The 67967-nt window shown below is 38.7% G+C and overlaps 4 protein-coding genes across 6 annotated transcripts in view; 1 reads left to right on the forward strand and 3 right to left on the reverse strand.

Moving 5' to 3' along the window:
- etnk2 (ethanolamine kinase 2) overlaps window positions 1-6344 on the reverse strand; it is a 13163-nt gene extending 6819 nt beyond the window's left edge. The window contains exons 1-3 of the mRNA XM_053653394.1: window positions 5867-6344; window positions 1024-1283; window positions 296-436 (exon numbers count right to left, since the gene is read on the reverse strand). Coding sequence (XP_053509369.1) covers window positions 296-436; window positions 1024-1283; window positions 5867-6013 — 548 coding nt within the window. The 5' untranslated portion in view covers window positions 6014-6344. The remainder of the gene's footprint in view (window positions 1-295; window positions 437-1023; window positions 1284-5866) is intronic.
- Window positions 6345-11839: 5495 nt separating this feature from the next.
- Window positions 11840-18656, reverse strand: si:ch211-122l14.7 (probable serine/threonine-protein kinase MARK-A). 2 transcript variants are annotated; one of them, XM_053653614.1, is made up of 16 exons: window positions 18459-18656; window positions 18224-18346; window positions 18046-18106; window positions 17792-17930; window positions 17386-17457; window positions 17165-17279; window positions 16946-17042; window positions 16741-16843; window positions 16520-16660; window positions 16219-16438; window positions 15659-15753; window positions 13972-14022; window positions 12797-13175; window positions 12522-12698; window positions 12290-12402; window positions 11840-12205 (listed from the first exon to the last, which is right to left on the reverse strand). In XM_053653614.1, exons 2-15 carry the CDS (start codon window positions 18264-18266, stop codon window positions 12290-12292), a joined length of 1806 nt encoding a protein of 601 aa, XP_053509589.1. In that variant the 5' UTR covers window positions 18267-18346; window positions 18459-18656; the 3' UTR covers window positions 11840-12205. The 2 variants fall into 2 exon arrangements, with proteins under 2 accessions (XP_053509589.1, XP_053509588.1); XM_053653613.1 differs by having other exon boundaries at window positions 18224-18304; window positions 18459-18655.
- An 8194-nt stretch (window positions 18657-26850) lies between these two features.
- On the forward strand, window positions 26851-37865 carry si:ch211-112f3.4 (EF-hand and coiled-coil domain-containing protein 1). Of its 2 annotated transcripts, none has more exons than XM_053653520.1 (7): window positions 26851-27856; window positions 28697-29249; window positions 34216-34331; window positions 34698-34833; window positions 36095-36239; window positions 37087-37156; window positions 37347-37865. In XM_053653520.1, the coding sequence occupies exons 1-7, from the start codon at window positions 27307-27309 to the stop codon at window positions 37520-37522; spliced, it is 1746 nt and encodes a 581-aa protein (XP_053509495.1). In that variant the 5' UTR covers window positions 26851-27306; the 3' UTR covers window positions 37523-37865. The 2 variants fall into 2 exon arrangements, with proteins under 2 accessions (XP_053509495.1, XP_053509496.1); XM_053653521.1 differs by having other exon boundaries at window positions 26852-27856; window positions 37327-37865.
- A 4249-nt stretch (window positions 37866-42114) lies between these two features.
- slc41a1 (solute carrier family 41 member 1) lies at window positions 42115-66674 on the reverse strand. Its single transcript, XM_053653115.1, has 11 exons — window positions 66243-66674; window positions 64126-65202; window positions 56944-57051; window positions 49659-49730; window positions 49193-49337; window positions 48531-48677; window positions 47449-47596; window positions 47281-47360; window positions 46675-46809; window positions 45429-45577; window positions 42115-45181 (listed from the first exon to the last, which is right to left on the reverse strand). The coding sequence occupies exons 2-11, from the start codon at window positions 64573-64575 to the stop codon at window positions 44996-44998; spliced, it is 1620 nt and encodes a 539-aa protein (XP_053509090.1). The 5' UTR covers window positions 64576-65202; window positions 66243-66674; the 3' UTR covers window positions 42115-44995.
- Window positions 66675-67967: the final 1293 nt, after the last annotated feature.

Raw genomic sequence — 67967 nt, forward strand, 5'->3', positions numbered from 1 at the left:
AGCATAAATGATCCAATCAAAAGTATATTGTTTGGGTTGAAGGAAACCTCTGCCTATTCGGAAGAGATGAGACATGATCAGCCACAAAAAAAAATGGTGTTGTATTTATGTGTCTTTCAGTGTTTGCATTTGCTACACGGCTCAAGTAGAACGGTTTCACAACAGTAGTCTTATATATATATATATATATATATATATATTCACTGATCGTAGCAGACGTCATATCCATCAATTCTGAAATGACTTGCTGGTGCTCGCTCTGTTTTGGGCGTTTCTGTATCGGAGCTTGGCTTACCTGGCATTGGAGGCTTGGTCGGTGAACTCGGTGGCCACTAGGGAGAAGTACTTGCGCATCTTGATCCACAGGTTGGGTTTGGGGATGCAGCCATTGTGTGCGTGGATGGCGTGGATGCGGGCCATTTCTGTAGCAATGAGTCTAACGAGACACATACAGATGAGATTAAGACTCGACGTCACGTTCAGGAAATAAAAAAAAAAAACAAAAAACCCACCAGACACTTAATAATCCTAGCAGTGGAGTATAATTTCTCAAGGTCAGGACTGGGTAGTCTATCTACATCCTGAAGACAAAGGAAGGACATTCCTTCACGTGCAACATCATAGAAGCTGGTTTGGATGTGGAGTGAAGGACGACGAGCTGGACGGACACGCCTGAACGACCATTATAACTCCCAATTCACACGTTATCATGTTTCATGACATTATAAGTGTGAAGCCTCTATAGAGATCTACCGTAATTACTGTATTTTCCCACCGTCCTGTAGAACTGTTGAAGCACCTCGATTTACACCAAAGGTCTGTAACTCAAGACAACTACAGAAGACCTGCCATGGACATGTGATTTCAAAATAGTCCTTGGAAGCTCACGTCTGAGGTAAACACCAGGCACCTGGGAGATAAACTTGCCACTTGTCTGCTATAGTTAATTCTTTCTTTCTTGCTAGACGTTACATTGAGTAATTAATAAGAAAGAGTCTGTTGGGCGTCCTCTTGCTACCTCACCTGAGCAGCACGGGGTCCCTGACGTCCTGCGTGCCGAGAGCGTCTCCTTGCATGAACTCGTAGCAGATGCCGTTGTTGAAGGTACAGTAGAGTCGAGGAGCACAGCCGTTGGCATGGAGAACCTGGAAGCTCTTCAGCTCATTGTCGCGGTCCACAATCAGCTCGGTCTTGTTGCCGTACACCCTCACCAGTACCACGTCCTCCGGGCTCTCGTCCACGTAGCAGCCCACCAGCTTGTTGGTCGTTCCTTCTGTGAAAAGCTAGCATAAGGAGACACGTGGTCAAACATGAGGCGGAAATTGTTTATATTTCCACATTTCTAAATTGTAGTCTTGAAGAAACTATACAAGCTGAAAAGATCTGCGTGAAAAACAGCTCAACTGACGAGCAATATTAATAAACAAGATCTGAACCCTGAATAGTTCTTTTAACAAGGTTAAAAATGATACATTTTGTCATATATGAATAAAAAAATATATGATGAATGAACAAAAAACCTTCCACACGAGATGTACAAAAGGAGTCCAATTCTGTGTGGAAAAACAGAATATTATAAATATTATTGTTGTTGGTATTATTCAATCGCAAGTAACAGATGACTGTTCTTTTATAACTAAATTATAAATAGCGAAATAACCATAAACTTATTTAGCTATCCTGGAAGTTACTTTTCTTTGTACAAACTTACTTATCCTGGAACTATTCCTGGAGCTAACTTGCATACTTCTCCTGGAACCCATCCTTATACTGACTTATTTGTTCTGGAACTTGCTTACTTATCCTAGAACTAACATATTATCCTGAAACCTATCCTCATACTAACTAACTTATCCTGAAACCTAACCTGGTACTCACTTACTTGTCCTGGAACTAACTTATATATCCTGAAACCTATCCTGGTACTAACTTACTTCTCCTGAAACCTATCCTTATACTCACTTATTTGTTCTGGAACTTGCTTACTTATCCTAGAACTAACATATTATCCTGAAACCTATCCTCATACTAGCTTACTTATCCTGAAACCTAAACTGGTACTCACTTACTTGTCCTGGAACTAACTTATATATCCTGAAACCTATCCTGGTACTAACTTACTTCTCCTGAAACCTATCCTTATACTCACTTATTTGTTCTGGAACTTGCTTACTTATCCTAGAACTAACATATTATCCTGAAACCTATCCTCATACTAGCTTACTTATCCTGAAACCTAAACTGGTACTCACTTACTTGTCCTGGTACTAACTTACTTATCCTGGAACTTGCTTACTTCTCATTGAACTAACTTACTTGTTCTGAAATTTACCTACTTATCCTGGAACTAAAGAGAAAAATAAAATCTGACTTGAATTGATGAAACTTTTACTTCAGCTCACTGGATGAACCCGTTGCGTTTCAGGGAAATGCGTCCCGTGAAACCAACCAACACAACCCACAACTCTTTGCCCACCAGAAGATTTCTGACATTCCTGACATGGTTTACATCGAGTTGGACCAATGGTGGAGATCCTGGGCATGGATCAGCGCTCATACCCGATTCTGTTGGCCCATTATTCTGGCCAATCTATTCTGGGAGATGAAACAATGAGGCGAGTAACACCTGCTGTTTCTCAGTTACAAACAACTTGGTTCTCTCATTTTTGCTCGTGTTAAGCCTGATAAGGCACTCGTTTTTGCTTCTGTTTAGGAAACAGGAAGTTAACCCACATCTTGATGAACCGATAAACGTAACTAGTTTTGGCGGATTCTAAGGCAAGAGAAAAAAATTCAGCGGAAACGCGTTTATGCAAATTAACTCAATACAGTGAGAGGAGTCTGGACGGGGTAATAGCGTCAAAACAACAACAAAAAAAAACTAGTGGAAATGAACAAAGGAGTTCAAGAGAACATTTTGGGGAAAAAAGATAAATATTTATCATTTTTTTGCACATGTGGCTCAGGTAGTAATCAACCCAACATACTTCACTTCGTACCTCTCCTTTCTCTTTCCGGCAGGTCACGTGACCAACGTCACCTCACGTCCCCTAATCATCCTGTGATGAAGGTGACACTGACTGCTGGTAATCGTTCTAATCTAATGAATGATGGTTCTTTGAGGCTCGGCGCCAAACTCTGGTCTCATCTGAATGGCAGCGTGCAGTCCGCAGCGAATAACTCACTGGGAAACAATGCGGCCCTTCTTTCATTTATAAAGCTATGGAGGTTATGTTGAGGGAATGTAAAAGCTAGGGAGGTTATGAAGGAGGAATGTATTATAATAAAAGTGAAAGTGATAGTGTTAGGGGGCGATATAATGAAAAATCTCATATCATGATACTTCAAAATGAAATTATTTTTGTACATTTTTACAATTTTAAGGATTCAGCATGGAAATATTTACATGTACTCAGCTGCTTGCAGAATTTATATCTTTTCTTAAAAAATACTGATAACACACTCAGTATCTCAGATGTGTACTGTGACAATTTATCACGACATTGATATTATTTAAGCAATAAAACAGTTGGAAGGGTGTGCTCTTACACGTTGCCCAATGCACAGTGTATTATTCTCTAATAACAGCACATCCTGAAGTTTTATTCCTCTTAAGCGTCAGCAATGTGTCAAGAATTACAATCTTAAAAGTATTAAAAGAATGACATCACAGATTTATCCGTTTATAGTCACCATTACAGTTGCGGAACGTCCACAAACAACTTGACTCCTGTTATCACTTGCGTTATAAAAGCTATAAACTTATGTTCCTCCACCAGCCTCTGTTTTCCCCCTCTCTCTCTTGAAGTAAAAAAAAAAAAAGCAGCTGGTCTTGTTACAGAGAAACAAGAAATTGTAAACTGTAAAAGAAATCTATCCTGAAGACTTTCCCATGGTGGAAAACCTACTGTTACACAGCATCGACACTGGAGACTGCTTCCATTAAAAGCTGCACCGTATCAACGATTACACGTGTTAAAATAACGATATACATATATATATATATCGAATCGCTGCGTTAGTTGTACCTGTGATTTTAATTTCAGCCTGGACTATTATCAAAGCCGCTGCTACACCTTCTGACCAATCAGAATCGAGAATTCAACAGTAAAACAACGGTGTCCAGCTGTATGTAGACACCAAGTATAGGACAGTCTGTACTGTAGGCACTGAAAGTTACTCTAGTATTCGACATAGCCGTGACTTTATTGTAACACTAAGAGTGCAAACAAATGACTGCAGGAAGTAAATACAGGTCACATCCTGCATCTGAGCAGTAGTATAATGCGGGTGATACGGTGCAAAGGGAGAAGGTGATATGGATAATGAGTCATCTGAAATAGACAATGGTGAAAAATCAGAAGCTGTGACGTGGCAGCGTTCAATGTTTTGTCTGACCTCAGCGCTGGAAGCTTATCGCATTATCCTGTGTTACAGCTGAAAGTTCTTCAAAGGTGTGACACCAACATACGTTAAAGCATCTTCACGTGTGTAATGAAGAAAAGAAGAGTGATTATAAAAATTAATTAGTTATCGGACAGAAGGCGAGAAGATGATGTTGGTGAGAAACAGGGAAGGTATTAAAAAATAAATAATCACCAATACCTGATGATACTCCTAGTACAATACTCAGAAGTGTATTATGGTCAATTATAGCCCAATATTAATAAGGTATCATCAGTTTGCGCTAAGTTTTGGGAAGCAATTTCCATTTATTGCAGCAAATCGATACAAATCCTGCGTTTCAGTCGTGATCCCGATATTCCTTATCAGATCAGCGTGCCTCTGGATTCGACCTGATGTCTTGGTTCGACGTGCTCTACGCCATAGCCAAAGTATGAACGAAGGTAGGTGTATCCGATGCATGCGCCTCTGCACACTTCTGCCTCACTTTCTTCACGTGAACACGCAAAAAAACATTTGTACTTCTTAATGCTCCCGTGAATTTGTACCGAAGACCTCCTGCTGTAATCATAAAGACTCATTCACAATGCTCATACTCCACATCCTCTGTACTGTTTGTCTCTACTCTACTACACCTGTACACAGTAGTAAGGATTTATTTAGAATCCTACTATCCAGGGTCATGGAGAACAGGACCAGTTCCCTTTAGAGCCTGGTTCCTCCTCGACTCTGGTGTGTTCATTAAGGGATCGAAATCGACATCCAGATGTCTGTGTAAATCTGATACGCAAACAAAATGTCATCGCACTGTACATAAAGACAAAGTTAAACCTAACGGTTAGTAGCTAGTATTAACTAATCCTGAGAGGTTAATGTAAATAAATGACAAAGCCTGGAAGCTGAATGTATATTAAGACAATTCCACTCACAGGTTAATTCTGAATTAATTAGCAGGGCGGTTCATTAAGATAGCTGGTTAATTAGTTAGTCAGAGTCATGAGGAGACAGACTTCTGAGTGAAAGCTCCATGCCGTCACTACCAGCTGCTCAATACAAGACAGCTAGCTATATTATGAACTCATTGACGTGTTGGAGCTTTTTTATTATTATTATTTAAAAAATGTTTTAAAACTAGTTAGATAAATAACTAACATCAAGCACTTAAGCTTTGCGACAAAGCCTCGTTCAAATGTTACAGGAGACATGGCTAAGCTTCGGTTGCTATGCTAGGGCTAACGCAGGTATCATTCAAAAGCTCGAGCGCTAGCCTAGTCACGCGCGTAAGAACACACACACACGTATGTATATATACACAACTTTTAGAGGTGATATATTTTCGCTTTTATGGTCACAAAGTGGTGTTAAAAAAAGGTAAGGTTAGTTTGGAGTGATAAGGTGTTAATGGAGAGCTAGCTAGTGAACATGACAAGACATGGTTTTAAAATGAAAACGCACAACCTACCTTGGTCTTGACCAGGTTAATGTCCCATGTTGGCCGCAGCTCTTTAATTAATTTTATCGCCCCATCTTTAACGTTATGCTCATCGACGTGTATTGGGAATTTTCTGATTGTCGGCGAGCCCACAGGCACGTGTATTTCTGTCTCCATAATATGTTTTTTTATCCGTTTTGAGTTAGAAATGCCTGATATTATTCGCTCTTGCGACAAGAAAAAATAAACCAATAAATAATAAAGTTTCACACTGTAGCTGAACTTATTAATGAAATGAAAGGACTGTTGGACTCCGCACACGCGTTTGATATGAGCAATAAGACACGGATTAAGAAGCCGGTACGACTAGATTCAGGCACCGCGCACTATGGCTTCCTCAATAGGCCCCGCCCACAACGAATCATCCGATCACTGATCACGGACAGATGACGACCCATGGACACGCCTACTTTTCCAGATCACTCCAACGCTTCGATATTCGTGGATATGCGGAAATTAAGGGACCGTCTCTAAAGTTACAAACGACATTGTTATACACGTTTCTAACTTCAATAGCATTTGAAGGGAATGACTTACATTATTAAATTAGATATGAATTTCACTAGAGAATGGGTCCATACGCAAAATATACCATGATTTAAAGCTCAATAGCATTTGATGGGAATGATGTACAGTCACACAACCAACTGTAAAGTGTTCATCTAGGTGTCAGGTATGACGCACACCTTTTAGATTTTTGATATTTGTTAAACTAAACTATTAAATCACATTTAAATTTGACATGTATTTCATTACTGAATGGGCCCATACACAAAATACATCATAATTTAAAGCGCAATAGGATTTGAAGGGAGTGACGTACAGATATGAAGCCAACTGTAAAGTGTTCATTTAGGTATCAGCTATAACACTCACCTTTTAGATTTCTGATATTTATTCAAATAAGCTATTAAATCATATGTAAATATTGCCATGTATTTCACTACAGAATGGGCTCATATACAAAATATACCATAATTTAAAGATAAATAGCATTTGAAGGGAATGATGTACAGTCACACAACCAACTGTAAAGTGTTCATCTAGGTGTCAGCTATAATGCACACTTCTTAGATTTTTGATATTTAACTAAATAAGCTATTAAACCACATGTAAATTAGATATGAATTTCAGTACAGAATGGGGTCATACACAAAATATACCATGATTTAAAGCTCAATAGCATTTGAAGGGAATGATTTACAATCATGAAGCCAACTGTAAAGTGTTCATTTAGGTGTCAGGTATGAAGCACACCTTTTAGATTTCTGATATTTATTAATATAAACTATTAAATCATACGTAAATATTGCCATGTATTTCACTACCGAATGGGCCCATACACAAAACATACCATAATTTAAAGCTCAATAGCAGTTGGTTATATGACTGTAAGTCATTCCCTTCAAATGCGATTGAAGTTAGAAACGTGTATAACAATGTCATATGTAACTTTAGAGACGGTCCCTTAATTTCCGCATGTCCACGAATTTGACGTCCAACGTCAAACCAACTTTATTCCAGTCGACCCCCTTCCATCGCGCTCTAAAACCAGACCACGCCCACTTATAACAAGACACATCTACTATAATGACGTCAGCATATACATAAAACACGGACACGCCCACAAGCCGCTGACAAGATATTGCGCTATAGATACGTTTTACTAGACGTAATTACTACTTTAAAACATGAATAATGTGTAATGTATAAACAGGTATAATAGTTTGACTTAAATGTATAAGAGGAACGTAGAATTAGGCTGTTTTTGAGGAATATCTTTAATATAATTCATCATATAATAATAATAATAATAATAATAATAATAATAATAATAATTGCTATTATTGTTTTTGTTCCATTTATTTGTAAAATGTTTCTTTTTTAAACAGGAAACAATTTTAAGAAATCATCATCATCGTCATCAAATAATAATAATTACTGCATTTATTGGAAATCATCTTGAATTATTATTATTATTATTATTATTATTATTATTATTATTATTATTATTATTATAGAGCGTCAACAAATACCTTGACTGAACATTTTTACAGTTTTGAAATGTTTAATGCGTTATCATAATTATCCCTATTGTGTCATATAATGATCTACATTTCCATCATATTATAGTTGAGTAAATAGTCGTTTAGGCTCATTGATGTTTCAGTCAGCGCCTCTTTTACTACCAAATGCAGCAGTTTTCTTTCTTTTTCTTTTCTTTCTTTTTTTTTTTAAATGAAATAGCCTACTACTACACTAGACTTGGTTTTCAGTTCCCTAATGTCAGTTAGTGTACAGAATACACGCTAGCTTTTGTGGTGGATTGCTCATGTAGAGGACATTTATAATTCTGTCATGTGAACCTTACTAGATCTTTCCAGGCCTCCAAGTCACTTACCTGGAGATTTGCTGGGTTCACAACAATTGTTGTGCATCATCTAGTGGCCAAAACTCAAATTACAATAACTCTCGGTCAGACCTTTCCAAATGTACGTGTACGACTTGACCTTTTGGGTGCATTATATATAATTCCTTAACATTAAATTATACTTTGGACATTTTACATTACATAATCATATACAGACATATACTGATACTGATGTACGATATACAAATTTTTTATGCCTTCTTCCTAAGCTACCGCGTAGACCCTAAAGAGGAGTGCGCCGACTTCATACATCATCACTTTCTGTAAAAGAATTTAACTGAATATGAATACATTATTCAGAATGGACATGATTATGGTGTAATTACTGTGCAAAAACTTGACATTCAATAATTCTTTGGTATGATAATTGCACTATAATGATGCTATAATCAGCTTCAATGTACATGTGTCATATGAATCATTCAGGAATAGTGATGGCATTCCTACTTCTATTATTTTTCAGTGTTTTCTCGAAACATATTGTTAACATTCATGTTGAATTTAAGAAAACCCTTATAATTTAAGCCATATCCACAATCCAAATACAGATATTTGGAGCACTAAACAGATATACCTTGTGCCATTATCTTACACCCCTACTATATTTATTCATTCTGGCACTCATAATTCAGAGGATCTTTACTTTTTTTTGGGGGGGGGGGTTACAGTTAATAACATCACTTCAACAATCAATTAGTATGCATAACCAGCTATAACACTTACTACATATCGACCGCGGAACAATTCCATAATCTTTCAGAAGAAATAGGTCTCTAGATGGTCCTGTTCATCAGTTTCGTCAAGACACTTCTGTGACTTCTGCATGATATATCCAATCAGGTCCTCCTTCTGCATAGTTTTGCTGCAACAGATGTTGGAACAGATGTTTTACGTGGATTACAGCACGCACATATTAAATTCCTGACTCTATGGTTTGGAACATTACTGCTTAAAATTAATTTTCAACTTCTGTGTATTATATGAGGGGAGAAAGAGGGTCTCACCTCATAAGAGGACAAGGAAAATGATGCTCAACATTACACTCTTCAGGTTGATGGACGATGTCTTTCCCTGGAGTGAAAAAACTCAGTTAGGGTTACAGAGTAATTACACAGACTCTATGCTCGTATAAATCTTATTCATGTTACGGTATTGTACTGTTTTTATTTCTAGCTTATAATTATGTCCAGGATGAAATACTACAAAATAACATATTATTAAGTGTCCTCAGGACTTAACACTGTCTCATATGAGCACTTTTTTTCACGCCCAGCTATTGTCTATGAAACATTATGTATCATAGATCCCCTAATCTGTAATTTGAGTCAGATTTGAGAATCTCAAGTTCTCCACAGGATTTATTGTCACTTAATATTCCTTTACTTCTAAACTGTACTGTGTGTGTGTGTGTGTGTGTGTGTGTGTGTGTGTGTGTGTGTGTGTGTCCTACCTGAACCTGAAACATAAGGTTCTGCTCAACGAAGGGATGTACAATCTGCACTTTGCTTTATTATGTCTGTCATTTCCTCAACCTTCTGGAAAAACTATGGAACATTAGCAGTGTATAAGGTTATTGCTATTCATTTTCCAAGCTCTTGAACACAAACATAATGGTTCAACAGAGGAGACAAAGCTATACCAGCTCTCACCATCAGAGTTCACCAGAACGTCAAACAGCTTGTTAAAAATTTTTATTATATGAATAATATAGCGTATTGAAGGCTAATTGTCCTCCATTTTGTTTAATTGTACATATGGGGTATTATTTGTTATTTCGAAGTGTCACAAAATGGCGCTGATCAGAAACGTATCCACGTTTCTGATCAGCGCCATTTCGTGACACTTCAGGGGGTCACAGTTATGCTTTAAAGATCACCTTGAGAAGTTTTGATTGTTAATTTGTTTATTAATAACATGTTAATTAACCCAACCACTGGCATTTAAAGTAATGTCCCTAAGAAATAAATGGAGTGTTTGATATTTTAGGAAATATTTTATAAACTCTGTCATATACTAGTGTATAATTTATAATCAGACAGTCTCCTCTGCTCAACACGAGTCTAGTGTATACTTCAGTATTTTCAAAAAATACTTCAGTATTTTTCACTGAAAACTTCTCTTGTAACTCTGTGCGAGTTTGTAGCTTCAAATAGAGCTGTGAATAAAAGAAAGATGTCATAGAAACCTGCGGTCGAATTCAGAGACCAACAGTTTTGCTGCTGATTAAAACACACCTTAAATATTATTTTACAAGCGTTTGGTGTAACTCAAAACAGATTTAAAACAGTATTGCACAAAGAAATGTTTTTTTACCTGATTTTGTTTTTGATCTTGGCACAAACCTGGATTTTTTTTTTTTTTAAAAACCTTATAGTCTATTATACATTTTTAAACTTATAATTAACCTTTATAATCATTAAAAGGATTATATCATATCATATCATATCATATCATATCACATCACATATCACATCACATAATATATCCCATCATATCACATAACATAATATATCATATCACATCATATCATATCATATCATATCATATCACATTACATCATATCCCATCACATCACATAATATATCATATCACATTATATATCATCTCATCTCATGTCATATCATATCCAGGGTTGAGATGGTTACTTTAAAAATGTATTCCATTACAGTTACAAATTACTTCATTAAAAAATGTCATCAGTAACGTAATCCAAGTTTCACAATAAGAAAGTAATGTAATCTGATTATTTTTGGATTACTTCAAGGTCACGTATGTAAATAAAGTCAAGAGAAAAGCATTATGATCTAAAATACTTTTATTTAGAGCTTATTTTAAAGCTTAAAAACATGTTCAATATTTGGATTTGTTTTAGCTGATTAAATAAATAAATAAACAATGAAACACTCAAACAAATAAATAAAAAAATTTAAAAGATCACTGTCCCTGATGCGGGTAACATTACATCACGGTAGCATTTTAGAGAACAATTTGTGTTCATTTCTACCAAATTAAAACTTTGTGCAAAATTTATTTGCACATGCACCTGGAGGTTGCTCATGTGAGCCACGACTGGCAAGAGAGAAAATATTCAAAAGATTGAAAATATTCAAAAGGTTAATTTCTTTGGTTTTAAATGAAAAAAAAAAATCTTGGTAGTATTTCTATTTTTTACAAAATGTACCTGTAATTTTATTACTTTTTTTTTTTTTTTACATAACTGTAACAGATTACAGTTACCGTATTCTGATTACGTAACGCTGTTACAAGTCTAATCATATCAGATGAGATCAGATCACATCATATCATATTCCCTACACTGTATTTAAAAGGTCTGTACTGTTAAATAGCAATTAAACATCAACAATAAAAACTATAAATGAAAAATAAAAATGTTTCTAAAACACATATAGTAGCCTAATACAAACCAATCCTGTTATGTAATAATTTGAAAACCTAAACCAATTTTGTTGTATACAATACTTCCTGTTTGCCTTCAAAAATAGCAACATGTGTTAAACAAACTTCTACCTTTAATTTTGCATGCTCTGACTGTTACATACAGACTTTATTTGTAAATCATTGGTCTTTTCATGAATAAACACAGTGCAATAGATTATAAAGCATACGACAGTATAACGACCAATATTTTTGTCAGTTACCTGATATTGGTGTGTGTAATTAGTTTCATAAATTGATTAAGCCTTTCATAATGTTTGCAGTGACAGCAACAAATGACAACTTTGAGACAACACACTTTTTTTAAAATTGAAAATTGATCATTTTCAATTAAGAGGTGAATCTGTAGGCCAGCTGCACAACTTAAGGTTTCCCTTACTGAGCGCTCGCGCACTCTGGCTCATCGCACGCCGCAGCGCCATCTGCAGGGGAGAGCATGACAATGTAGACTATTACAGCATGCTTTAGCTTGTATTAATTAGGTCTACGTGTCATCGCTGTCTTACCTACACTTTGTCCTGAATTCCCTCAACAAACCACTCGTGCTTGAGTAAGTCCTCGAAAGTTGGACGCAATTGAGGGTTGAAGTCCAGGCACCAAATTAGCAGCTCGAGCAATTCTGTAGTGATGAGAGTATGTAGAGGTTGAGATATAAAAAAATAAATCAATATTTATATTTAAATTGATTTAGCTATGCATGTTGTACATTTTTATTATACAGGTATGAATGAGTCTCACCTCGAGACACACCAGGACATAAATTCAGGTATGCATCATCAAAGCTCTTCTTTGAGTTAAAGGGGTATTTTCCTACGAGCAAGTAGGACAGGAGTATGCCCAGACCCCAGATGGTAGCAGGAATGCCGTTATAATCTTCGAACAGCACCCGCTCAGGAGGCCAGAAAGCAGGAGTGCCTGAGTGTAAATAAGAGGAAACCGCTAGCAATTTCACAAAAAAAACAGTTCTTCACTGCATTCCCTTTCATTCGATCCTATATCTATTATGACATTACCTGCATATTTTTTGTAGGGGGTGTCCTTCAGCAAGTCACCACAGCCAAAATCTATCAGCTTGACTTGCAATGTATCAGTATTTATTAGGAGATTCTGGGCCTTGATGTCGCGGTGCAAAACTCCACGGTCACAGCAGTGACGAGCAGCTTGAATCACCTGCAGCATGATGTCTCGAGTCTGTGCCTCAGACAGACAACCGTTCTGAAGTTTAGCGAATTCTTTAAGGTTCATACAGGGGATGGGACGCTCCAGGACCAAGACAACTTGAGCGGGCATGTCAAACCACTCCAGCAGCGCCGCTATGTTGCTACAGCAAGGTGGTCGGGACACCATCCTCAATAGCGTCACCTCCTTGTTTGTCTTGTCCATCTCTCCGGGCTAAAATTAAAACGGACACGGTTATCACATGTTTGGTGTGAATATATCTAAACTATGTTAAGCAGAGTTGTTACAATCATTATTGGTAAGTAAATGGTGACATAATGTGGACATGAACACCTCAGAGATATACACTTCCTGCACCAGAATATTTTAACCAGAACATATAAACAATAGGGATTAGAAAACTATCAATTTAAAACTACAGGGATTCTAAAACTCTTCCCTCAGGTGCGAGGTGTATATACAGGTGTATATACACTTCGGGTGCCTATACACCACAAAATACTATAAAGGTTACCAATCATAATGTAATGTTATACTGTTGTTCAGTGCATTCGAATGTTGTATAAAATACAGATAATAGATCATTTGAGTAACCCCTTCAATGCAAAGCACAAGCCTTAAAAAATGTTTTTTTGTTTTTTTATCTGCACATAAATTACTACCCTGAAGTGAATATTTCATTAAAAAAAAAAAAAAAAGTACTTCCTTGGGATCGTGTTTCTTATTGCCCGCTCATGGTGAAATATCACCATCTACATTAGGCATAACTTTTTATGACCTACAGTTTCTACACCAAACTAGTGTAAAAAAAGAAAAACTACTCTGAATGCCGTAGACTTTACACCCTGACTTATGATCGAACTTACATGTAAGTACATTATAAAGTGCTTCTTATTTGGACCTTATTGCTTCCCTCAGAAAATAAACTAAATGAAATAAATAAACTGATAAATAAATAGATGAATAAATTGGTAAATGAATGAATGAATAAATAAATAAGATTACTTACAATGGTAAGGAGTTTGTTGATGTGCCTCTTGTTCACATATTTAATGGCAACCTGTTCACAGATACAAAACATAATTAGTAAGTTCTAAAAGTCATGTTGTTTTGTAATTAGCTTTAATTAGTACAACCGCAATTCCAAAAAAGTTGGGACAATAAGGAAAATGTGGAAAAATGGAACAATATGGAAAAACCACATTATTAACACGTTATTTGAGTTTTGCTTTGTGAATGTAGTATATTTTTGAAAATATACATTCATTTCAAATCTGATGACTGAAACACACTCCAAAAAATTTGGGATGGTCGACTTTGTAACATCACCTTTTCTTTTAATAACATTTATTAAGCGTTTGGATGCTGAGTGAAGACACCATTTGGTTAAGTTTAGCAAGCGGAATTTCCCCCCATTCATCCATTATGCATTTCTTCAGCTGCGCAACTGTACATGGTCTTCATTGCCTTATTTTGCGCTTCATATTGCGCCACATGTTCTCAATTGGAGACAGGTCAGGACTGCAAGCAGGCCATGTTAGTACCTGCACTCTCTGTTTATGCAACCATGTGCTTATAATCTGGACAGAATGTGGTATGGTGTTGTCCTGCTCTGGATGGCAGCATATGTTGCTCCAAAATGTGTACATATCTTTCTGCATTAATGATGCCCTCACAGACGTGCAAGTTACCCATGCCATGGGCACTGACACACCCCCATACCATAACAGACTTTGGCCTTTGGACCTGACTCTGATAACAGCTTGGATGGTCCTTTTCCTCTTTGGTCCAGAGAACACAACGGCTGTTTAGTCCAAAAACTATTTGAAATGTCGACTCGTCGGACCACAAAACACGATTCCACTGTGCTACTGTCCATCTCAGATGAGACCGAGCCCAGAGAAGTGGGCAGTGCTTCTGGACAGTGTTGATGTATGGCTTCTGCTTTGCATTATAAAGCCTTGACTTGCATCTATGGATGCAGCGGCAAATGGTGTCGACTGACAAAGATTTACCAAAGTATTCCCAAGCCCATGTCAGGATATCCATTACAGACTCATGACAGTTTTTAAGACAGTGACGTCTGAGGGATTGGAGATCATGCGCATTCAGAAGTGGTTTTCAGCCTTGCCCTTTACGCACCGAGATTTGACCAGATTCCTTGAATCATTTAATTATATTGTGCACTGTAGAAGGTGAAATGCCCAAAATTCTAACGATTTGTCTTGGGGAATGTTGTTCTCAAACTGTTGGATTATTCCCTGACACATCTGTTGCTCTGAGCCTCGACCCATCCTCGCTCCATAAAAGGACTAGGCCTTTTATGGAGGCTCCTTATATACTATGATTAGACGATTGCCTCACCTGTTTCACATCACCTTCTTATTTCAACTTCTCACTTCGCTATTAGTCCTAAATCGCTCCTGTCCCAACTTTTTTGGAACGTGTTACGTGCAAAAAAACTATGCAGTTGATTAGATAAAACATCAAATACCTCGCCTTTATAACTTTTTTGTTTAAATACAAGCCAAAGTACATTTACAAATCACTCCTCTTTGTTCTTATTCACATTTTCCATACTGTCACAACTTTTTCGGAATTGGGGTTGTACAAATCAACAGTCATTTCATTATATACATGTTAACAAAAGGTTCGCAGAAAAACAATTCTTGTAGATGGTGAGGGAGAACTTTTACCTGTTTCCCATCTTCATTACGTACACCTGCATAGACAGAGCCAAAGCCTCCCTTTCCTAGAAGCTCTCCCATGGTGTACCGTGAATCAAACACATCTATTAAACAGACAATAATTCAGTGAATTTAAATTGAATTAAGAATGAAAAGCTCAGTGTCCACTCTTCCAGTAGCCACTTAAGAACGACACCTTAAATTTTCATTTACAGCATCTAGCAGACCCCTTTATCCAGTGTAACTTACATTTATCTCATTTACACACCTGAGCAGTTGAGGCTTATGGACCTTGCGCAAGGGCCCAACAGTGGCAGCTTATCAGTGCTAGGGTTTGAACTCATGACCTTCTGCCCAGCAGTCCAACATTTTAACCATTGAGCTACCAATGCCACCAAATTACAGCATCCTTATGATAATGACTGACAAGTCTTTAGTTCTATAAACAGATATTTCTATAAAGTCATATATTATTATAATATATTCTCCCCACACATCACTGTACTTATTTTAGTATGTGATTTTGAAATGTTCAAAATAGTTCTTGTCCAAATACTGGATTAACATACCCTCTGGGTCAGTGTGCTGGTCATAAGCAGGGATCTCGCCAGTGATCGGGTCCTGAATCTCAGAACCCAGATCAGAGCTGGTAGATGGCATGCGCTGCTCTGGTACCGCATTAGCGTTTGCATTTGCATCAGCTACTTTGACACTGTGCAGCCGGCGAAGCTCTAGCAGCCACTCAGCTTCATTTTCCTCTTGTAGCTCTTTGTGCAAGTTGCAAGACAGCTACACAAAAGAGGTGATTAACACAACACCGTGCATCTAAAACCTGGAAACCATTTTACAATTAATAATGAACTTATTTACCAAAATAACCCGTTCCATAAAGGTCCTTTTGAAGCTGCCAGGGAAGGTGATGACTGCCCTAGCGATGGTCTCACAGTATGCAATGGCTAAATCATAAAGTGCAATCATGGTCAGCCTGCTGGCATAATACAACTTGAATATCTAAGAGAAACAGAGTCATTCATTTTTAGTACAGTGGCTAAATCAATGCCCATGAAAATGTAGAGAAAAGATATTTCAACCTGGAAGTTTGGCTGGGCCCGCCCTGAGGTCAACGACAGCACGTATTCATATGTCTCGGTTGTCTGAATGATATCACTCAGGATTCTCAATCCAAATGGCAATCTGGTGCAAATAGAATAATGGGTGAGTGGCAAGTCTGGAACACACACACACAAACACACAAACACACACACACACACACACACACACACACACACAAATTACCTGTTGCATCCAATCAGATCAAACTGACCATGCGAACCAAGCTCCACTTTCGCCACCACGTAGCAGATATGAGCTGCATAGGTCAGTCCTCTGGAGGCTGCAGATGAAAAACCGAACATGCATGTGAGATTCAGGGTCCATGACTCATCACAGACTTCATGATATGATTACAATATGTTCGTTACGGAAAAATGCTGTTACTGTGGAGCGTATTCGTACCAAAATCGTCTCCCATCTTGATCATAACCTCTCTGTGCTCATCATCCGAGGAATTGGAGCACACAAGTTGCGCGAGAGGAAGGCACCAGTTCTTATAGTTCTTAACACCTCTGAGCTGCAGTAGAAAGTGTCATGTTAGTCAGTATGATACTGGCAAAAACAGTCCAACATTATATAATCATATATAGAAGGATTCTGATACTGATGTACGATATACTAACTTCTGATGACTTCTTCCTAAGCATGCCGTAGCCCCTAAAGAGGAGGGTGCCAACTTCATACATCATCACTTTCTGTAAAAGAATGATTATTATTATTATAATTATTAATATTATCTATCGTAAGCATTAGTTATGTAACTGAATATATCAATACATTATTCAGAATGAACAGATAATGCGCTACACATACAAAATACAGTAGTAAGTGCACTATTCATTGTTTTAAAAAGATTGTCAGCTCGGTACTGGGATCCCATGGGATGCAACAAAAAGTTCTGTAAACCATTGTGAGCTTAATTCTGAAATACATATACATAGGTATACACCTAAATACTCTGGATCTCTGGATACTATTACTATTCAGTTCAACAATTCATTTGGACACATAACGAGCTCTAACACTTACTCCATTTTGACGGCAGAACAATTCCATAATCTGCCAGAAGAAATACGTCTCCACTGGGTCCTGTATATCAGTAGCATTGAGACACTCCTGCGATTTCTGCACGATAAACCGAATCAGGCCGTCCTTCTGCATCTTTTTGCTGCAACAGATGTCAGAACAGATGTCTTATGTGGATTACAGCACACACATATTAAACGCCTGACTATATGGTTTAAAACATGACTTATATAAATGATTAAAAAACAGGGTCTCACGTCAAAAGAGGGCCAGGAAATGCAGCCTCATCATCAGGTTCCTCAGGTTTATACATATTCCCTGGAGTCATAAAGAGTCATTACTGTACATGACTCTATGCTGATATAAATAGTATTAATTTTACAGTGTTGTAATGTTTCTATTGAATTGTCACACACAATTTTGTGTGTGTCCTACCTGCTTCAGGAAAGAATATATAACCAGAACTCTGCTCTGTCATGTCCGTCAGTTTCCTTATCCTTATGTAATACTCTGAAACTTCACCAGTGTGTATGGTTAGTCCTGTTAATTTGATTAGCTCTTAAACAAAAACAAAATGGTTCAACAGAGGAGAGAGAGCTATACCAGCTCTCACCACCAGAGGTCAGCAGAATGACACACAGCTTGATAAAAAGTTGTATAATTTACTTACGGAGTCAGTACTTCGGTATTTTTCACTGGCAACTTCCCTTGTAACTCTGTGCGAGTTTGTAGCTTCAACTCGAGCGAAAGGATCAAATGTAGAACATACGGGATATCTGATTCTTTTAGCTGTGACTAAGAGTTGTCATAGCAATCCGCGTTCGAATTCAGAGACCAACAGTTTTGCTGCTGATTACAACACACCTTAATTGTTATTTTAAAAGCATGTGGTGTAACTCAAAACCGATTTAAAACAGTATTGCACAAAGAAATGTGTTTTTACCTGATTTTGTTTTTGATGTTGGTACAAACAGATTTTTTTTAACCTGTTGTCATCCTTAAAAGTATCATATCATATATCATATCATATCATATCATGTCATGTGATGTCATATCATATAATTTCATACCATGTAATGTCATCTCATAGCATATCATTTCATATCATATATAATATCATCTCATATCATATATCATATTTCATGTCATGTCATCTCATATCACATCACATCATATCATATCATATCATGTCATAATATTTAAAATCAGATCCTTTTAGCTGTGATTAAAAGACCTCATAAAGATGTCATAGAAAACCGCGTCATATCATATCATATCATATCATATTTAGGATTTATTTAGGTTCACATATCTGCATCTGATATTTCATCAGTGTTTGTACTGGACAAAATTCCACAATGGTAAAGAGCATTTACCATGAACTGTAAATTGTTCATCCGTTTTACATTGGCAGGTCTCTTGATTTAAGCACATCACTGGCACAATCCAAAATGGCCTGAGTGCACAAAACATGGAGTAGGACACAGAGTAATGATGTTCAGCAAGAAATTCCTTATGTATAAGAGAGTAGTGGTTTTATTTGTGATTTTTTATCTTCAGTCTTGTGATGGTCTGTTTACGACCTGTTGTCATGCCGCTGTTGTCATCTCTGTATTTTTCTCTTATGTCTCCAGTGATAGATGTTTGAAAGAGGAGTGTTTCTTTGATAGCCGAATCCACCCGCTGGTGCTTTAGAAACCTGACAACTTTGGTACGGGTTAGAGTTAGAGTTTCCTTTCTATCTTAAACATCTTTTCTTGTACAGTACATCTCCTTTTTGCGCTTTTCCTTTTCCAAGTTGTGCTTTTCGGTTTCTGAATTTCATTTCGAAGTTGAATCTTCGTTCCTCTTGACTGGACTTTACCTTTGCTGTGCTGCTTAAAAAAGTACAAGGAGTACATATATTCGTTCCTAATTTATAATACATCCTTAAGTAGTTTTGATGTAGCTATATTTTTTATTTACTGTAAGATTATTTAAAGCTCGCAATACCTGGGAATAAGTGTCATTAATTGGTCAATATTGGTTTTCACCATGCTGCATTTGCAATGATGTACAGGCATAAGAAACACACAACAAATCCTTAAGAAAATCATTTGGAGAGAGGCCTTGCACAATCCTACTCTGCTCTGTGGATTCAGCAGTAATGCCTTGCATGGCACAAAGCCTTCTTTATGCTTAAAAGTATCCTGACTACATATAACTGACTACATACATCTTTCCGTCTGCCTAGGAGACCCAAACCTGCAAAGGTCAGAAGACCCATTAAACCACTGGGATACCTTCACCTGTTTGAGGTTGTCATACAAAATTTAGGATTTTTTTCTAAGGCTAATGAAATAGAGAGCCAGAGAAGAAGCCACCACACACACACACACACACACACACACACACACACACACAGAGTTTCACAAGCACATTTCATAAAACACAATATGCATTGTTCCTTCTCCTTGTAATGTTGCACAAGAATATTTCCCAAAGCCCAGACACACTTAATAATCAACTCTTTCCTCACACAAAGCTGTTCTCTGTTGACTTGACTTGACCATGGCTATATGCTGCTTTAACAGTGCAACATGAAATGTATGTGTGATTAGGTTTCTTCCTCATTTCATCTTAGGGAGTTTTTCCTCGCCACTGTCGCCACCAGCTTGCTCAATAGGGATTAATCCACACACTTAAAATCTATATCCTGTGTTTATATATTTCTGTAAAGCTGCTTTGAGACAATGACTGTTGTAAAAAGTGCTGTACAAATAAAATTGAATTGAAATTAGTAATCATACGGATTCATAGATTGATTATAACTCCTGACGCGTTCGTACTGTTTGCAGTGACGGCAACGAACAACAACTTTAGAACGACACTTTTATTGTAGCAAAATCACATCCGGAATATATTAACAGACACATTTAACAGTATCTCATCAGAAGAACAACGAACACATTGGCACATAAAATTAAATTAAGTAAATTAAGTAAATGTAACTATAAAAGTACATGTTGCTCATTAATAAATGAAAATTATGATTGTTGGTCAATCTCTGTGCTATAAGAGGAATAAAACACTTCAGGATGTGTTGTTATAAGTGAGTTGGTCATGTTAACTCCACTACATTACATCACATCACCCTGTTGTTCATTATTTTCCTATAATATGTCCAAGTGGGTTTTTTTTTTCTTACATCATTGGAAGGATTTTTGGATTTTAAATATTGCAAGCATGTTAGTGTTTAATGGATGAAACACACACACGCACACACACACACACACACACACACACACACACACACACACACACACTGGTGTCATGTCATGTCTTTACGCTTGCAGATACATGCCCCTATGTCCTGCTTCCTCTCAGCTCATATACTGCTCAGTTGTTCATTGGGAATGGAATGCTCTTTGTCAGTGTGTGTGTGTGTGCGGTTCATGTGTGTATTCTGGTAGTCATGAACTTGCCACTCCTAAACTGGGACGAGCATTAGGATCTGTAAAGCTCTTTCTCTGCCACAGCACTGAGGAAATGTTTGCTCTGGCTTCTTTCACTTTCTCAGTGAGATGAATCAACTGTGCTGCTTAAAAACAAACTCACTAATGCAAAGAGATTTTCTCTACTATCCTGAGAACATCCACACCCAAGATTCTTCATTCTTCTGTTAGAAGTTCAACTTCAAGTTCATGCTGATACTTCTAGGCTTTAAACTTGTCCCAGTGGTCATAATTAACAGAAGCTTTTTCGCATCTGGAGGAAAGTGTTGTCCAGAGTCCTCCGTGTAGCTCTTCCTCTATATCACACAATATCCACCAGTCTGGGAAGGTGAAGGCTAACACTCGCTAGCAAACTTGACCACACAATTTAATCACAATTGTAATGTTGCTAGTGAACTTGGATAATAGTTCTAAAACAAAATATATTGCTGGCCTATTGTTAGCTAGCTTGCCACCATTTAATGTAATAATAATAATAATAATAATAATAATAATAACAATAATAATAATAATCATCATCATCATCATAATTTTAACTGAAAACACATAAAGAGATTTTTGGATTGATTTTTATTATATATATACTTTTACTTTAGTGTATGTATTAGATTTGCAATGAAAAAGGAACAGTAACTTAAAAGTAATATAAAGCAAATAATCAAAGCTAAAAAGTGAGAAAATAAGTTTTTTAGCTTTTTTTTAAATGTATTTATTTATTGTGTAGAATGTGGAAAAGACTTGCACAATTTGTAATGTAAAACATTTTGCTAGCCTTTTAGCAAACTTAACTGGCTTCCCCACAAATAGCTGCTGCTGTAGATGGGAAAAAATATAGCTAAACTCACTACTTAGTCAGCTAACATTTGCTCAGTAGCTCAGTGTTTACAGTAGGTAACTTATTCGAACATATATGGCTAATACTGCCCAATCAGAATATGAAAAAACCTCGACTAAAGCTGTTAGGGTGGCAGATGGGAATCAGAATCCATTAATTATTAACTCTGCTCTTTGGAAAAGCACATTTATTACCACGAACCTCCAGAAAAACCCAACATGGATCAATAACGAGAAACTCCAGACCATCAAAGCAGTTATGCAATGTATTATTACAGTATTTTCTAGATGGATGTGACTAAATATATCCAATTCCAAGAAACACCAATGAGTGAGAATAAAATTGTATTGAGATGAAAAAAACAACAAACAAAACCAAAACAAAACATGAATGTATGGGCCTACATACACATCACAGCTCTTAGTCAGCTAGCATCGTGAATCCAGCGCACGAAGGCCATCTGCTGTTTCAGAAGTCTTTATGCACCTTTTTATGTCTCTCTGAATGGAGAATCCTAATAATCCTCGACCCCCTTAGACACCTCGAGTGACTTGTATAGCCTCACATCTCCCCGTCTATAAATTTTTTCTCTAGTCCTCTAATAACTTTGCCTTAAATCTCAGAATTGATGATTTTTGTTGAATTTTCTATCAGATTTTTTACGATTGTATGAAAAAATTCACACGCTTTCCAGGTCTTCCTGGTAACTGTATGCAATATAACCTTTGCGTTAACAACTGTGACCCAAAATCCAATCTATATAATCAGGACAGCTGTTTTGGAGCTCAGGTGTACCTTAATCCCTGTCTGCAGTGTTTACATTGTGTTTACAATGTCAAACGTCTCTTAACTCAGCCTCCAACTCTCCAATGACACCCTCTGTGATTGAGAATTTCTTTAAGGTCACTTGCTTCATTGTTACTTCTGCAGCACAACGCCATACAGTGTTATAACCATCACATAGTGCAGTACAGAATCCATGTAAACATTGAGTTTACTTTCTTATTGACTGCAGCTATAGAGATACGTTATGATAAGAAAGTGCTCAAATAACCCTTAGAAATTGTATGACACAACGAATCAATGGCCCACTAAACGTTAAGCATTGAACACTATTGTTTGCCTTGTTTTGGACCTTGACCTTGATTCCGTGTTTCCTCGGCAGGAGTGTGCATATGCGATGAACTGGATACATAACTTTACATTGCTTTGGACTAGATCCAGGTCTGGGAGTGTTTGAGATAGTGAGTGTAGTGAAACTGTGAAGGCATGTGCTGTGTGTGTGTGTGTGTGTGTGTGTGTGTGTGAGAGAGAGAGAGAGAGAGAGAGAGAGATGTAATACTTCATCTTTATGCGGGCGTTTTTTTAGGATGCTTTTATGCTTGGCGGTTTTGTGTGTGTGTGTGTGTGTGTGTGTGTGTGTGTGCTGATATAAAGAAGTGGCTCACTTGACGTACACACTCAAGTGAGTCACTTCTTTATATCAGCACACACACATACACACACACACACACACACACACACACAAAACCGTGTGTGTGTGAAACTCTTACTGGTCCCAGCTACTGTACTATCAGCTAAGTCACTAGCCTAGCTTGCTCTCTAGATTAGATTTATTATAAGCAGTAATATAGATGAAATAAAGATGTAACTCAGGTAATACGGAGGTTGTTTGTCTTCGCTGTAGCTTTAGAGGCAGAAAAACATGAACATTTAAGCTGAGCACAAAAGTAGACGTGTTGTTATACTGTATTTAGTTACATTGTAATGTTGGAATATTAGCAAATTCTAAATTTTCACCTCATATTATCTGCTCATGTTAGCTCATTCATATTCTGTGATTGTTTTTTCTCTCTTGCCCACCAAACTGCAACCTGATTGGTCAGGAGGTAAAGAAATAACAACAATAAAAACACTTGATTTCACTTCATGCTTTTCTGAAAAGGTGAACACAGCTCTACTGTGGAGAAAAGCTAAATAAACCAAAAATAAAATAAAAAATGAAGACGGCCTTTGTATGTGTGTTCCGTCACATAAAACATTATCTAAAAGTTACTGCATCATTAATTGAATTAATGACTAAGAAGTGATATATTAGAATGAATGCATTAAAATTAAAAAATTAATATATTAACTAAAAAATGTGTACTTCTTTCTATAAATTGAGATTGGTTTATCCAGTTAAAAATTTTTTTCTCTTGCTGTCACTGTTGCTTTAAGTTAAAATATTTTTGTCATTAATATTAAAAAATACTAACAAAATATTATTTGAGAAATATAATTGGACAAAAGAAGATGTATTTATGAAATTCTTCATAAATACTGAAAGAAATAAATAGACTCTAGACCCTGTTGTGTATTTTGTGTATTCAGTATCATAGCTGAGTTTAATAAGTGAGGTTTCTTGTGTCTGTATAATGTATAGCGAGACATATGGCTCAAACAAAAGCTCAGGTTGCAAAACCCGGGTCAATACTGTAGGCTACGTCCCCTAAAGTGGACAAAAACCTAGTGTTTGTCCCCTCCCTGTTCACTCGTGACCCCTGATTCCACTTCCTTTTATTATACATAGAGTGCTGATTCTCCACAGGCCCATTCAGTTTCAAATAAGATCCATTCAGCCAAAATAAACAGGCTTTGAAGAAGCAGCTGCTGGCTGAGGACACAAAGACGAGGTCGCTCGTCCCAACGTCTCAGTGATCTGACGGAGGTTCGTTTATCTCTCAGCTCATTATTTACCAGTGTGGGAGGCTTAAAAAATCGCCATTGACAATTACGGGCCATTATTAGAATCAGACAAGGAGAATGAGCATCTCTGTAATGATTAACGTCATAAGAAACATCGAGAGACAATCTGTATAGAACTACAAACAGAATAAAAAAAGTACAATAATTTAGTACAGTATTTGAAATAAATAAAATGTGGTAAATTGCTGGGGTACAAAAGGAATAAAACACTTCAGGACATACTGTCATAGGAAAATGACAAGCTCTCTGCTTCATCACACCACTCTGTGGTTAATTAATTTCCTGTAACAGCAAACTACAGTGTAATTGATAATGCAGAATACACATTCGTCTAAACACTTATTTATTTATTTATTTAAAATCCACAGAAAAGATAAACACAGATGACCTGACTTTCTAGTCTGAGCTTGTCTATTCAGAACGATCCACACTTGGTGTGATAAAGACAGAATGAGAACTCGAGGAGACGTGGCGTGATCTAGCCATACAGATATCACGATTCAGACGAAAAACAACAAAAGCATGACTGGCGGCACAAGTGACTCACTTTCCTACAGCTAGAAACGAAACCTCACCGTGTCAGAAGTTGATATCGCTTTCCTTTGTGTTCAGGTGCCCCATTTTAACAACAGTACCTTTTCGTTATGAGTCACTGAGAAAAAAAACGAGGTCCTGTGGTCTGAAGTGATTTAAAGGACCTGGTGAGTGGCAAACAGTGAGGAAGTCATTCGCTTTACCTATCCATCTTATGACGCTTTATGACGCTATGCTAACAGGTCAGAAGGCGATGAGTCATTTTCTATAACGGCAGCTCTGAGTGTAGTGCAGCAGCAAATCGCAGGTTTGTATTAATGCGTTTCTATAGTAACAACACCTACATGACTGTCCTAAGATATTGCCTGAACAGACCGCAAAAAAGAAATTTCAGAAAATTGAGCGCAAATCATTTTGTTGCCAACATTTTTGTTCACCATGTTAACAATAGCAATATTTTAGATGCGTATTGTATGTATATACAAAAAAGAAGGTCCTCGGGAGCCACAGAGTGATTTTTTGGGGCTTGGCCTAGTGTATAGCCGACCTCTGGTTAATGCTTATTATGAATAGTCCAAATAGTTCGTTCTGAAAGTAGTGCAGACAAATGACAATGTATCATTTATGTGCTCGTTCGAATACGTTATCATTTCTATAGTAACAGCTCATTCACAGGGACGACTTGTGTAGTCAACGCTAAAATTATCTAAGACTAATAATATACAGATTGAAATGTGTCTTTATTTAACAAAGAAAAAAAAAACACCCGTATAATCGCTGATATGGTGAACGTTTCTGTGAGGAGATGTTTATGGAAGGAGTCTCCAGTGTTAGTGGGTTGTAACAATCACGGCATTTTCCTCAGTATAACCTGACAATCTATGTTTGAAAAAAATTATTTTAGAGAGAGAGAAAAACAAGAGGGAGGCTATTGAAGGAACAACTGTTTATAGCTGCTATAATGTAACAGGAAAACAGGGACTAACTTGTTTCTCTGACTTTACACACATTAAATTAAATTCAACCATAAATGGATAAAAAGTAAGACACTTAAATAATAACATTTATTTTATGGATTATGGACAAGTTGCTGTGGGGCGCACAGTGCCTTAAAGGTTAGCACGTTTGCAGCGCACCTTTGGGGTTGGGGGTTTGAATCCCGTTCCAGGTGTCCCCGTTCCAGGTGTCCCTGCCTTGTAGTTCCCTGGGATAGACTCCAGACTCCCTGCAACCCTGTGTAGGATAAGTGGTACAAAAAAATGGATGAATGGATGGATGGACAAATTGCTGTCTTACAAGCGGAATAAGACATTTCCGAATGTGCTCTTATAGGACAATAATCAACGTTGGGGTGGTAACATTACATTAAACCACCCGGTTGTTGATTGTTTTCCTGTAGCAGCATGTTTGGAATGTTGAAATAAAAATGATTTATATACAATAGGCTACATATGATGATTTTTTTTGTAAGGGAAAGACTATTAAAGGATGTAAACAGAAGACAATGCATTCTGCAGAATTTATAACTAACCTGATCTCTAGCCCAAAAAACTTTCCCTGCTCAGTGTTTTCCAAAACATACAGTCTGGCAACCCCCGGTCTGATCTTACTGATTGCTGTGCCTGCAGGCGTCACTGTTTTGATCGCGGTTCAAGAGTCTAACCTGTGCGCAGAAGTGATTGGGCGAGGCTCAGAACGTTTGCAAGTCCAGAGCTTCATCTCATCTGTCAGTCCTGCGGGTGGAGGCGGAATTCAGGACTTCTTTCAGCGCGCGCACTGAATCCTCATAACTCCTTTCTCCATTACGCGTTCGTCTGATGCTTTCCACTCCATCCCTCCCTCAAGAGCTGCCGAGTCTCTGATTTCCTCAGCAACTTGCGTGTGACTTTATAACGTCAGAAACGCGAATGTCTCGAGCGTGTGCGCCGCCGCAGCCGATTCGCGCCGCGCGCAAAACCGAGTGGCTCCGCTGCGCCCTCGCGCACCACTTCAGCCGTGAGCCCGAGGTCGAGAACGAGATCGTGGTGCTGGCCACCGGCATCGACCAGTACCTGCAAGAGGTCTTCCATCACCTCGCTTACGCCAGCAGCAGCAGCAGCAGCGATCTGGTGTCCGAACAGGACTTCCGGCTGCTCTGTTCAGTACTCGGTGTGAGCGCGGATGAGGACAGAGCGCGCGAGGAGAGGGACGTGTGCTCCGAGCTTCCACTCGCGCTCAGCTTCAGGGAGTTTCACTCGCGCCTCTGCGGTTTCTTCGCCGTCCGAGCGCGAGACTCACCGACATCCGCGCGCCTTCCGGTCACCGAGGAAACGGAGCACGTTGAGCGCGAGATCAGGCTCCGGTGGCCTCGAGTGAGGCGGAGAAAATGCGTCAGCTTCGACTTAAGTCGGGACGGTGCTGCAAACAGGACATCACGCGACAGGAAGGAAAACGTGAAAGTGTCCGCACCGGAAGCAGGTACAGAGCCCAGGCGCGTGAATGTTCATCCAGTGTCCTGAATAAGCCTATATATTTTTATTCTGTAATTGGTCTTTTTTTGTGTGGTGTGACAGGTTTACACTAAATGAAAATAAACGAATTATGACGCAAGGAAACCACACGCCTACATGTTACAATCTTCAGAAAGAGCTTTATCCTGGTTGGTGGTTTCAGAGTATTTCCCAGGAACGCTGGGTGCGAGGCAGGAATACACCCGGGACAGGACGCCAGTCCATACACACATACACACATTTGCACACTCGTTCACACCTAGGGGCAGTCTATAGTAGCAAGTGCACCTTTTTGGACAGCTTTGGGACGTGAAGGAAACCGGAGAGCCTGGAGGAAATTTTCGTATTTGCTAGACAGCAACACAATCATTTTTCATTTTCTATTTAAATGTCCTGGGCATGTCCCTGTCACACAAAATGAAAGTTGAAAGCAAAGGTGCTGTAGGACTTAGGGCTAAGTTCCATGTCACAACAGCACCAATCAAATGTAACTAACCTGGCTAACAAAGTCGGTTCGATCCGTATAGGCCACTTTTCCAATTTAGAAGCAGAAAGGGTGAACGGTGCGGTGTAGAAAGTTTGTAAAGATGTAACGGGGACATGCTGTGGTGAAAATAGCAAATAGTCTAGAGAGCAACAGAAATCAGGAAAATGATTTATGTTGCATCACGGTGACACTCTGGAGGTGATTCACATCTTTTCAAAATATGTTGATGTTTTCCTAAAACAGTCAATAAGTGTGGACACTATGAATGAAAAGGTACAGTAAATAAAAAAATTATTTTTTGATCCATTCCATTAACTGCAGGACAGCAAGGTCAGCAGAGATCATGGCAGGAACAGGTTGAGCTGGAGAACACCAGTCTGAGAGAGCTTGTGGAAGACCTGCGTTCGGCTCTCCAGAGCAGCGACGCTCGCTGCATGTCCCTCGAGGTGGCCCTGAGGAGGGAGCGTCTGTACGCACCTGGCAAAAACTCTCCACAAATCACTGAAAGCCAAACCTGCTTTGCTGGCAGTGAGCCCAGACTGACGCAAACTAAACAAACCAGGCGCACAAAGGACCTGCTCCGAGAGCTAGAGTTGATCCGGGCTTCACGTGACGGCCAGCTGGAGGAGGCGATGAGGTTCAACCAGAGGCTGGAGGAGGAAGTTATGTCGGCATACAGTGAGGTCAGCAGGCTGGAGGAAACAGTGGCGAGGCTGAGAAGAGAGAGCGGAGAGATCAAGAGGAGGGCAGAGGACGCAAGAGCGGCTCTCGCTGCAGGTCTGGCGAGGGTCAAAGACATCCAGGACCGGGCGGAGCAGGTCGGGCCACTGCAGGAGAAAGTCCAAAACCTCGAGGTGGAACTGGAGACATTCAGGTAGCTATAATCTGAGACTGTGCTTTTCTGGTAACGATTAGAACAAATCCAACGAACCAACAATATGTCAGTGGAAGATTATTGTGGTATAAAGTAAAATAACTGCCGATTTTCCAATTTCAACATGAACTCCTGAATCTCCTGAATGTCCTGAATTTTAGTAGCTTGGAATACTGGGTAAATCTAGGAACCTCGCAAATAAGAAGCACATTTTGAGGTACTGATGTCCTAGTTGCAGTTACCTCCAAGTTCATACTCAGGGAGGGAGGTCTCTTAATACATTACGTAAAGAATAAAACTCTGTCTCATGCTGCCATAGAAAAAGAATCAACAACAGAGTGGTGTGATGAAGCAGAGTTACTGTACCACCCTGAAGTTACAAATATTACCATATCCTGAACTTTTATTCACTTACACCACAGCAATTCTCCAAATTACAATTTGTATTTATTAAAGAACATTACTTCTTTAAAAAAAATATATCAATTTAATGCTATGGATCATACACAAAACAAGTTAGTTCCTGTTATGATATACATTATAGTAGCTATAAATTTAATTCCTCAACAGACTCGTTTTGTTTCTCTCTCTCTCTCTTGTAGTAAATAAGAGTAAAAAAAAAAGGATAAAAAGCCATTTGTTATATTAGTGAGAAAACACAGCGTGTAAATTCATCTGTCCGGAATATGTCAGAAAACTTAAAGTTACAGAGTGTTACAGAGCACTGGCACTGGAGACTCCTTCTAGAAGGTCCTGGAAGGTCTCAGGGACAGTGATGTTTGGAGGTGTGATGAAACATGTTTGGTTTTGTTCATGTGGTTTTGTTTTATGAATTGAATCACTTAGGCACTGACTGGCTTTAACACAGGATTAAAAAAACACCAATTTAATCAAAGTAAGCCTGTAATGCTGCTTTACTGAACAACTGTTGTATAATCTTGTGATTAGGTTCTCGAGTTAAAACAGCAGGTCAGTCTATCTTTCCTTAGTTGTCTGAATCATACACTGAATGTATTATAGAATCCTACAATTTCACAGATTGATTCGGATCGATGTGATTTGTTATAACTTAAACATGCGACACGTAGCATAGTTTTATGGAGAGGTGCCAGAACTTTTGTCTGATTCCCAAAATCATCAATAGGTCAGTACACGTCGTAACAAACAACCCAAATTCTCTCCGATCGTGTCATTGGGTTTAGTTCTACCTGACTAGTGTAGCAGGCTATTCGTTTTGGATGGATGGCTGTCAATAAAACATGTTCATCAGAATAGTAGGCCACGCCCACCTCAGATTGTTCCAGTCAGTGAGTTCAGTGAATTATTGAGCAGCGATTGATTATGTATTGTTTTTTTTTTTTCTTTTTCAGAATTTTCTGGATGTTTACTATGACACACTTGGTATTATGAAGCCTTTTTTTTATCGTTATACTGAATGTCTTGTCTTGTATTCACACACACACACACACACACACACACACACACACACACACACACTTACTTCCATTGTGAAAAAAACAAACCCAGGACTTTCTGACAATGCTTCACTTTTGAAAATACACCATCAAAGTTCCTCCTGTTACTCCCATAATCACAGACATTTTTTTTAGAAAGAATCTCGGTTTTCACTAATGGGCACAGGAGCGCTCTCACATCTTGCGCATGTTTAGAAGATTTCATGTCTAGGATATTAATTTGAGCCCCGAGGATAAGGAGGGTCAGAGATGAGTCATATGATGGGCGTGGTCTGGGAGCGGAATTGAAATCGATGAGCATGTTGGTAGGGATGCGAAACATTTAGGGATGCTCACTTTTCCTTAGAAACGGTGTGAGCTTTGTTGCAATCACAATACGGTTCAGGTTAGTTTCCTGTTATAGCCTATTAGTCATTATCCTTTAAGTATGACTAAAGTAGACACTCACTGCAGCGTGTCATTACAGCATTTTAGTGTATCCTGTGCTAGCGCCAGTTTTACTCTCGAGTCTGGCAGTGAATCAACTGCACACAGATCCTATCAAACTTAAAAGCTGTGTGGTTTATTCTCCTCCCTCTTCAGTCTAGAGCTCACTCTCATTGTGTTTGAAGCACCAGAACAGCCGGAGGGGACGATGGCAGTGACTTCAATTGAGGATAATATATCTTGTCATCTTACACGTATACAGAAGATAAAATATCCCGGACTACAGTGTGACACCGAGGCTCTGTATAAAGAAGGGGTTCGGAAACTGCACTAGTAAAATGGGCTCCTGGATTAAGTACGGAATAAAACAGGTGGAGGTGTGATATTATAGGAAAATAATCAATGACAGAGTGGTGTGATGAAGCAGAGTGTCTGTTACCACCTTAAAGTTATTATTTTCCATTAACAACACATCCTGAAGTGTTTTATTATTCGTATACAACAGCAACAACACGTCATAATTTCATGCATTTACAGTATAGTTATTGCATTTAACATTGTGGAACGTCTATTTTAAAAAAAGTAGTTCTTGTTATCACGTCTTTTTTTCTCTCTCTCTCAGTAAGGCAACAAAATAAAAAATAACAGCAACACAAGAATAATAGAATAATAGTAATAATACTAATAGTAATAATACTAAAAGAATAATAATAATAATACTAATAACAAACTTTATTTTATAAAGCACCTTTAAAAGTAGCTTCTCAAGGCGCTTTACGTAAAAAAAAACCCACAGTCATGTATAGATACAAATCATAAAAAATAAGCATAGACACCAACATTCACAATAAATAAAACATTTAAAAAATCAAGTTAAAGCTAACCTTAAAAAAAGTATGTTTTAAGATAAGATGTAAAAATACCTAATGTTTGTGCGTGTCTGATTGATATCAGTCTAAGTGAATTCCATCATTTAGGAGTATAAAAGGAGAAAGCCCTATAACTCACGGAACATAAACGAGTCTGATGGACAACTAATAACGCAACCGAAGATGTTCCCACTGACACTGGAGACTCTTTCCATAAATGTTCTTAAACATAAATGTTCTTAGACTTGTTCTTCCATACAAGTCCCGGTGAATGAGCTGTTATTATAGAAACGTATTAGAAACGATCGCATGGATATACTGTAAACCTGTGACTTGCAGCTGCATGGCTTCTGACCAGTCAGAATCCAGAATTCCATTTATATACAATTATGAAATACCTTGTAACCATCAGATTAAGGTTGAAAGGTGTGTGATGAAACTCGAGGTGATACTTAAAGAAATTCCAGTTTTTATGAAGCAATCATATACATATTTGATGTCTTTTTCAACATCACGTTTATCATGATAACTGGTCCGCCCATACGCCTGGGGCTGTGGTTTTAATTAATCTTCAGAGTAGCTTAGAGATGGTGTAATGCTCATTCCTGAAACGTAAACAGACACGTTTCAGCCTGCAGGTTAGCTTACTGTCTACACTGGCAACACACAACGCTGTACCTACACTTACACACACACACACACACACACACACCTCGTATTAACTATATTGCTTAATATATGCAACTCGGAAGCGTAGTGCTTAAAGCAAAAAATCCACCCTGAATAAAGTGCATGTTAATCTTGACATAATAATTAACATGCGCTTCAATAGAAGCCAATATTTTATTTTCTAATAAAATGACAAGTTTTCAGTTCAAACATCTCGCTCTATTTGTATTATTGCCATTCCACCTGCTGATTGTGGTGCAGTGAGGTACAACCCTCACTTCATCTCTACTTAAAGAGAGCGATGCAGTGGCACTTTAGTCCTATAGCGTGTCCAGCTCTTTCACCTGGTCAACAGCACACGCTGCTCAAATAGATCAACTTCCAGAACTTTCATGCTAATCTATCATATCTATCATGCTTGTCATCTCGTAGATCGCAGTCTCTGCCTGCAACTGCGTCACATAGAGTAGCTGCACTGCATTCTGGGCCTTTGGGTATAATGTTTACTTCTGCTTTTACACTGGATTTATTCCGGATTTCTTGTGAATGTGATGTTGAAAAGCGAAACCTGATCACTATCACTTATGTTTGGGATTGTTGACTTTTTTTCTCTCTCTCCACTGGAACTGCTCTAGCAAGAATGTCGTCGTCTTGTGACATCGATGCAACACAGAACCGCTAGCCTCTCATAGACATTACAAAGATAAAGCAACAAATTAGCAGCAGAATTACTAAACACATCATAAACATTTCAATATAAACATGTTTAAAGTGTTTCAGGGTGAAGTTTTTCTTTAAAGTGGAAGTACACAAAACCAATGAAACCATACAGTACGTGCTGGGCGAAAGAATCTTAAAATCATTCTTAAAGTGCACCTATTATGGTTTTGAAACGTGCCTAATTTTGTTTTAAAGGTCTCATACACTGTAACGTGCTCGTAATTTAAACTGCAGCGTTAACTTTTCCCCCAGTGTCACAAACGACTCGTTCAATGATCCGGTCTAAAGGATTCGTTCTAAACTCCTCCTTTCAGAGAGCATACTCTGCTCTGATTGGTCAGACGTCGCAGTCTGTTGTGATTGTTCTACCGTTGTCAGTGTGTTTCAAAATGGAAAGGTCAACTACCATAACGAGTTTCAGCTCCATCTGTTAGCGAGCAGCAGATGAAGAGCAGAGGCGGGGCTTTTTGTTATGAACCTACGTAGATTAGTACAGGGAGTAAGTCTCATTTCAGCTGTTCAGAATCGGTTCCTTCTTTTGGGAGTCGATAACTCAGTTTGTCGTGCGCTTTGATTTTTTAAACTTTGCAGACGTTTTTACATTCACAAACAGCTCTATAACACACTACATGAAAGGTAATATTTGAAAAACCATAATAGGTGCACTTTAAATCAATTACACATCTGACCTGAGAATTATAAATGGAAATTAACGCGTAAAAATTTATTGGTCGACCTGAAAAAGGAGACTTTTAGTCGCAAAATTTCCTTGAGTTCTTATTTTACATGCATGTGATTCACTCGCAGATCTCGGTGCACCTGCAGAGCTGAATGTGAGAGAAGAACCGAACCTCCAGTCGAGTCAGTGGAACCCACAGCGCGCGCGATTCCCACGGGCCGAGATGAGACGCTCATCAGAGGAGGTGAGAAAGATCAATTTAAATTCGCATATTTTTTTTTCACATTATGAAAGTTTAACCCCCCATCCCCCCCCCCCCACACACACACCCTCCCCACTCCCATGCCCAATTTTTTAAAAAATGTTTTAATATTTTTGTTTGTGGTACTTTACTAGCAAATGAGTAATCAAACATTGAGGAAGAAAACACACCTGTGCTACTGTGCCTTTGATTAAAATGATTTCTGTTTATCAATATACTTTTATCAGCTTTTCAAATTTTATAACTTTTGTACTTATAATTATATTATAATTGATTTTCATGATTTACTTATGTGTTGACTGCAGTGTAAATGAATGAACTCTTGACTAATTCATCTCGTTATGGCAGAGGAAGACCTGCAGAGGGCGGTGGAGGGCCGAGCAGCCTCGGATGAGGAGGAGGATGTGAACGTGAAGGAGGAAGGCCAGTGCTGTCTCCTGGAGGTGAAGCGACTTATTAACAAACTTCACAACTGCGCAAAGGGGTGAGGGGATTAGCACAACACACACACATACACACTATTCCTCCATTTCATTATTTTGTTGTTAGGATTGGCTCCTTAAAGCTGCAGTAAGCATTATTTTTAAAGACCACGTCAGCAAAACGTTAGATAGCCCTCACTGAGCGAGACAATTAAAAAAAAGTCTATGTTGCAGTCCTGGGTTTTGTAATCAACTTCTAAAAACTGTCTGCAAACGAGACAGCCCATATGAGAATAGGCTATACCAGAACAGGAAATAAATTGCTAGGGTAATATAATAGCGTAAGAAAACATCAGCTGATATTCAACTTAAAGTGCTGGGTCAATTGCTGCCAACAAAAATGTAACAAGATAAACGTTAGCTTTTTTATAGAGTGCAACAGAAAATTGCCATTATCTATAAATTAATGTACTAGTAACATCTGTATAGCTACATAAGCTAGTTATATAAGCTAACTATGAGAACAGAATGGTTTGTTACATTGATTTTTTCATAATGAATGTGTGATGAGGTGCTTCTACTCTTTTTTTCTTAACATTGCTTTTGAAAGCAGGGAAACAGAGTGGGTAGACTACTTAGCAAGAACGGCTAACATTGCTTACAGCCAGTTTAAGGGTTGGTATTATTTCTTTTGATGGCAGGGATTTTTTTGCTTACAGCCGCTTTTAAGAGTGGTTTGATACTCAAATGAAGTTTAAATTAGATGGGGCTCAATAGAGTGTAGAATTCAGGATTAGAATTTATTCAAAAAGCACTCTTTTTTCTTTTAAACACAGAAGCTGTTTGTAAATCTCTGTACACACTTGAATATTTTAGAAATATAACGTTCGATTTTTGAAACGTTATATTTCAGCTGGGTTTTACTCATCCTGCTGTACATCTATGCTAATGTAATTTATTCGAGTAGTTAGCAAGCTGTCAGATTTTGTATTCAGATATTCTGTAGACCTCAGGAGCTGAACTTGCCCTGATGGAATTACAATTCTTTCCAAAAAGATAACATTTGTTACTTGATTTTGTGTAGCCAAACTTATGTAGCTAGCTTCTTAGCACACTGATAAAGCTATGCACACGATTTCAGTAAAACTAACACTGCAGTTTGCCAAGAAAAATACTTTAACTTCATTTTATTCTCACTGCCAAGGTTAAATGTGTAGCAAGCAGTACCGTGTAACAAGGGAATGATGACGCAGCGCTGACCACACTACTGGAATGCAGGGAGTAAAGTTTTTCTCCTAAATGTATGTGTGTGTGTTTTGCTAGATGTCAGAAGATGGCGTTGTGTCATCTGCTCCTGTCAAAGAACTCTACAGGTCATTATAGCAATCAGACCGGCTGCACCGGTCCAGAGTCAAAGACAAGGGGACGAAGGCACCACATGCTTCTGGATGAAAAGAAAACGGATAAAGTACGTACACAGCTGAGAAAAACTGTGTAAAATTTTGTAACTATCCTCTTCCTAATCCGCAAAGTAGCGTTTAGGCTATTATTAGGGGTCCAAGCACCATAGGAGCGAAACCTACTTTTATGAATTAGTCCATGTATTTTTTTGGTGTATCTTGGTAAAATTAAATTAAATTAAAATAAAATATAAAAATCAACCATGTGTCAAACATTCTAACGTCTGATGTAGTGAATGTGTTTGTGTGTTCCGTTTTGGATTTCTTTACGAATAATTAATTTTAATAACGTTTTTTGTACCTGAAAAAAGACCGGTTGTACTAATAATAGTGCTACACCGCCATCTAGTGGTCAAAAGTTTCACTGCACTGCATCCTACTTTTTGGTGGTGATGAACTTTTTATAACAGAAGGAAAAAAAAGAGAGAAAACATTTGATTTACATTTGAAAACACATACTATAATGTATACCCAATTATATTTAAAAATATATCCAGCATGTTCATGTGCAAAAATGTGGCCCAAATGTAAGCCCATTTCCTGCCTTAATGTAGGAGTGGAGCATTCTGTACAGTTTAGTATTCTGTTCACCTCAGTATTCCATACAATTCAGTCTTCTGTACACTTTAGTATTCTGTACGATTCAACATTATGTATGCTTCAGTATTCAGTGCACTTCAGTATTCCAAACCAGTCAGTATTCAGTACACTTCAGTATTCCAGACACTTCAATATTCTGTACAGTTTGGTATTCTAGACACTTCAGTGTTCCATTCAAATCAAATTGTGGGATCAATTTTTCTCAATAATAAGAAAACCTCTCAAGACATAATCTTTTTCTCTTCATCCCGGCAGAGAATCTCGCGGAGAACCCTGGGTAAAATCCTGCTGAACACACTAGATCTGTGCAACACGAAAGGCCAAGGTAGAATCTATAGATCTATTTTACAATTTATCAGCAAAACAATCCCGAAAAAAAAATTAAAACTAAAATGTGGCAATAATCCAAAAGATAAAGCAAATTTACAAATTTTAAAACCTTGAGAAGCATGACTATTTGACACACTGAGGGTGTGATTTGTTTCTTTGATACAGAATTGATTCCCGTCTTCCAGGTCGTGGACGCTCTTTGTCAGCAGCTGGTCTCCAGCGAGCTGGTGTGTGTGGAGGGAGATGTCACGACATGGCGAGGTGTAAACCCACATCACCGAAACAGCACAAACCCCCTCCTCATCTCCTGCTGAGACTGAGACTTGTGTACTTCATCCAGGTGTTTGAGGAAGATCCTTAAATACTTAACATGTGATAGTTAGATCTCTATCTAATTTGTTTCACTGCATTATATATAAGATTAAAAGAACTTCATAAGAAAAAAGCTTCCTTTGTGTGTCGAAAACATTGTCTCACTTCCAAATAAAAACCTAGTGGTTGCCATTAACACATTTTCCCATCAAGATATAATTGTTTTTCCAGGATTCAGTTACAGAGCCATATTCGTGTATTACAGTATCTCCTTACTTACAAGTGATCCGTGCTGGAAAAAGAAAAAGAAATATCGGAATACCCTACAGTGGAATTGCTGTAAACATCTATCCATCAGGATCTAATTATTTTCATGGTTTCCAAAAGCTTGTTTTTTTATTATTATTATTATTATTTAGCTCCAGGGTCCCAGATTCAAACGCAGGAAATCTCAGGATCTCCCTGTGTCCATGTCGGTTTCCCAAGGATTCTCTGCTTTCATCCGACCATTCAGAAACATACCAGTAGGTGGACTGGTGAACTTTGAAATGCCGCTAGGTGTGAATGTGTGGGTGAGACATAAATAGATAAGACATCCCATCTAGGGTGTATTGTCACCTCGTGCCTGGTGTGTTCCTGGAATAAACCCCAGGATAAAGTGCTTACTGAAGAATGAATGCTTTTAGCTCATTAAGGCACTCACCATTGGAGACCACTGGGTTACTATAGGATGCGTTTGGCTTCCATTAGAAAACCACCAGAGATATCTAGAACTTGTCACAATTGCTAAAGTTTCAATTATATAATACAAATTGACATAATTGACTGGTTTTTATCAGATTTGTACAAATTCATGGTTACTATTAACCCTTTCCCGCAGTACACCAGCGTTCTGTTGCACTGGCAGAATAGAAATCGACTTATTGGACATTTTCTATCAGTATAAACAAATGAATTATTTTATCTCAGTAAGTCTGTTATAAGATTATTCAGGACACTGTTGGGTTTCTGTGTCTAGAGTATCATGACTGTGTTAAGCTGCTGGTGAACACATGGATGGTGATGGCAAAGGAGAGGGGTGTGAGCCCCCTGCTGGACAAACAATTCACACATCACCAGAATAACACTGGTACAGAGATAAAACAGACAGCATGACTAAAGCTTATTTGAGATTAAAATATCGTATACAACTGCAACAGTAAAATTTTAATTATAAAAACAATAAACATGGCAAATTCTTAAAGCCCTGAGTCATTAACCACTACTATGGAGTGTGACATGACAAATAAATTCCATGCTGAACATGCTGAACATGGGCATACCCCCAAAACAGGTGGAAATTCCTTTTTGGCCTCTGGTATAAAGAGTTAAATAGCACTACAAGCCAGTTTGTTATCAGTGCATAATTCCAACAGAATAAAATCAAATCAGCCATCAGGAACCATTAGGAATTGCACTCATTCTGTTAAATTACAATTCCACTCCATTAGGAACCATTACAAATCCCTGCTAAAGCTTTAGGACTCTTTTGATATTATGTCCCTTCGTCTGGAGAAGCCAGAATTTGTGTAAAACTGTAACGTAACTGTTCCCATTATGTTTCTAAGGAGGAACGTGTTGCAATATAATGAGAGATGTATGGACTTCACGTGTTCTCCTATAGTTAATCCTCAAGTCATAGAATGAAAAGTACCTTTAAAATGCTTCAAATCCAGCCAAAGAGTCCAGCCTCTTTGCTATGATGTTAAGCACAGTTGGAAATCTCCAGACATAACATTTTATATTATTAGGTTTGAAGATTGTTTATTGTGTCAAAAGCAACAGTTTCTAGAGGTGGATGCTTATACAGTTACATTTATTACACTTTTCTTCCCAAGGTTGTCATTTTTGTTTGTTTGTTTGTTTGTTTGTATGTATGTTCCACCCTTGTTTAGCACACTGGTGAGGGACGTTTCGACACATCTGTGTGAGAACAATGACGGTCAGTCATTTTCCCAGAGCCTGCCTCTTTCTCTCTCATAAGAGCGTTTTGTTCATGACCCTATGGGACACTCGGGTCCGAACGTCTCCACATTCCTCCACGTATCTATTTATTACACATCTCGGCTTTAACCGTTCTCGAAGCTGTTTTTCAAGTCTGTTCATTAAGTTCTCAGGATTCTTTTCTTGCTCTGTAGAGCCTTGTGATAATTATGACAATATGATATTCATGATAAAGTGCCTGCAAAACAGTAGCACAAGTGTCTGAGTGTCCTTAACCCTTTACTGCATGGTGTTGCAAATTGTATCTCCAATTTTTTGATAGGCGATAATACAAAAATACTATTTTCTTATGTAACTGCTAAAAGGGGGCTTTAAGTTTGACATAATAAAAAAAGTCATGTCATATGACCAGGAAATGCTGTTTGCGCTTCCTCTTCTGCATTCACATGGCATGGTGAATGTCATCACTGGCAGTCTCTCACAATTGTAATATATTTTTCAATGTTTAGGCAAAACTACTTGAATGAAAAAATTTAAACTCTGAGAGAAGTTAACATTTTTTTTTGTCATTAAAACAAGTTTATATATTTGGAATATTCTGTTCAATGGTAAAATGTAATTGTTGCCGTATGGCAACAACATGCGATCATTGTACTGTGGTATGCACATTCAATGAATTGAAACAGGCGTACAGAGCAAAAAAGACACTAGGCTTCTCTAATAGTGTATTTACATTTTTTCACATTCAAAGTAATACAAACGATTGTAATTTCAGACATTTTTGCAATCGCAGCTTATTTATTATTATTAATAATAATTCGAGAGAAAGAATTAAAACGATACTTCCCCCAAAATATTTGGATCTCATTTTTGTATGCATTTTGAGTGAGTAAATTCATCCACATTCTTATTACAACTGTAATTCCTTTCTAGAAGATAGAACTTTTATATGTTTACCAGGTGGCAAAAAAAATCTCTGCAATTTATAGTCTGGAAAATGCAGGAATTGTAATCTCATACATTTTGTGTTACTTTTGACTATATGATACTTTCCACCATTGCACATTGTTGGCAACAATTGACCAACTACACCCTAAAAAATAGTTTTCAACATTTTAAATTATATTTTTATTACTAGAACTGTTTTAATATAAATTTATTATGATGCAGTGGAATATTATAGATAAATATTGTTTATTTAAATAGTTTACCTTAAGTAATAAATTGTCTGGCTTTTGAGTTGGTATGGTTGTAGATTTTAGGCTACAAACAATATTAATAAGCAGACATTTAAGAGTGTAAAAATCAATCCTAACCCATAAGAGGAGTTAGTTTAAAAGTAACTTGTTTTTGACTCTTATTTTCCCCTTTTTACTTGTATCCACCTTTTTTCTTCTATTTCCGAATAAACACTCAAATCCTATTATCTCATTCTCCGTATCTTTGAAAGGTCAACTTTATTTTGTGTGTGTGTGTGTGTGTGTGTGTGTGTTGGGTCATATAAGAGACATTTTCTTTATTCCCACCGACTCCTAACAAACAGAGTAAGATTCCGAGCCTGTTTGAGCTACGTGTGCATCGGCAGTGCATCGTGCACACACACATTGACATTTAAAATTTTTTTGCCTTAAATAAAACTTAATTAAATGAATATGCGTTGAAAATTTTAAGTCGTTAGACACCTAAATGAGGCTCGTTCAAATAAATTACCTTATCAAAAGTTGATATTTTATTATTGTTTTCTTATAATTATTTGTCTATTTGACTTGCCCCTTGAATTCAAAGGGTTTAATTTAAACTTTAATAAATCAAAAACAAGCCAGCCTATAAATGGATCTAAAAGACATGAAATACTGTTGTACAAGTGAACAATTAACAAATCATTTTTTAAATGAAATAAATCTGGAATTTATTTTACAATGAACTACAAAGTTTGAGAACCGCTGTGCTAGATCATGTTGCTGGTGATGCAAACTTTTAAGCTTACGACTAAAAAAACCTGCTTAGTCCATGTTGTAATGGGTTTTTGATCGAAAAACACCATTGGATAAAATAAAATTTAAAAAAAGAGGGGGGTGCAAACTTTTAGGTTAACAATTTTGCATCAACTTCAAACTTAAACAAGCTTTCAGTGAGGTTCTAAGTCATTGGAAAGGAAAGACGGCCACATAGACGGAATAATATATTCCTTTATTTCCAGCAATTTTACATGTACCGCTGTTGTGTCCCCTCTGGAGCAGCAGAGTGCAGGTGCAGAAGAAAGCAGGAAGAAAGACTGGATAACACGTGTGTACATCTCAGTCCACATCAGAGACAAAACACACACGTCTGCTCTCTCTCTGTCCTGCACTGCAAAGTAGCTGTTATACAGTTTGGCTCCTCTTACAAGAAGCCTTAACATAGAATGAATGGATATCTGAGCTCACGTAAAGATTTCAGCTTGGCTCGGTTTTTGTGATTATTTGTCGTTTCTGCTCTTCTACCTGCGATCATACGCTGATCTTCTGCTGACAGAAAAACAGCTTGATCAAAAAAATCAAAACAGTTTTGTAATTTTACTATTTCTGCATTAAAATCATTGCGGTATACAAAAAAAAAATAAAATAAAAATAAAGGACAAACAAAAAGGACAAAACAACAACAACAACAAAACAGCTAGTTGGTGTTGAGCCATGCTGCAGTTAAGGCCTACGACGTTCAGTCTGCTACTGAACCAGCTTGAGTGTGAGGTTTCATAAAATATTAGGCACCGACATCTGATATGTTAAGTAAAAAAAAAAAAAAATACAGTAAATTACATCTCTCTGGCCCAAAAAATGCAAAAAAAAAAAAAAAACAGACATTGAATAAAATTAAAAATAAAACCTTATATAGAATAAATATATTATATATACACATTTTTGCTTTGTATGCATCTCTAGAAATAAATAAACAGAGCAATCCCATACCCTGAAGAAGTATTCACAACCAGAGGGCTGTAATGGGAACGGCGGTGGCGCGAGCTGCACGGCGAGACGACTTCAGGACAGCTGGACGCGTCTGGACATCGCGACACGTTTTTTTGCGTATGTGCGTGTGATACGCGAGACTGTGGGAGTCTTATTAATTAAATTTGTGCTCCCTCGATTTCAGTACGCTTCGCACAGTGAACCGTTCGGATGTCGTGAGACGACTTTTACAGTGTGAAGGGAATCCGTGTCGATTATACGCACAGTGCTTTTTTTTTCGTTTGTTTGTTTTGAAATGTTCTGTGCTCAGCACAATCCATTCTGCTGGCCCCATTGTAGCATGAAGCATAACATAAAGCAAAGACAGACCCTCCACTTAAAACAAGTGAAGTCAAGGGGGTTACAAGTGACTCTGTGTGTGTGTGTGTGTGTGTGTGTGTGTGTGTCTACACAGAGGTTCCAACACTGCTAGATAACAGGCATTCAACTACAAAAGTGTAAAGGTCCTGTTACATAAAATTTTTCGATTAAAGGTTCAGATAAACAGCTAACATGACAGGATGGTGAGATCCGGTACCTTTAAATGCTTAAGCATTAACGATTCGCTTATTTCATAGTTTATTGTTTCATAGTGGTGCCTCATGGAACCACTTTTTAAATAGTTCCATGGATAGTCAAGAATGCAAGGAGTCCCAAGACCAGGGCTAGACGAGATGGACTCCGAGACAGAGTCTTAATGAAAGCAAGACAGGAGTGAAGATCGAAAAACCATCAAGGCCAAACGTTTACTTCAGCTAGTCGGCTTCATTTGTACATTGTGCCAAAAACGTTTTCTAAAAGAGGCGTTACTCTCTCTCCTCTGTCACACTAGCCAATCACGGGCATCTGTCATGACTCACTCATGACTGACTTTTGTCAGTTCTCTAATCAGACCGGATCAGGTAAAAAAAAAGAAAGAAACTACGGACTACGGCTGTCGAAGGCGGATCGGCCCTGCTACGGTATCAGGTGATCTAGTGTATCATGTCATAAACGATTAACAGCACATTGCATGCTGCGCTTTTACCGACCAGAGACCGCAGCCCCGCCCACTTGTTTTATACTGTTCGCAAAGCCAACAGAAAGTTTTGCGAATTCACAGACTAAAGTCCACCAAGTTAAAGTTGGCACAAGGGTAAAAGAAACTACAACCAGAAGCAGCAAACGAGCCTCGTTCACATCCTGTGTCCTTTCCCCTTCGGTGATTTATTAATTTTTTTAAGTATCCATATTGCCGGAGCGCGGGTTCAAAAACGAAACGATCAAATTAAATGTTGGCACCTCTGTGTACGTGTATTAACTAAGTGATTAAAAGACGTTAAAGGGATCCCTGTTCTAAAGCCTAGTACCGAAGATTATCTGCTCTTATAAGGCAAACCATTAACGAGTTCAAGTTTTCATAGGGTGGTATTCGCATAATAATATTACAAAAAACAAACAAAAAACATACAGTTATAATCTTCATCCTGGAGTTGTAGTCATGAACGTATTAACGTCTTTAAGTCAAATGTGGGCTCGAAACCCTTTCGGCTCATCTCTGAGAAAGCCAGCATTTCTTTTTCCGAAATCCCATCCAATCCCATCCCATCATGCAGCAGATCTGCATTACAAAATAGCCCTTTTAAGCTTCGTAGCACGGTTATTAAAAAGACAGTTTAATAGGAAAAAAACGTTGCTCGCAAAGAATCGGGGGAGGGGGGAAGCACAGCGTTACTTGATCTGCTCACTTTCCTCTGACTCTGCCTGAAAGTGAAGTGCATAACCACATTTATTTCTCTAATCATACAGTGCAGGAGGAGATATTATTACCAGCAGTCTTGAATCATTTTGATCCTGTTTCATAATCCACGTTGGGGGGGCAGTGTACACTGTGGTATATCTGAATTCAATCTGATTTTAGATTAAACTGCTGGGTCTGTAATTCCGACTTCTTGCTGCGTGTTTTGCCAACCAAAATAATGAGCGACTAAATTGTTTCATCGCACATTTGCATGAAAACCATTCACAAACGTTTACCATTTGGAACACGAAAGCTGATTCGTTCCATCGTCTGTGAGCTAAGAGCACTTGCTTGTCGCTCGGAGAATTAAAAAAAAACGTTCCAGTTTTCCAACTTTTCAGTGATTAATGAGGAACTTAAAAGAGGTAATCAACGCATACTCAAGGTCACTTTGCTGTGGTCTGGAAACTTCCACTAATTGCTTCATTTATATCACTTACACATAGAGCACTTGGTGTCTGAGCGTCCTAATTTTCAAGAAAACGTCGAGTTTGAGTCGACCTTTCCTTTTAAACCCCACCACGTTGCTGCCAACACCTCTGAGCGTAAAAAAAAAGGCGGCTGAACATCCCCATTGAAAAATAATGAGGATTCTTGTTCTCCCACGAGAAGATAAGCCATAATGTAATAATCATTACATACCACTACTACAGCAATAGTATTATGAGTTATTATTATAATCATAGTGGCGATTGTAGCCATAATTTCACAGATCGGATTTTTTTGATAAATAAAGGCTTGTGAGGTTTCCGTGGGGGTTCGGCAAAGCCGTTCAGTCTCCCACGTCTGTGTCCCTATCGCCGATCATCCACAGGATATGGAAGCACAGAGCCAGGAAGCCCGTGCCTAGCAAGTCGCCGAGGGCCGTTAGGTAGGGAATGGAAAAGTTATCGGGATCCATTCCTCTCTTCCACATCCACTGCACCATCCAGTCAGCCAGATACAGCAGGATCATCACCTGCAGGAAACACCACAGTGGTAGGGGGTGGTTTACTACCATATCAATACCACATACTGCAGTTGAATCATGGATTGTTTAGTAGCTCGGACAGTAGTGCATCTACAAATCACAGGTTTATAATTAATGTGCTCGTTCTCATACGTTACTGTTTCTATAGTAACAATTTACAGGGACTCTACGGCAGATGGTATAGTGAAGTTTTCTTAAAGTTTGTTTAATGTTTATGAAAGTCTCCAGTGTGTACCTGGAGTAAGGCAGCGGTCAGGTAGAAAGCGATGAAGACGTAGGTGAGGGTGGTGTGTCCGGCCCGCATTAAGCTGATGGTGTACAGGAAAACAAGGTGACCGGGAGCCACCAGGAGGAAGAGCACTCGGGCGGAACGAGAATTCACGCCTGTGGAGAAACAGTGGAGGAAACCCTGTCCGTCATATGTGTGATTTTCAGTCATCGAGGTCATTTAAAAAAAAAAAGAAAGAAAAAAAACCTTTCATGCACAGTTGGTGTTTTTAGGAAAATAACTTGAGACCATTTCTTTCATTTTAAATAAATCATTATCTTTTAAATATACCAGGAGCCGTGAGCAATTTTGAGAAAATAAAGTATTTGGATTAAAAAAAAAACTGTGTGAAAGGGTTAAAGGACCTTTTATGAACCTAGTTACTTGAACATAGTTATAAATCTAATGTAACACTATATTATATTATATTATATTATGTTATTATTATATTAGAAAATATTTTTTAATGGCAAAAGGAGAACAAATATAAGATATACAGTACATGTCTCTTAACAAGTTTATTTATAAAAATTAAAATATTCTAGTTTATTTATTTATCTTTTATTTAACCAGGAAGATCCCATTGAGGTATCCCAATCTCTTCTTCCAGGGAGACCTGGTCAAGACGGCAGCACATAGACTTTCACACAGATATAATCACAGAAAACAATACCCATAGAAAAATCATGAAAAACACAAAAAGACTCTTTTAACATCGTTTGCAAAAGCCGTTTAAAAGTACTCAGAGGTGGCAATATGTCTAGTTTAACAACATTTTGTAGATCATTCCAGGCCATTCCAGGAAGCATAACAAGAAAAAGCATGCTTGCCAAATTCTGAGTATACCTTTTGGACTTTTAACCGAATGTGTAATTTCCCTGATTAAATACTTATGTTTAAATACTACCTTGTCATTCTATTAAAAATAATTACAGACTTTCTACTGTTAATTTTTTTTTGCTAAATGTAAAAGTCATTTATTTCTCATAACTGTGACAAACATAATATCCATCATCCTTTAAATATACACATATATAGTTTTCCAGGTCTGGATATATATTTTTCAAAATATCACAGATTTTATACACCACAATTTTTTTCTGTATACCACGTCTACTCCATATAGCTCTAGTCACTGACATTCACTGACATGCCCGCATTTAAAATCCATTCACACAGGCTGGAGTGACCGATCCCGTGCTCATTTTGTTACCTGAGCCAAAGAACGTGTTGCAGACTGTGGGACATTTCCGTGGAGGTGGATTCGGCTCGGCGATGGGGAGGCCATTCATGTGCAGGTATGTGGAGATGCGACTGGCCTGCACCGCCACCAGATTACCCGCCACGCCTACAACAGGGCAACACAAACGACATTAACCCTCCCTAATGCACTCGCGTTCAGGTCTAAATAACCCAGCTTAGTTTATTCTGAAAGAGGAACAATATTAAAAAACCTTATGTGGGTTTATTATTGTAATAAACATGAACAGTCATTTTAAAGAAACACATTTACAATTTAGAGAGCTAAATAGAACAAGTATTAAAGTAGCCACAAACTCAAAAACATGTTTAAATGATTTCTTGAATTGCTGATTCTGTTTATATAGCATGGTGTTTCCACATTTTTAAGTTCGGCTAATTTACAGGCAAAAGCTGTTGAATACAGAACCTCTCTCTCTCTCTCTCTCTCTCTCTCGCACGCTTTGTCCAAATGAATCGTATAAAAGTGTTAGAATGTTTACTTTGTGATCCACTTTATACAAAGACAGAAGAAATTGTCAGAGTTAGTCAGAATGCCTAGAATTAATCTGATGCTCACCATTGATGACTGGCGTAAACACCGCCATTCCAGCGTAGTTGGGATTGGACACAGTTTTGTCCAGGATGAGGCCTCCAACACTGAAAAAAAACGATTGAAATGATTTTTGGGATCTTCCGATTGTTTGAGATGAAAGCGCTCAGGTGTGAGAATATCTCTTTATTGTACCTGCTGATCGCCATGGCGATAATCACAGGCTCCCACCCTGAGTAGAGCACTTCTCGGGTGGAGGGGATTCGCCGGGCGATCAGGATCCAGATAGGCGTCAAGGCGATGAAAAACACGCAGACTAGCGGGTTGGCATAATCGTTATAATCTGTGAGAAACAAAAGAATGACAGAGCGATGCAGGCAAACTCGGCTTTTCTTTTGACACGAAGCATGAAAAAGTTGCATCTAACGAGCAACGATATGAACACAAACATGACACAACACTAACCCCAAATCAGACACCTGGAGAGACTAAACACAAACATCGCTCTGGGGGAAATTCTTTCAGGCGTAATTTAGCTCCCACACTCTGCGATGTAGACATCGGGTAAGTGTTGGTTCACCTTTTATGAGATGTTTACATCTGGATGGCTTGGCCTTGGATCAAAATTTTGGCCATTTGGAAAAACATACAATTACTCTTAATGTAGCGGTTTTCATGCCTTTTTTTATATGCAAACAGTCCCTCAGAATTGCACTTTAAAACCAAAGTGCAGTCACAGACACTACTACAAGACTGAGACTGAGCATTTCTGCAGCTACATTTCTATTTTATTATTATTATTTTTATTCTTTTGAGATGTTCTTTCTGTTTCTTCCAACTTAGTCATTTCCATCCATCCATCCAGCCATCCATTTTCCATACCACTTATCCTACACAGAGTCATAGGAAGCCTGAAGCGTATCCCAGGGAACTCGGGGCACAAGGCGGGGGACACAGTGGACGGGGTGCGAACCCATCGCAGGCCACAATCGCACACACACTCACACACTACGGACAATTTGGAAATGCCAATCAGCTTATCGTGTCTTTGGACTGGAAAGGAGGGAACCGGAGTACCTGAGTTTACATTTATCTTGATCTTTTTTCAGAACTGGTAGCTCTTTTCAAACCAGTAAATTCTGAGAAAAATCAAGGAACATTAAACAATTACAAATGCCCAAAGTGCTTCATTCCCCTTCCCACCATGAGCACATGCTGCCACTAGATGCCACCTATAAACTACAAAAGCATTAGATTACCCAGAATCCTTCACTCACCCAGCTCCTGGTAGAGTCCTGTGCTGATGCCAGACAGTAGAGCCAGAGTAATCAAGTCTCCGAGGCTGGCAGCGATAGGTGTGGCCACGTTGTCTGGGTTAATGCCAACCTTTCTGGAGCCAATGATCACGCCAATCATGATAAGACCTGTTTTGCAGGAAATATTGGCTGTGATGGTGTTGAGATGTTCAAGCAAACACAGGAAAGGCTCTAATCTGTACACAATGAGAGCACTATCTGGCTGATCTAGTGCACTATAAGGCTGATCTAGTGCACTATAAGGCTGATCTAGTGCACTATAAGGCTGATCTAGTGCATTATATGGCTGATCTAGTGCACTATAAGGCTGATCTAGTGCACTATAAGGCTGATCTAGTGCATTATATGGCTGATCTAGTACACTATATGGCTGATCTAATGCATTATATGGCTGATCTAGTGCATTTTATATAAGGACTTTCGTAACATCGTAACATTTGAGCTTTTTTTGTTACACATCTACCAACTGGCTCATTTTCTTAAAGTATGGGACATCATGGAGCCGCCATATTAAATGCCACAGTTCATATTTCAACCTCCTCACCTCATACAGTCTTCTTTCTTATGGAATAATAAGGGCACTTTCTGTACAGGATTAAACAGAATGACGTCAGTCCTCTCACCTAGCAGCAGGGAAGCAATAAAGGCTGTAGCTACGCTGCTTGCACAGAGCAGAACAGCATGACCTATCTTGAACTGGCCCTCTGGGATCCAGCCAAAAATGACCGCCGCGATGGAGGCTAGGAACCCGACCACAGTGGCTTGAACCTGTGATATGAACAACAGGGTCACACTTACACACTTAATCTTATCAGGCTTTTTGCTCTCTTAAAATTCCACTGTGTTCACAAACACAAAAGGTCAATCTCTGCCTTCTATCAGGTCACATTCATATGACCACTGTCCCAGAAGTAACATTGGTAACAAAGTAAAGAACATCGGTCCAAATTTGGATTATTTCCATGAAAAACAACAACAACAACAATAACAACACTGTTCAAACATCTGATAGTCTCAAATCCGCTCTGTAGCTGCAGACGTGTGTATAGTGAGACGATATGTAAACAGGAAGTTTAAAGGGTCTGGTACCTGAATTAGTGCGAGGTTTCCCACGATCATTTTCCACATCTCCTTGGCTGTGTCCATCTGTCCAATATTAGCCTAGAGAGACAGAACACAGGAAGCATATTTACAGCAGCTCCCATTATAGCATGAGCACAGAGAGCTTTCTTCTGAGAGGGCGAGAGGATTAGGAAGCTTACTGCTACCATCTAATATCCAATATTCCAACAATGTCACTTTCAACAGTTAATAATTAGGAATTAGGAACGTAACAATATCAGTATTGACGTATACCATAATGAAGATATCTAAAGGTTTTATAGGACTATTAGTGTTATGCTACACATGTTGTATTTCTGCATTTCCTCTATATAATGGCATATCAATAAAAGCCTATTTTTACACTAGCAAGTGACAAAAGTGACAGGAAACCATTCGTCTATTTGTGCACATGCCTGACATGGAGCTGCCATTGCCATTGCCATGTGTGTGTGTGTCTGTGTGTGTGTGTGTGGCCTGACTTTTCTTCAGGAAGTAGTAGAGACCATTGGTGTCTCTGGGAAGTGTATCCTTATGCCTGCCCATTTTTCCTGATTCAGTTAGCTGCAGGCTTTATGCAGGCTACCACCATTTCTCACAAAAAAATTAAATGAGAAAAAAAAAAGTGTGTAGTTCACACCCACAATCAACAACAGTAGCAGTTGCTACACACCCAACAAGAGACAAACAACAAGTGTCAGGGGCGTTCATTTGTGTGAACGTAGTGTAACATGGTGTGTGTTTTTTCTAATCATAGACAGAAATGTAATGTTGTCACTGCTATCACAGCTACCATGATATACCGGAAACCGTCAAATCATTCCACGGCAAATACATATAAACTTATCTCAGATCCTCTCTGGCCGAATATAAAATGTACGTGGCGATCTCTCGAGCGTGAAAAACAGAGTTAGTCATGTTGGCAGTCAGTAACTCTGACAAAGCCAATACTTTAATCTGAGTAAGAATGTTGATTGTCAAGTTTGTTGGACGTTGTTCAAATGAGTCGGCCCTTTTTTTTTTCTGTGGCTGAATCTCAAATAGCTTTCAGTCAGACATGTAGTGCACTAAGTGGGTTACACAATATAAATACGGTAAACTTGGTGCAGGAAGAATACTGTGTACACCGATCAGCCACAACATTAAAACCACCTGCCCAATATCTTGTAGGTCATCATTCCTTGTGCCACCAAAACAGCTCTGAGATGTCAAGGCATGGACTCCACAAGACCTCTGAAGGTGTGCTGTGGTAGCTGGCACCAAGACGTTAGCAGCAGATCCTTTAAGCCCTGTAAGTTGTGAGCTGAGGCCTCCACGAATCCCGTAGATGTTTGATTGGGTTGAGATCTGGGATAATTTGGAGGCCAAGTCAACACCTTGGTCCTTCAGCAAACATGAACCTGTCGATGGTTCACCGGTTTTCCTTCCTTGGATCACTTTTGGTAGGTACTAACCACTGCATACCGGGGACACCCCCATAAGACCTGCCGTTTTGGAAATGCCCTGACCCAGTCGTCTAGCCATCACAAATTTCTCCCTTGTGACAAAGTTGCTCAGATCTTTATGCTTGCCCATTTTTCCTGCTTGCAACACGTCAACATCGAGAACTGACTGCAAGATAATCAATGATATTCACTTCACCTCTCAGTGGTTTTAATGTTATGGCTGATAGGTATATAATCAACAGTATTGGGTAAATATATAAGAATGAATCTGTGAAACTGTGACTAATGGTAAATTTTTACCCTGAGTGGTTTATGAGATACATACATATGCATACATAGCACAGCGCTAGTGCTAATGTTGGTTCTGTCTGTTAAAGCAAGCTGTCGACTTTTTGATCAACTATAATCCTAAGTAGCCTGTGATTGTTTTTTATTTACGTAATTTATATAACTGGCTGTCTGGATTTTGCCACTTAGTCTGAAGTTACACTTCTGCTAGTAAACTGGCTCATGTGTAAATACTGTATAGTTAAACACCTCAGAATGTGCTGTTGCAGCAAAATAAACAGTGACGGAGTGGTATGATGAACCAGAGTTACCGTTACCACGGTAAAGTTGATTAATTTTCTATAATAACTCTATATTCCTCTTGTACCACAGCAATTTGCCAGTGATTGCCATTTTTATTAAATAAATGATGTCGTACTTATTATACTTTTTTTTAGCTCCATTTAATGTTGTGTAACATCTGTGAGGCAAAAAAAAGTTCCCGCTATCATTTACGTTATTACAGCTGAAGTCCTGAGGACTTCTCAGTTTGGGATAACTGATATAAATGTTCTGTAAATTTTAAATAAATGTCTCCTTACACCATGTCGATGAGTACACAGGATTCTTAATCGGTTTATGTGGAGCGTGTCGTAAAAAGTCCCTTTGAATGAGGTTTAATGCATAATAATAATTGCATGCACGTGAACATCAAGTACCAATGAAACGTGATTCGTGTGTTCGAGGACTCCGCTGCAAAATAAGCAGCCATGAGCTGAACATCTACCTTCGTGTTAAGACAATGAGAATATCCAGTGTTCTGAACAGCATCGGCTTGAAGCCTGTTAAGAACAAACGGCGGTCAGTTCTCGGGACAAAAGGGGGTTTGAGCCACTGACGCATGCGCATCCATCTCATCTTCCTCCTGCTGCCTGACCCCCACTTATCTCATCCCTCTCGCTAACGATGCTAATGTCAAGTGGCTCGGACCCTGCGGTACGGCTTTAAGGGATGGTGCGAAACCCCGAGCTTTTCAGAGAACCGAGCATAGGTTACAATAATCGCTTTTAATATCGTTCTATGATTCTCACCAAATTAAACCAGGGCATTGGGATCCAAACAGTGTGTAAGGGTTAAGCAAGCGCATGCTGAATTGTAAACCTAAAGCCGGCTTCTTTACACTGACCAGTGGCCTCCTGCTGAAGTATAGTGGAAGCGCAGCTTTGGCCAAACCGGCGAGGATGGACAATAGTGTGAGGACGAGAAAGGAATACGTTTCCCCAGAGAGGAGCGGCCTCTCGCTCCTGTTGAGCTCGGCTCGCTGTGCGCTCACTCTTTCATTATCTTTCAAAGGAGTAGTAGTACTTGTGCACTTCCTGTGCAGCCCTACACTTCATCGCTCTATATTCTCAGTTGTGCAAGCACATCAGAGCTGCCTGATCTGAGCTAAACCGCTCTGCGCATATAGAGTCACCTCCGACTTATTTAGGAAATCAGGCTCTGCTCATTCCACCTGATTGGTCACACTGGGATGTCAATGAAACGGCCAGCACTCTTTTTTACCGCCGCTGCTCAGGGAATATTAGCTACACTGCTATGTAACAAATGTCCCTGGCAGCAGGACAAAGGTGGTAGAGGCCAATCGGAGGGGGAAGTACCATATGTGGATGTGTGAGGATCCGGTTATGTGTGTGTGAGTTTGTAATTGGAGGAAACGGGACTTGTGCCAGGAGTTTACGGCGCCTCTTCCGCAGTGTGAGATCTTACGTGGCACAAAGGGAGGTGGGGGGGGAGGCAGGGGACGGAAGCCCGGCGAGTCCGGCACCGCTGCTGTCTCTCACACCGACTCGGCCCTGATAACGGGCAGCGTGATAAGCTGTGTGTGAATTCGGACAGCTGCCCCGAAACAGTAATGATTACCGGATCTACCGTGTTTCCTTTACTCCGGCTGTAGATCCGGCAGCGTAGATCTGTGATCTAAAGCTCCAGGGGTTCGCCCTTCAAATATGTACAGGGTCACGGGCATATTATCACGATGAGGACAGAATTATAGAATCAATACACGACAATATACTGTGTTCTTCAAACCGGACTGTATGATACAATGACGATGTATTGTAAATACTAGTGCTGACGAGTACTATTAAGAATTTCAGTGTAGTATTTGAAATTTATCTTCAATTCACAAATTTTCATGGTTAAATGGGAGAAATTTGGGAGACATTATGGTAATTCTTTTATTAATGCAACACCATTGTGATTTCATTAGCAAACCTAAATATCGCGTCACATATCGCATGGAAACGTTTTCATGGAAACATCTTGAAGTATTAAGATAAGATATACTAGCATGTTAGTTCTGATTAAGTTCTGTTTATTCGGCCGATATCGGATCTCTAGGCAAAACAACTTCGGGTGCATTTAATTCAGGCAGAGCATGCAATTAATTTTTTATATAATACGATTATTAGGAACAAACAGTGCTGTTAATCTGCTGGTAATTGGCCTGTAGGTTTAAAAAAAAAAAAAAAAGTCCAAAACGTTAATCTATTTAAAAAAAAAATTCAGTTAACAATTAAAAAAAACAATTATTTTGTTCACACACAAGAGTTACAGGAAAGAAACTGATGCAGACTTTTACGCCAAGTCACGAGGACATTTAGCTTAATACAGATTCAGATCAGCAACGGCTGATAGATTATACGACAAATATGACAAAAATATCATTATAGTTGAAGAGATTGCTATGATACATGATGTATAATCATGATACATAGTACAACTTTGGTAGCAAACAGTCAGCATAATAGTAGTGCCACAAAAAAATGCAAACAAACAAATAATTTAACACTAAAAATCCAGCACAAATTTTTAAACATCAGTCATTTTTGAGTCATTGTAAGTAGTGATACCCACAAAATCTTTAAAAAGTGATATAATTGATCACAATAAATCAAGAATTTTATATTATCTTTCATTAATATGTAAAAAAAAATCATTTTAGTTATTAAATATGAATGGATTTATTAAATTAAAAGCTAGTGTACGATGACATTCAACAAAAGACATAACAAAAAAAATAAAAGAACTAAAAAAGAAAGAACTCCTTGCTTTCGGTTTCTCCACACAGCCTCCTGACCACGTTTAAAAATATCTGTTTTTAAAGCTGCTTTTAAAACTCTCTGCCATCCTGTCACAGACATTTTATAGTCATGAATCCGTTTTTAGGATGTTTTCCCTCGTGAACAGCGTGTACAGAAAATGTGTACGCTGCACACTTCTGCACACCGTCGTCATACGGCGAGCGTGTTTAAAAAGCCTAAATCTGAGTCTTTAAAGACGTGTTAAAGTTACTCGTGGAGTCTTTGTGGTGACCGAGCGCCCACAGGAATGTCCGCACCAGCAGTCCGTCTCCACGCGATTCGGCTCCAGCTGTTTAGGGCGAATCGAGGGGAGTACAAAGCCGCTTTCGGGTAACGGGTGTGCTCGTGTGCTGAACAGGATAATTGAGGCTTTATTCGTGTACTGTACATGTTTCAGTTTTTTCATCCAGTGTCGCTCAAATCGCTCTACTCTAGTATTTCTATTTCTAGTGCTAACAGCAATTGAAATGACACACCTAGTTACAGAAGGTATTCAAAACTACCTGTCCGATGACGAATCGGGTGACGTCCTGATACAAACAGACGTCCTGCTACAAACTTGTGGCGGGAAACTGGTCGTTTCGATCATTTAGTTCTGATAAGAAACGCTAGTAGCTATGCTGTATACCGGTGGTCACCAACCCTGTTCTTGGAGATTTACCTTCCTGAAGACTTTATCTCCAACCATAATCGTGCCCACCTGACCATCTAATCATTGCTTTAAGACGTTCTCGATCAACTAAAACAGGTGTGTTAGATTTTAGGTTGGAGATGAAACCTGCACGAAGGTCGACCTCAAGGAAGATTAAATCACACACTAATCAGTGCGAAATCTGACTGTGTGAGTTACGTGTCACGTGCTCGGCTTCGTACTCGCCTTATTGGTAGTTTAGAAAATCAAGCTACATCTACTAGCTTTGGACGTTCACGAGAGGGACCAATGATCTCTGCTACTTCCTTCCAAGCTTTATTCTTCCATAATTTAGGCTGTATATGGCAGGATAAATTGAAACCATATTTATTTATTTATTTATTTTTGTCCAACAGTAAATGGGAACTAACAGCAGGCAGGAACGAAAGATTTGTTGCTTTACTGGATCACAGGGGTAGTGGTGGCTTAGCGGTTAAGGTTACAGATTGGAAGGTCGGGGGGTTCAAGCCATTGTTGGGCCCTTGAGCAAGGCCCTTAGCCCTCTCTGCTCCAAGGGCGCTGTGTCATGTCCGACCCTGCACTCTTACCCCAGCTTCCTAACATGCTGGGATATGCGAAGAAAAGAATTTCACTGTGCTGTAATGTATATGTGACCAATAAAGACTCATTATCATGATCATTATACCTAATTTGCCTAGAATCATGGGAATGTTGGGCCATTTTGAGAGTTACTTTCTGCCCCATTCATTCTCATACATCACTCGCCCCACACATTTTGCACCTTTGTAGACCACCGGTTCTTACTGAACCTGGCGATCGCTTTGTGATGATGCATCACTGCCGGTGAGAACGCAGGATTCCAGATTGAGTCACTGGCTGTCAAACTCTTTTATTGCAGCTATTGGCTTGTGAGATAAGACTACAGAATATACACCGATCCTCAAAACAAATGGTACCTGACGACCCTGATACTTTCCTCTGCATCCTCTTTGTTTCTACTGATTATCAGCTGGACGAACATTTTTGATGTCGCTCGTCATTTACACAAAATAAACCGTTCATCTTAAACCACAATGAAGGGAGCGTTCGGCGTAAACACACTCTTGCAAAGCTCACTTTTCCTGGAGACCCGAACACACCTTCGGGTACACGTCAGCCGGGTGTCCGAAGGATAGATCGTAAAGCTGCGAGTGAGAAGGAATATCAGACTTCGACTTGTCCTGCGATCGTTATAAAAAATTAATAATTAAAAAAAATAATAATAATTTAAAAAATAAATAAATAAAATTTTAGCAGTGAATTAAGCTCCTTTTCTGAAGTTAAAACACTTCAGCTGGCTGGTTAGCTGATAGATAATATTGGACGCCTGGAATATCTTACTTACGAAGATAAAGCTATATAAAGCTATATAAAGCTACTCAGAGATATTGTTTAGGTTTGAGTCAGATGACGACGTTAGAGGAAATCTTTAATCGCAGTTGTTGCGATTACTGAAAAATGTGTCTTTGTCTTTAAAGGTGCGCTCGAATAGCAGGATCTGGACCTAATCTGTCCAAAAAGCCTACATAACATTACATGTAACTATAAACGGATAAAAAAAATTATAAATAAATGTAACTATTGGCAAATTTCTGAAGTGTAAGAGGAATAAAACACTCTGGTGTGGTAGCAGTAACTCTTAGGTGCTCCATGACACTACCCCATCATGGATTATTTTCCTGAAACACCGGTTCACGCCGATTGGTAGGTTCTTCGATTAAACTCACTGCGGTGGACAGTCTGGAGGCCAGTGTCATCTCCAAGTTCCCCTTCAGGCCCAGAAGAGCAGGCACCAGGATAAAGACCTCGTTCACCTCGGAGAACACCTTCCAATGCTGCAGGGAGAGACGAAGAGAACAAAACAAACGTTTATCGCATTTCACCACGATGGGTTCTCAAGCACGTGGGGTCAGAGGGTTCTCCGTCACCTTCATTTACCAAGATATTGATTCAGTGCTGTAACTTGATATAACTCTCTCTCTCTCTCTCTCTCTCTCTCTCTCTCTGCTGGATACTGTGCTGGGAAAAAAGCTGATGCACTTATAACACCACAATACTTAAACTAGAGAAGTCAGCTCTGGAATTATTGGCACCCTTGGTAAAGATGGGTTTTGAAAAAATATCTTTGTGGTTAATTAGCGTAATCTCACACTGAGAATGTGAGAGAATTCTAACCTTTAACTGAAATAAAATGATTATTAAAGGAAAACAAGCTGTAACCTCTTTTCAGAGGCAGCTTTCTATTTATAAAAAAAATACTGCAATGCTATTCATATTAACCTGATCTTTTAATGGTCACTATGTAAGACATGTCAGTAATAAAAAACGTTTAATTATACACATTTCGTATTGGATATTAATACAATATAGTACAGTGCAAAAGTATGACCAACCGCCCCCCTCCCCCCAGAGAAAATGACTGTTCACTTTTTGATTGTTGCGTTGTTGAGGAATACGCCCATGAGAGGTACATTTCCCTCTATTTGATTACTTTTGCACTCGACTCCGTAGGTCTTTACTTTTTCGTCCACTGGCTGTAATTTTTTTTGCTGACACAGATTTCAATAACATCATGTGCCAAAGGCAGATTCAGTGTCATCGCTGATCGCGTCCATTTGAACCTCATCCAAATTTTATCCTTAAGAAATAGTTGATGACTCGGGCTAACTGGCAGCCGGTAGCTCGGATTTTTTCCCCTCTTTTTTTCGAGCAGATGCAATGCAGCGTGAGTCCGTGTGGATCGATAAGTGGAGAAAGTGCTTATCTTTAGAGCCCATCCCACTGGCGCACTGCAATTACAGCCCTGACGTTGGACAACTAAATCAATGCAGAGGATTCACCCGAGTTCTGAGACGAGAGAAAAGTGCTGAGCTATCCAGGCTGAAATGCAACATCTGGGAATTAACAAGAGCAAAAATGTAGCAGAAATTGTACATAAGGGTTTTCTGCTTGGCCGGGTACAACCAACAGGGTTTTTTTTTTTTTTCGTTCTTTGGCAGTACAAGGGCCACTTTGGAGAAAAAAAAGGTCTACATCAATTGGAAATTGGCCACCTGCCACATTGGCTTTGGTTTCCCTGCTACCGAGAGCCTCTCTGCTCTCCTCTCCTCTTGCTCACTCGCCTTCTGAGATATACGATGATGTCTCTGGGGAACAGCACTGCCTCAACCAACGCCTCCTCAAAGCCTGTGAACTTGCAGGTTTAGCGAGGCTCAGATTGCACAGTCTCTAAAGCGCCAGTATATATGGTCACGGAGGAATTCAGTGACGCATCACTAGCTGAGAAGGCTCTAGAGTCATGGAGTCAGTGCGCAATGCTGATCACCATGACCCTTGAAGTCGTGATGATGAAAACTAACTAATTAAAAACTCTTTCTGTGAATCGTTCATGAATTAACTCCTTAAACATACAGGGTCTAGAGTTCTCGTCCAAGGTCTAAGCTTCTCGTAACTTTATTACACCTTTATTATTTTTACTGTAGTTACGGAATAATGCGCTTTATTACCGATTTAGAACAAGATTGAAATTTTGTCTCAAACACATCTTGTTCATTTTTAAGGTTTTTCTTTTTAGCTTTAGACTTTACATATACATTTTCACATACCAGGAAAAGACTGGGATTATACTTTGAGTTTTTGGAATTGGAAACGTTTACATATAGAGACTTGCTTGTATTTTTTGTTAGGCTTGATGATTGATTTTTATTTTATTAATACTTTGCAGCGTCAGTGTACATCATGTTTTCAGCTATGCATTTTTCCCTGTATTTTTTTAAGTTATTCAAAAAATTATTTTTAAAATTATTATTATTATTTTTAAAGGTGAATGATTTATTAAGTGAACTATCTATGTGTACAAACATATATATATCTCGCAGCTGAACTTTACAGCATCGTAAAGTCAGTTCAGAATCCGGGTGCGATCCACTGAGTCTTTCTTTCGGTGACTCAAAGTCGGAAAACTTCACTTCCTGATGACCGACCGTGCTTTTTACCCCCCACAGGAAGTCAGGAACACAACCTCTTGCTTTGGTTTAGATGGCAAAACAACGTTACTGTTAAAAACAGACCGAAAAAATTAAAGCTCCCCTCCCCATAATAAGTAAAAAAATTCTGTGGAAAAAGCAGAAGGTTGCTAAGAGAGTGTGTCCACGAGAACACAGCACTGCCCACGCTTGTTTGTCTGCACTGATTCCTGTAAGAATGGGGTGACAGCCTGGATGTGGTAGACCCAAAATGGCTTCCTGTGGGAGTGCTGCGACACCGGCTGGTGTAAGGGCTTGATGTTGAGTCTGTTTTCCGTCCTGGTATAAATAGGCTGACTGACTGTCTGGACTGTTCTCGCCTGGTGGTTTTTTTTGTTGTTGTTGTTTCTGTTTTTTGTCTTGACCAACCACCAGCCACTTTCCAAACAACCTTTCTAGACAGAGGCTTTCAGATAGGTTCATTTAAGGGGAAATATCTGTAGCTAATTCTTCACTGATTGATGCTCATTCTTAAATGTAGTTTTTCTAACACCTATTTTATGACCAAACACCATATATCTAGATCTAATGCTTCGGAGTCATCTAAATAATAAGAATAAAAATATGGGAACAGATGGAAAATGGAGGGAAATGAACAAAACCAAAAGATCCAAATCCTTTATCCTTTATTATCCAAGTATTGATTAGCCGTGCTAGCAAGACTGAATGGAGAAATTGCTGAATTAATGGTTTGTACTGTGAATTATGACATTTTTTTCATGAGGCTATTCACATGAAATTTTCACCAGACATCAGTATTAACTCAAGAAGTCTGGAAATATAAAGGATTCACAACATGAAAGTCCATAAATGAAGTTATGTGTAATAAAATGGAATGACACAGGAAAAACGTATTGAACACGCTAAGGAAAAGTAGTCCTCCAAGGCAAGGTAAGGCAAGGAACCAGCTGAAATCCGTAAGTACCTCCTATCTGTACGAATTAATATCAGCTGGGTTAGTAAATTGATGGTCTATAAAAAGGCTTTTCGTTACCAAGGTGTCACGCAAGAAACATCTCACGATGGGTAAAAACCATGGATGAAGCAGATGAGGAAAAATCATGATCTTTTCCCCTGCAATGCTATCAGATTTCTACTGGATATCAGAATGATCCCTTTAATGCACTGTGTTGCCATATGACAACAATTAATTTATCTCCAGTTTTTTGATAATAATAATAATACAAATAATAATACAAAACTACTATTTTCCTACGTAACTGGAAAGGTGGGGGGTTAACTTTCACATAACATAGACCTCTAATCCTAATCTAACCATCTCTACCTTACGTCACATGGGACATATGCGAGATAAAATTCTGAGCAATACTACACCATCACAGAGTCATTGATATCAGAATTTTTTATGGTAAATACAAATTCACCAGTTCCAAAGAAACACCTTTGGGGTTTCATGTTAATTTCCTGCCTTTATGTATCACACATGCATAACGTCATAGTTTATGTCTAAACTTTCTACACAAAAAGGTTTCATCGGGTAATATCCTGTTTAGACTGTAACGCATTCTCTTTTGGGTTTGGTTCAAACGAGGCATCTTTTTAACTTCGAACCTAAACTGCGCAAGTGTCATATGTGTTACAAAAGTATTTTCAATCATTCTGGGCTGCAAAGTTTTAAAAATGCATAGTACAGAGTGTTTGAGACCTAAAATGTGCAAGTATTTTTTAATAGTTATGATTTGTCCCTTTTTTTTTGTCCTTTGCTTCCTGTTGAAAGTGAATGGGGAGAAAAAAACGAGGTTAAAATGTATTTGTAATTTGCAGGCAATTATTGAGTGAAAAAAGTTAATTTTTATATGGATATGTTTTTATAAGTTATGCACAAAAAGGTTCAATTGTGCTTTAAGTCATGTTATTATTTAAATGTAACAGATTTCAGCATGTCATATTTATAATGAGCTACATGTGTGTCACTGAAACTGGGAAGTAAACCATTTGGTGATGAATTAATCATCAATTTGAGGCGATTTTGACCTTTAGTTGCATCCTGATGTCCTGATGCGAAGAAAGAAAAAAAGCATTGCACATCACAGAGCCGCGATTTGGTCCGATAATCACTTCAAGAATCCATTTCCCATGTGGGTCGGGTTTCCAGCGTGCGCGTGGGCGAGTTATGTACTGAATTACTAGGCAAAAATTTTCTACTTCTTTATTTATTTTATTTTTTATCTTTAGATGCAATCTAAGACTTCGGATTAAACATGACATTAACGTGGAATCTTTGACTGAATATTTGGAGTTATAGCAGCAGTTCTGAAACTTTCAGCACTTTTGGACTGCTTTATTTATTTTTTAAAGAATATATCCATGTGTCCACTTATCGCAGGCTAGATCGAAAGTGAAATCCGAGCGCTGAGCACTGAGGGGCGGGGCATGGAGGCATATATTTTTTTCTCTTTCGGTGCATCCCTAAATATTAGTCTCATTATTCAAACACTTGAAGCTTTTTTATTTGATTATTTGTCATTTATTTATTTTAATTATCTTTTTTTTTCTTTCTTTAAATTCCTGAACTTTCAACTTACAAAACGCATGAGGTCCAATTATGGCTGGGCGATATGAGAATATTATTAATTATTAATGCCACAAAACACTTTATCGTAGCGATATCGAAGGTATCTTGATCTTTTTAAAAAAAATAGTTTTTCATTAAAAATAACGACAAAACGAACAGACAAAGTAAGCTGCTAATTATAAAAGCTGTAGATTTTTGGTCCTCCGTTTGTCCGTTACTGTGTTATTTTAATATAGCAACCTTTAAATAAAAGTATGATCAAACTCAGTTTTGTGCAGTTTTATTCAGCACCAGTTTTTCTTGGCAGGTTTTGAGCAAACCTAAAAACGGTGATGCATATACAATATATCGTGCATCAAGTATTGTGATATCACATTGCCCACCCCTAGGTCAAAGCTGACGTGCGGTAATTTATAACCCGGCCTGTTTTTCTGTTCGGATTAAACCCTATTGAAGCGACCGGTTCGAATAACATACTAGCTACTAGCTAATAACATAATAGCTACTAAGTACAATAATAATGTGATAATAAATATCAATATAATCATTTTAATGAATAATTCATAATGATTGACTGTAATTTGTACCGATGGAAGAGAATGATTTCGATTCTCAGTGCTTCCCGGATGTCGCTTTGAGAACACATCGGGCTTTTAAAGTTATTTTTAAACCTATTGAAATAAAAAGCGCACACAAAGTCAACAGGGGAAAGAACGGGTGAGTAATAACAGCATCCGCGCTCTCTCTCGCTCCGTGACCGTTAACATCCCGAGTCACTTTGATTCGCACGAGTCCCCGGGAGAGTCGACTTGCTGAGCGAGCAGCATGCGTTCAGCTACAAGCACAAAGAAGACGTTTTTGTAGCAAACGATTCGAAACGTCAATGTCACAATTCAGCATGTTAGTTGGTTTCGAGGTTTAGATTAGAAGACAAGTCGAACTGAATATCGTTATTGTCGTCGTCTGATGAAATTTTTGACGGCTGCAAGATACGTTCGTATACACCTTGCGGAATGGCGGTACGTGGATATTATACTGATATCGTGGTAAAATATGTCACGACACACTTTTCGGAGGCACCGTGATATTTAAAAATACATATATAAAAAATTTAGCAATTACAAACTGATTTTGTTCTCAGACTTCAAAACTGTAAAAGTTTTTTTTTATCCTTTAAGTTTGAAGGAAGTTGTTTTTTCTAGACGTTTTCGGCGCCAGTCAGTTAGCAGACACATACAGATATTTAAACACGTACTGTGTATTGTAGAGAAGTATCGCAATACCATCATTTTTGTCACATTGCCCAGCTCTGACTAGTAGTAATAAGCAAATAAATAAATAAACGGCATATTTTCCGGAAGCGTAAAGCTGCTGTGTGTGGATGCACCGTCATCTCGCCATCTTCTTATTTCAAAAGACATAATTTAATTGTTAAATTATTATAATTATACAGCTATGAAAGAATTCCCAATACACCCTGACGTCTGCTCAATTAGGAAATCAGGGATAATATGACGAAATAATATTGCGAACATGATTATTTGTACGTTTTTGAATTGTGGGTACTTTCTTATCCCTGATTCTCGATGCCATGAGAATGTAATGTTTATTTCTTCGTGTAGAAGTTTCCGTTCAGTGTTTGTCAGGGTAATGTCTGACTAGCACATGACGCTTTCTCGGGTGTTATCGAAAGAGTATCGCGATATGATGTTTTGTTGTTTTTTAAACCATATCTCTTCAAGAAATGTACCGATAAGGCCTCTTTCGAAAAGATCGAGACTGAGTAAATGTGCAGAAACAAGCTATTATTAGCTCTGTTTATCATTGACGGAAATGTTTTTCTACTTATACGTTCATAAAAAAGGCTCATATTTAAGACTACACTGGAAAAAATCCAGGTATGGAGCCTTGGCTATTGATTCAGATGAGAAAAACAGGAAGAATCGACTCAATAGTGTAATTAGTGAGTAATAGTGTCCAATCATATTCGAAAATTGTTCTACAAACAGCCATTGTGTAGATTTACACTAAAGCGGTGTGTTAAAGCCTCTGGGGGGACAACATCATCGAGGAGCAACCTGCTTGGATCAGCACATCCAGGGGCTTTTTATGGTGTGTAATGTAAACACCTTGACTCCTACTATATTTCCTGTGGAGTAATAGCAAGCAGAGCAAAACACTGGAAAAATCCTGACTTTGGGGAAGACAAATAAATAAATTTTCTCTGCTGGTGATATACAGGAAGACCACACGGCCTTGGAATGGAAATAAAAGCAGACATGTTAGTAGTCTGGTGGTTTAATTCATGTTAAATGTCTGAATCGACGTTTGAATCGACACACACTTACTTGAACGATGTCAAGGACCATACCGGCGGCCACCGTCCCGAACCCGGCCAGCAGGAAAGGGAACACGACTTGCAGTCCTATGGAAAAAGACGTCTCCTTTAGAGGAACCGGAGGCACTGGGCTTTGGTCCGTGCATGTGTCGTCGCTCTCGTTGCTTTGGCTGCCGTTCTCCAGCAGAGCGTCCTCCTCCCGCTGACCCTTGGCGTTGGCGTGACAGTCGATCACCACCATCTCCGTCCGCTCGTTTTCCGCCTCGGGTCTCTCAGGCAAAGACGTCACCTCGGTGAGCTCATACTCGCCGCCGCTTGGCTGCCTCTCCTCAGACCCCTCGGCCAGGATGACCGGGTGGACCGAGCCATTCGAAGAGATGAAGTCCTTCTTCACCTCTATGATTTCCGTCCCCGCGGACATGTCGGGCAGTTTGTCTTGCTCTTTCGACCAGAGGACCATGCGGAAGCCTTGAAGTCGTGAGTCGTATCAGAAGAAACAAAGGACTTTTTTAAATCAGTGCTAAGTTTCGATCGGTGCTTCACGATCTGCTCTATGGTGTCGAGCTATCCCATCCAAGATGTGGATCCTCGGCTCCTTGATTTATAATTCGCGCTCTACAGGTTGAGTAAAAGAGGCAGGTGCTTTAGCCTTCTCCAGGCTTTGCATAAGATCCTGCCTGAACTTCGGTAGCATACAAATTATGTTCCCCATTCACCACAGCCGCTCCTTCTTGTTCTTTTTTTTTTAAGGCCGACCGATAAGAGGAGGGTACATTTCACAATCCGGTTAGCGGAAACCTATAAGAACTTCAATGCAATGTTTAAGTCAGGGGAAGAAGATCTGAACGTCCGAGGAGAACAGGAGAACCGTTCCACGTCCCTCTTCTCTTTCGGTGTGGGGGGAAAAAAAAGAAAAGAAGGGCACTTACTTGGCAGGACTGTCCCGAGCAGCTCTGGACAGTTGTACTGGCTCACTTTACACCACGTGGACCCTAAAAATGTATTTAAAGGTCTCTGGAGCTGAGGGATCGTGTTACACGGCTCAGAAAAAAAAGTGCGTAGGTTGAGATCGTTGTCCAGTGATCACCTGATAAAGGAAAAGAAATGGAGAAGGTCAAGAAATACCAATCAGAGATTGACATGGGAAGTGCATCATGGAAATCAACTTTTGAAAATAAATGAATTACTTAAACATCAGCCACTGTTGATGGGAAAGAACTTCTAATCTTGGATTGTTTTGTTTTAGACACCAACAACAACAGCAGAAAAAAAAGGTGACTTTGACAAACCTGGGAGATCTTTTTAAAGGATTCTGCTGAAGAAAAAAAAATCCAGCTTGGTCTGACCGGCTACCAGCCTCCAAACCTAAGCGAGCAGTTCGACCTGTGTTTTGTAGGCTGGTAGCCGGTCAGACCAAGCTGGATTTTTTTTTCTTCAGAAAAGTTCCTCATTGCCTCAACTTTAAGTATTGAATTATACACACACACACACACACACACACACACACACACACATATATATATATATATATATATATATATATATATATATATATATATATATATATATATATATATATATTACTCTAATAACTCTAATCTTTAAACAAGCAGCCGCCTCTCAGTTCCACGGCACTGGAGCAAGGCCAGTTTCCTCAATTACCTCATTACCCCCAACACCGAAACAAACTCCCCTACTTAGTAGTCTGATCAAATACACTCCAACACCGAGCGGCGTAAATTAAAACCTCCCGGTCTGCAGCTTCTGCCTCCTGCTTCTGCTTCACATTCTCATCCATATACCATATACATCCAACCAACCCATATTTATCAAGATACCATGCCATCATTAAACTAAGTACAATCAATTATATATGTATGTATTTATATATATTTAACAGAAAACGCACGAGTGTAAGAATGGGATTTAACACGGGTTATGCACTCATTATGTATATCTGTTTGTTTATTATTATACATAAGTATTATTTATTATGATGATGACGATGATGATGATATTAAATAGCCTATATAACTATAAACACCACGCACGCGCGCACATTGAAACAGCAACAGCTGAAGAAGAAGAAGACGAAGAACGGAATATTCACCGGACACTCGTCATTACCTTCCTGCACTGACGTTCCCCGGTAGCCTCCGGCCTCCACGCCGCTTCGCATGCCTTATGTACCGGGTTTGTTGCGCCGGTCACGGGTTAATGAATAACCGAGATGTTAGTTAGTTATACGGCTCCATTGGACGCTGCGCGAGCTCTCTCTCTCTCTATTTCTCTCTGTCTGTCTCTTTTTATTACTCGCGCGGAAGCAGGAAGCGCCTGTTAGTGCGTAAGAGCGAGCGCTACCACGAGGGTCGATAATGATAACGGTAATGATAATTTTCCCCGGCTCGAACGCGGAGTAGAGCAGAGCGAAACGCAGTGGACCAATCACGCCACCGCTCGCGCCCTCGACTCAGCTCGGCTCGCGGCGTTTCGAAATGTATACCACGTGACCCGAGAGGCGCGCGTGGTAAATACTCTACGCTGTGTGGCTTGCGCAATATCGTTAAGCATATATTATTATCACTATTAATACAGTGATAAAGTAGATTACAGATAACGATTATTATTATACAAATTTATTTGTTTAAAAAAAGAGCTAATAAATACTGAAAACTAATAAAATGCCAAAAATATAGCAGATTTCGCTCAAATCCTAAGTTTAAGTTTAAGTTCACACAAGCGAAACAACGAAGCCACAAAGCGGCCATTTTGTATTCTGCAGCAAAGCCTCATGGAGCCTTGAATGATTTCGAAGAAATTATTTCCACTCAAGATTTTCTCAATTCTGTATAAATTCAATTGCTCGAATGATTCCTCGGACCAATCCTCTGACGCTGACATTTCTCTAGGTTATTCACTCACAACTGCAATTATTTCTCGTTTATGGTTTGACATGCAAAATTGGAAGGAAAAAAAACCCCGTTTCATTTTATCCCATCGTATATGTCCTCTCATTAAAGATAAAGATGTTATAGAGACATATATAGAGATATTATAGATGTGTATAGAGATGTTACGAAGAAACATAAAGCTTGGAAGGAAGTAACAAAGATCGTTGCTGCCTCTGGTGAGCGTATGTGGCTAGTACAGTTAGCTTGCTTTAATATGGCAATGAGGCTAGTACAAAGACTAGCACGTAACATAAATCTGACCACCACTTTATCTGAATTGTGTATATATAGTACTTTAGCTATGTTCGGCTATAAAAGCCTAACCAAGAGAGGAAGGACCAACAACGACGGTCGAACAAACTCAACCTATATTTTATGTAGACGTGTCTAAAAATATAGCACACGGAACCTTTTTTATGTGGGTCGGGCACCTCTGCTGCTGGATGTAAAGTCTCCCGCAGCAATATGATCAAAACAAATAGTTTTCGTTTTTAATTCACCAAAAGTAAAACAGAACAACAACAACAACAACAAAAACGGCAATAGAAATGCTCAACTATTGCGAATATCCAATCAGTAGCCTCTGTCACATTACGTAATCATTACAAGTACAAAGTTCACCTTCGTTGTCATGAAGCGAAGCCTACAGTCACGTAGCATCCGCTGTAGAGTGTGTCATGGTGAAAAAAAGCAGTTATTATTACCAGCATTTTTTAAGAACACGAACAAAATACTAAAAAGGCAAGAATCCGAGAGAGAGCTAGCGGCAGCAGGTCACTGATGAAGCAGTTGGTGACCGTTCCCACAACTTGCAGTGAGAATGCTAGCCTGATTGTGGAAGGTTTTTAGAAGCGCTTACGAGGCTAAACGTTGTCAACCTGCGCATGGCTTTGAAAGTGAT

Source organism: Ictalurus furcatus, chromosome 21, assembly GCF_023375685.1.
Source record: "Ictalurus furcatus strain D&B chromosome 21, Billie_1.0, whole genome shotgun sequence".
NCBI lineage: Eukaryota > Metazoa > Chordata > Actinopteri > Siluriformes > Ictaluridae > Ictalurus > Ictalurus furcatus.

What these genes read in the sequence shown, in the direction of transcription:
- si:ch211-122l14.7 (XM_053653614.1), bottom strand. Translation starts at nt 18,266, where the DNA reads ATGACAGAGCAGAGTTCTGGTTATATATTCTTTCCTGAAGCAG. An exon ending in CAAGATGGGAGACGATTTTG is followed by an intron (nt 17,043 to 17,164) that starts GTACGAATACGC and finishes TTTCATCTGCAG; the next exon opens with CCTCCAGAGGACTGACCTAT. An exon ending in ATGTCCTGGTGTGTCTCGAG is followed by an intron (nt 12,403 to 12,521) that starts GTGAGACTCATT and finishes TCATCACTACAG; the next exon opens with AATTGCTCGAGCTGCTAATT.
- si:ch211-112f3.4 (XM_053653520.1), top strand. Translation starts at nt 27,307, where the DNA reads ATGTCTCGAGCGTGTGCGCCGCCGCAGCCGATTCGCGCCGCGCGCAAA. An exon ending in TGAGACGCTCATCAGAGGAG is followed by an intron (nt 34,332 to 34,697) that starts GTGAGAAAGATC and finishes TCGTTATGGCAG; the next exon opens with AGGAAGACCTGCAGAGGGCG. An exon ending in CTTCACAACTGCGCAAAGGG is followed by an intron (nt 34,834 to 36,094) that starts GTGAGGGGATTA and finishes GTGTTTTGCTAG; the next exon opens with ATGTCAGAAGATGGCGTTGT.
- slc41a1 (XM_053653115.1), bottom strand. Translation starts at nt 64,575, where the DNA reads ATGGTCCTCTGGTCGAAAGAGCAAGACAAACTGCCCGACATGTCCGCG. An exon ending in TGGTCCTTGACATCGTTCAA is followed by an intron (nt 57,052 to 64,125) that starts GTAAGTGTGTGT and finishes CTCTCCCTGCAG; the next exon opens with CATTGGAAGGTGTTCTCCGA. An exon ending in AGGACTCTACCAGGAGCTGG is followed by an intron (nt 47,597 to 48,530) that starts GTGAGTGAAGGA and finishes TGTTTCTCACAG; the next exon opens with ATTATAACGATTATGCCAAC.